Here is a 70,315-nt window from a genome sequence, read left to right as displayed (position 1 = left end):
ATTCACACAGAGTAACCCAGGCTGGGTCACACAGTCACAGCAGTCTCAGTATCACGTTTATCCTCATAACCTAGCCACAGCGGTCCTTCCTATCCCAGAAAAGATGTAAAGACAAAGTTACTGTTTCTATAGTAAATGACCAGCAGGTCTTGTCCTCATTCCAGCGTTGCAACCTTTTGCACTGCTCATGCAACGTTTTCAACATAGCCATGTGACAGCTGCAAAACTTTTGGGTATTAAACTAGCTGCGACTTAGGAAAAAACTGTTTTCTTGGAGCTGTTCAAACCCTTAAAATTGACAAGATACAGTGTCAGGATATTCCAAAGGAATAACAGCAGAGACTGTACAGCAGACACACCAATACGTGGCCGTCTTGAAAATTATGGGTTAGAAAAGACACCAAAGATTTCATTAATAGAAACGCAGATCTCTGAGGGGGAGCAGCACAGTCATGTAGTGAGGTTCTGTGTGCTTACCCCGACATGCACCTAATTAGCATTCCTGGAAAATGTGCACTAGCAGTATCACTCCACAATTATGATAACCATTTTCATGGTCGTGTTTTGTTCACCTTCCTGATAGCAGTACTTACAACCAGAGGTGCAGAATAGCAAGAACACAGTGCACTCAACCCCCAGTAGCAATTTTCTTTTTTTATTTTCAAAGTAAGAGTCATATGCACTAAAAGTATGTGAAAAGACTGTTATTAAACTACCTTTAAATATGTTTAATGGCACCACATGCTGACTCAGAAATTCCTTTCCTCCAAGCCTGTACAAAGTGGAGGGTCTAATTGTGAATGCTTTATTACTGTGTTGATAAATGTACCATAGCATTCATTCCTTTTCAGAAAAAAATCACACAGGCCTCTTTTAATACAATGTTTTAAAGATAAAACTCCAATATATCTATTTAGAAGAGCAATATTAGCTTCTGTAGTAAAAATAATAATAATAGCACTTACCATACTTTAGATCTTCCAAGTGCTGTATGGGTATTAAGCAATTTGTCCCTCTTGGCAAGGATTTTAGTTTGCATTGGACAGTAAGTAGCAACAGGTATCTTTTCTCCCCCCCCCCCCCCCCTCCATTAAGGTATTTTCCCCTTCCTCTTTTATTGCATATATGGTAGATGAGGGCTTCGCTTCTCCGTTCATGGGAATTCCAGACATCCCTTACTGGTGCTACTGAATAGTTTAAATTTGCTTTTACCAGCCAGAGGAACCCATCAGACATCTATTATTTTTAAGACCTCTCAGGAATGGAAAGGAGAGTCAACTTTCTTCTGAAGCTGCTCTCTTGCCATAACACTGAGCTGCCCTGGGTAGGCTTCACAAGGAAATATCCCCTTTTTCTAGTTCCAATGCCCTTATTTACTATTACAACTAATAGAACCAGAATAAGCCAGAATCTCATCTTTTGCAAGTGCTGGGGTAGAAACTCACGATGAGCGCAGTCCCAGGGATGGTGCTTACAAAAATACAAGGATAAACATTATTGTCCTTCATTTTTTCAAAGCAGCCCAGTAAAGCAGGGTTGACAACAGGCTGCTGTTTATAGGAGACCACCTCCTTTTCAGGTGGTAGGAAGTGCAGGCAAAAGAGTTGGTTCTGCTTTACAAACTAGGGCCAACTGTACAATAACCGAGATTTGTAGAGCTAGAGCCTGTCACAGCAGAAATGAGAGTCTGCCATTCCAGAAAACAGTTGAACTTAAAATGTATTGCACTCCCATCCCACCCAGAAAATCAGAAGCTGGTATAGTCCCAGTTCCCCCTTGCAGCACCTCTTCTTTCTGTAAGTGTTCCGTAGTGTAAAGTACCCATGTCCTTGAAACTTCAAATTAAACCCCAAGGAGATTGAGGAGTCTGCAGATGTAACAAGCATTAATTCAGTAGTCTCTGTTGGCAGAAGAGCATTCAGTGTTCAAGTGCATTACAGCCATTTATCTTTTGCTTATCCAGGAAACTATTTCTATAAGCTTGTGAGGGGAACATTGGAAATAAACACTAAAATAAAACCATTGGAGCAGCTTGGCTTGTGGAACCTCTCCCAAAGTTGAGAACTACCATCACGCAGAGGTGCAATCCCACTTCCAGATGGTACCAGCATAGAGGTAAGGCATATCCACAGCAGCTGCAAATGTGCTGTGACCTTGTGTTGCTTCACTGTCTTCCCTTCCTATCTCATAACAGTATGTGTCCTGAAAGTGCTCTGCCGCATGCTTGTTTCCCCCAGGACTGCAAGGCTACCTCTGCAGAATCAATTCTGAAGGGTTGTGTTAAAACCCAACTCCCTGCTTTTGTGACCAATACAAACCAGTAGAGAAAACAGCCCCTGCACAGTGATCATCTTGTCCTTTGCCAATACCAGTAAACAGTGCTCCAGGAAGACGCAGGCTGGTATTTTCCCACAGACAGCATTTTTCTATTACACAACAAAAAAAGACATTAGCTTCTTAGGTGCTCAACCCAATCATTTTTGATTCAGACATCAGGTGTTAAGCTTTTCTACTGAAAATCTAACACGCACATGGCTTGTATTTCCCATTATATCCAGAGCTATATTCTGAATTCTGTCTTGAAGGCTACAGTAGTTACGGATTAGGTTTTGATGACAAGAATTAGGGAGATTTTATTTGTAGAAGGTAGGAGTTGCTAGAAGAATTTATACAGCTGATGAAAAAATACAAGATTTCTGGGTCTGAAAGGATGAAGCAGAATTGTTTATCTCTGATGCCACACAGAAAAGATTTCCAGGCTGATTTATTGCACAGCTTATGAAAGATCAACACGTGTACACAGAACAAAATCATTGTTTTCTTTTCTTCTTCCCAGAACCATAAACCTATATTTCAAAAGCTACTGCTGAAGTGGAGGATGAGACGGAAAGGTTGAACTCTGTCTCAGTTTTCAAGGGCAGGTCTCTTGCTACTTAACCCAGGAGTTTTCTCAGTCTTCTGTTGCATTCTATACTGCCATCATCTGGCTCTTTTCATAAAACCTGACATTTTCTAAATCTCCATTATCTCCAGGCCTGAGTTTTCCTCTGGGCAGGAAGCTTCAATGCTTTTCATGAAGATATTTCAGAGTAAGGATTTGCCTTTGTCCAAGCAGCCAGCCTCTCTCTCCAGCTAACACACTCCCAGAATATTTACCCAGCCTCTTGGCCAGGCTCCTTTTGCCTAACTGAGCTCTCAAGATAGAGGGAGGATGTTGACTTATGTGTCTTTTCATACTCCAACCTATTATTCTGATTCCAGCTCTCCTCAGTCATCCACCAGAGATTTTCTGATAGCAAGCCAGATACTTTTAGCATGCCAGCCACCAGGGCCCTCTGTCCTCCTAACTCAGGACATGCAGACATCTGGTCACGGAAAACACCTTTCCTCCTACAGTAAATGGGTGTTATCAACACTTCCAGTGATTAACTTCAATATAAACAGGTTGTTTACTTACTCTGAGGCAAATATTATTTTCTGCCTGACAGGGCAATGATAAAAGGTGAGAGAATCTTTCCAATCAGTTTACACTGATCCAAGGCCACACTGCTTCCAAGAGATCACAACCTTCACCTCCTTCCCATTCGACTAGCAACCAGAGGATGGTGTAAAGATTCAGAAACACTGATCTGCTAAAAGTTGGATTTCTGATGGATGATAAACTCTCAGGGAACCATGAAAGCACTGACACTAATGCAGACATGGGGAGAGCAATACATAGAATAAACTTTGCTTCATCTTTAGATTGCAGCACACCACTTTGGGTCTTCAGGAAAGTCTTTTTTCTTTTAGCATTTCCAATGATTAGCTTTTTGTCTACTCTCTGTTCTTCACAGGAGCCCTCTTGTCTCTGCACATGTCAGACAAAAGTCTACTTAGCAAAACATGCTCAGCTGCTTTGTCTTCCTGCTAAAGGATTCACCTAACCTGTTATGTAGGAAACAAGGACAAGAAAGCAAGGCTGCCTGCCTCTCTGCTGTCCAGCCACACCCCAGTTCCCAGTGCAGAACTGAAAGACACTACATAGAACATTTCTGTTGTACATGAACCGCAAACAAACAAACACAGCAGATACCCTCTATCACACAGTACATCAATCAATGTGTGCAGTTCTTGACAGGACACTAATCAATCACCATAGGGAGACAACAGCATGGGGTTACTGGGAGACATTCCAATATGCTTTCCTTCCTTCATTTTCCTGAACCATTGCCCAGGAGAGGTAGGTTGCATAAGGCTCTGCTGGAGCTTGGGATGCACATTTTTCACATTGTGGGAATTACCGCATATGAAGGAGACTTTCAGGCCTATAAATTCGAATTAACACGTCTTGGGGCAAAACAATAAAAAAAGGGCATATTTACACAGGGACTGTAAGGAGAAACAAACCTAAAAAGAGAAAAGAAGAGAGACTTGGTCTTAGAAGCTTTAAGAACGGCTGCTTGGATTTAATTCCCACAGCTGAGTCCTGAAAAATTCTGCAGAATCAAAACTGAAATTAAATAAAGACTTCTTTAACGAACAAAGTAAAAACATGGCTAATATTGGATATGCAGAAATGACCGTGTATTCTGCCTGAGTACCAACTTCAAATGACAGTGTGCTGAAATTAACAGATTCTCTATTTGTTATTTATTTTTGTATTGACAGAACAGAGGTGGGACAAAGAGGTTGGAGGGTGTGGCAGCTGAATAAAATCTCCATTCTGAACTCAAATCTGAATTGGACCTGAATCAATACATGCAGGTCTTGAGCACCACTGTGTGCCTCCCCTAAAAAACTTCACTGACCTGAATGCTAGATGAATGCCTCCCTCGTGCATCCTGGCAGAACTGGGCTGAGATTTTCAGACCCATTTAGGAACTGGCAGAAATGGAACTGGGCTCCCAAGGCTTGAAAGAAGGCTCAATCCTAGAGAAGCAACACAGAAAACAAATGTATACCTCTGTAAAAACACTCAGGTCAGCACAGTTAAATATTGGAGGCTTGAGGAAATACCCTACGTGCAGTTGTATGCAGAGGAAATGTAGACAAGTCCTTTATAGGCCCTCTATAGCATCGCTGGCATTTATTTCTTACACAGTCAATTTTGCTAGCCTTGATCTGCATAACTTCAGAGTAAGAAGGAAATCGAGAAGAAACAAATCATGTAGAAATATGTGCCACATGTTCCTCACTCATGGATTAAACAAAACAAAGAATGCTTCATTTCATTTTTCAAGCAGGCTCTCTATGTTTCTGGAGAGTGCTGATGCTCTGTGATATCTGAGCAAGATAGCATTAGGACTGTACACACTATATTCCTCCTTGCTTTCTTAATAAAAGAATAATGAACTCAGTGGTGCAGAAGCTACACAACACGCTGCTATGAAGGAGACCTCAAAGCCCACTCAGCTGCTTCACTGATGTGTATTAAAATTAATGAGTTTCTGCTACAGAAAGAAAGAGGTGTCCTACATGGGAATGAGATCTATGATCTTTGTATTGTAGCACAACCACTGAGCAGCACAGAAATCTGCACAGCTCAGTCTCAAATAATAAATTTCTTTTAACAGGAGGAAAGCGAGGACAGACTGAATACACTTACTATATATATTGAAAGAGGGGATAGCAGAACTTTTCATTTGCATCTTAAGCACCTTCCCATTAGTAAAGACTGGATTGCTGTTAAGGCTCTCTTTTTTTCCCCCCATTTATATAGCTAACAGAGCAAAAAACTGGCAATATTGAATGCCAGCCAGCACCTGAGGCTGCTAACTCAGCCAGTGTAGCCACAATACTTAATGGGTCTCAATTACAGAGCCCTTATTTTTGTGCATGGGAACGTATATCTAGAGGTCAGCACATTTCATTAATATTTTTGATTAACACATCCTTCACAGTGGTTTTGAGCTTTTAATGCTTCCCAGTTAATGAAGCAAAATTTTGAAGCAGCTATTAGCTTGATATATAATAAAATTTTAAAAATGCTGTTTCATTAAGACAGTTCAGTTTTATCCCAAATTCTTCAAGGCTTCATCCAACTGCAAAGAGCAGTTAATAACACACTGCTACACTAACATCTCTTTGAAGCTTATTTCCTGCCTAAGAGTTCCAGTGAGGAAAAAAAGTGACTAGCATGTTTCATATCTGAAAAGCACATCAAGTATTTTGTGAGTTCAACTCAAGCCATTTGCTTGGGCTGAACTTCTAACTGGAGGACACTTTTACCATAGATTACCTAAATTCCACAGAACAATTGCCCAAAATCTTAAGGAAGATCACTTCCTTTTCTTAGGTGCTAGAGACACATCAACCTCAGATATATCAATGAATGCTAGCTTGAATCATAGTACAGAATTACAAGTGCCAAATCATGGTAAAAATCAGAAAACCACGATCACCTCAAAATTGCTCTGAACTGTCTAATAGCACCAAATATTCCCATCTTACTGAGGATATTTGATCTCAAACTATTCAGATTTGACATTCATGCACTTCCTGTTCCAGAGTTCATTGCAACCTATAGAGAACTCTGAAATTTTACAGACCAGGAAAAAGAAGGGGGGGGGGGAACCACCCCCAAAACCCCAAAACCACACACAAAAAAACCCCAAACCCCTCAAAAAAAACCCTCCAAAAAAAAAAAACCAACCCAACCCAACCACCCAGAACTTGAAGAAGCATCAACAATTCAATCTGCTAATGTGTGCAGCTTTCTAAATTTAATTTTTTTAGGTTTCTGTGGCTGTGATCTATACCTAAAAATCTTTGCTGTGTCACTGATGTCCACAGTATACCTGCCTCAGTTGGCAAACTGTTTCTGTTCTAGTTTAATCAAGTTCAGCCTACTAATAGTATGATGTAAAGGGCAGTTATTTTGCTTATCTCATTAAAAGCCAGAAATCCGCTATGCTGCCATGCCATTAAATCCCAGTCAGTCTAGGAGCATTCCATTAGGACTGCATTAGTTCATCATTACTGAAATTTATTTTTCTTTTAGTCTCACTGGAGTCAACCTTTTTCAAAAGATACCACATGAAGAAACATGACATCTGACGGTCAGCCTCTATCACTTCTTTTTGGGAGGAGGATTCTGGGAAGGCAAGAAAGAAAATGGAAATGAAAATGTGTCCCAGAAGACTCCAGAAACAGTTATTTATATGGCATAAGGAGAGAACGCTCCATTTTGTCACTTCCCTCTTGCTAGCTGGCAAACCTCCCTTTGTGTCTCTCTCCACTCCCCTACTTTTGTAGAAGGGGCAAGCCTGAAGTTAAGCTCCAGAGAGTACCTGGGGAATACTCTCTGGATTCTGGGGATATCTGAACCCAAACACAGTTGGTTCCAGCTTCTCCAGTTTAGGCAAAGCAGAACCCCAGCACTGAGCAATCTGCCATGTATTCAGTAAAACCTCAGACTGGGCTCTGGCAAAGAACTGGTTTTCTTCCTCCTTCCCTCCTAATATAGAGAAAGTGCAATTGGGTGTGTTGTCTCACAGAAACCTAATTGTTGAGAGACATTTCCACAAGGACTTCCAAGGCCAAAGGGACAGATACAACCTCTGCTAAAAGGAGTAATACTAACAAGACAGAGGCCATGTACACATCAGCAAGGACTGGGCTTCACTATAAACAGCTGTGGAACAAAACAGTAGGTGCTGATGACCTATGCATATTTCATGGGCATTTACCTCAAACAAGAACTAATCAAGTCCCACTAGAGACTGAAATGCAGTTGGTGAGCATTGAATGTGCTCTCAGAACAGATTGTCCTCTTCAGTTTCATCTGAAAGCGATCCAATAAAGCACCCCAAGACTGCTCCATGATGTGAATCAAAGCATATTTAGCAGGGACAAGCAGACTGGCTGCAGAAGCACATTCCTGATCTGAACTAAACCACTAATCTAGACACACTATAAATTCTTCTGTATGAGACCCTAACAGCAGAATATGCAGAGGAATAAAATAGATCCTGTGCTATGTCCAGAGATGCAACCCTGGAAAGTGGAATCAGGATGCATCTTCCAAAGTGAGGTGATTCTATATGAAAGACAAAGAGATGGGCAGGCAATTTTTTTAATTAGAGATAACGGAATGAGGCATTTAAAGTAATATTACTCCCTCTAAGAATAAAATTTGCTTCTACATTTTAATCAAATGAGAGCAGCTATGCAGCATGAGCCACAGAGCTAAGCACCAAGAGGAGTGTCTCCTCCAGTGTCTTGGATCTTTCTCCAGTGACATTCAAGTGACAGAAAAAAGATCAGGATTTTTTTACAGACTTAAGACCTTTGATACTCTCAGCTTTTCTGTATCTAGGCTTTGTCACACAAAATTAACCAAAGGTATTTTGACATGCCTAAATAGAAATAAAATTCTTTTTATTCAGACAGAAATTAAATATGGTAACAAAACTTCAAAGCAATCTATTTTCAGCAGTCTGTGAGAGGCTGGAAGACATTAACAATTGTATATACTTGTTTGGAAACATTTACAACACACTTAAGAAGCAGGCACCCAGATTTCTACTGCCAGGAATCAAATTCAGAGTGGCACTTCAGTGTTTCAGACGAAAGTTTGGCAGTACTTCATGTAGGAAAATGATGCATAGGAAATGACACAGTGAGGGTGGGTCACTTTCATATAACACAAAATTGAACAATATATTATTAAACATATAATTTAAATTAATTTCAAGAATATTAATCTGAAAGGTGATCCTGTGCCAAACGAAATGCAATTTTTATCCATTGCAGTAGATCGGCTCTTAATGATCATTGGTGATATGTGCAAATCTGTAGAGACTTCAAGTCAAGCCGTAAATTTGCATTTCAACACGTCCAAAAAATACCCCAATTTTAAGGAAGTCTAAATATGTACAGGTCTTGACTGATTTAGGTGGCACTTCATGAGAACTATGTAGAAAAGCTGAGACTTCACATACTTTGCTACTGCCTCTCATATCTGACCAGTTGAACAAAAAATACTGTCCTGGTTTCAGCTGGGATAGAGTTAACTGTCTTCCTAGTAGCTGGTACAGTGCTATGTTTTGAGTTCAGTATGTGAAGAATGTTGATAACACTGATGTTTTCAGTTGTTGCTCAGTAGTGTTTAGACTAAAGTCAAGGATTTTTCAGTTTCTCATGCCCAGCCAGCGAGAAAGCTGGAGGGGCACAAGAAGTTGGCACAGGACACAGCCAGGGCACCTGACCCAAACTGGCCAACGGTGTATTCCATACCATGTGACGTCCCATCCAGTTTAGGAACGGGGAAGTGGGGGGGGGCAGGGATTCACCGCTCAGGGACTGGCTGGGTGTCGGTCGGCGGGTGGTGAGCAATTGCACTGTGCATCATTTGTACATTCCAATCCTTTCATTATTGCTGTTGTCATTTTATTAGTGTTATCATTATCATTATTAGTTTCTTCTTTTCTGTTCTATTAAACCGTTCTTATCTCAACCCACGGGTTTTGCTTCTTTTCCCGATTTTCTCCCCCATCCCACGGAGTGGGGGGGAGTGAGTGAGCGGCTACGTGGTGTTTAGTTGCTGGCTGGGGTTAAACCACGACAAATAATGAAGCATAAATCCACCAGCTGCCCTGAGCTGTTCAGTTGCCACCCCACCATGCTACTGCTTCTCTGTTCTGGTTAAACTGAGCAACAGTTAAAAAAGATGGTATGTTAACAGAGGAGGAAAAGGTATTCTTTTGCTTTAAATCTGCTTTGGGTTAAAATTCAATAGGAGCAAGACTCAAAAGAAAGTAATCAAGAAAGTATCATCACATCCATAATACTGTGTAGCAGTTCTGGGAATAAAATTATCTCTTCAGACAAGCAAAGTTCCTGTAGTACAACAAATAATATTAAGATAATTTCAAGCTACAGACACTACTATATGAAGATGAAAGTCTCAATATAAAGTAAAGCCAACATGGTCCGTGGTCCTTAATGTACATCTATGCATATTTTTGACAGTCCAAAATAAAACCTGTAGAGCACTAACTGCATGTTCCTGTCTTTTGCATCTCATAGACCCAGACAATGCTTTCATGAATAAACAAGAATATTTTTATGTTATGAAGGAAGGGAGATTTTCTTAGCAGTCACAGTCTGGCAGGTACTTCCCTGTTTTGTCCAGTCTTTTCTGAATATTTTTGTCTGTTCATTACATTCCCATCCCACTTTTAGTGTTACTATTCAGGTATTGTTTTGCCTGAATTTGACCGAAACATTCACAGTAGACCAGAATTAAACCAGTGTGAGTAATGCTTGAACATGGCACACAGTAAGTCTTTATTAAATATATATAGGGGATGCACACAAATTATATAACTCTAGTACCATAATTACTCTTGTGACCCCCTTTTTAAAAGGCTGGCAGGCCTATAGCGAATAGTAATTCCACATGTATGTTTTTAGAGACCATAAAAACCAATACAAAAGACAAATATTTAAAAATAAGCTATGTTGTTTCTGTCCAAGTAAGCGGCGCAAACTTTTTGATGAATTAGGACTCTCACGTTGCTCTAAAAATAATTGCATCCTGAGACATTAAACAGTGCATCAGGAAGCTCGAGATTCCGCGCTCTGCCTCTGCTGGTAGCTGCCTTTCTGAGGTGTCGAGAAAACGCGCAGCACTCGGGATTCGGGATTGTCCCTGGGTTTCTTTCTTGTCTGATACCGAAGCGGCGCCGGCCACCTTTGCTCGCTGACTTCCCGCAGGCCAGCCCGCCGTTACCGGAGGACAGCAGCGCAGCCTCACGGCCCCGCCGAGAGGCTGCGGGGCTCGGCGCGCGTCCCTGCAATACCCGAGAGGGCCCGTCAGAGGGTGGCTTCGCCGCACCGCACCGTGTGAACGAGGGACTTAAAATACAACTCTCGGAAGCTTTCAGCGAAACCTAGGCCACGCTACGGCCGGATACAGCGCGGACATTCTGGAAAGATTTAAGTGTAAAGGATTCTTTTTAAAGGAAATATTTTTAAAATTACAACGTTTGGGTTCCTGTGCAATCTAAGGAGGCAAATCTTGAATAAAGGAGTTGATACTCAAGTCAGTGTAGTTCAAGACTACTTTTTAAATCTCCTCTAAAAGTATTTAATGTATTTTTCTTACCTTTTGCTGAAGACAAATAACTAGGGCAATATAGACACAAGAAGCAACGGATTTTTAGGAGTTTCACCTGGCCAAGCATAGAAAAGACACCTACAAAACTATATTTTCCAGTTCTTTGATGTTTACGTACCCAAAAGGTGGGAAGAAGAAGAAGATGGGAAGAAGTCAAGAAGGAAGGCCAGGAGGTGGTACCATGACACAGCTCACCAGCCTCCAGCTCTGCCAGTAGGAGGTCAAAGCTCTGGGACTAGTGGGTCTCTTAAGTCAGCAGATCTCCCCATTGGCAAAGAGCAGACCTTATTCAGAGCTGGTAATCTTGTGCAGCAGGAGTCAGTCACCTCTGGGAAATGGGGTACGCTGCTTGCAGAAAAAAGGTTGTATCACCCAGCACAAGTATCATAGACTTGGACCCAGACTGCCACACAGCTGGTGTTCCTGTGCTAACCAATGCCTGCGCCAACTTGCCTTTACTTAACATCACAAAACACAGAACAATACCCCAGCTGGCCTTTGAGTATTTCCACGTCTTGGAGAGATCCCACATCACCAAAATGGAAAGAATTAAAAAGACCATGTCTTTCTGTGATAGTTCAGAGATTTACATTCCAGATTCCCCAACCCCTGAAACTTCCACTGCAAGTGGCAATGGCTCCTCACATTTCTGACCTGTTCCCAATCCCCCCACTTCCTTAACTCTTTGTTCCTGATGTATCTGTTTAAAGAAGTGGCTTTTCCAGATTTTTCAATTTGTCTAATATACAACTTGAATATTTGAGACTGTATATTCTTCTGGCGAAATCCTTTGCAGATTTGATGCAGATATTCTTTGCTATGGAGTTGTATGCCGAATCCTGCACAGTCTTGAGATAGGGCTCAGAGAGCAAGTATGGCATCCTGTCAAATACAGAGCCACGTTTCCTTTCATTCTTCACACACCATTAGACCGATAAATCATGGTGTCATGAAACTTAACACGGGAAAATTGAACAGGTGCCATGAAATTATTGCTTTCAAAGCAAGTTTGCATGAAACAAAACATGTATTGATTCCATATCCAATATAGTATGCCCATTGTATCTCTAAGAAAATTTAGCATTCCTGATCACAGAAGTTCAATTTTAGAATGTATTTGCTGTGATTTTTCCTGAAGACTGTCAAACACTTATTTCATTTAAAATAGTTTATGATGTGAAAGTTTATAATTTTTGTTAAAAGCAACCTTTAGCACTTGCCTAGCTTTTTTATCTGTCCAGAAATTACAGTAAATCACTACAATCTTTACCTCACCTGCTAATTTAGTCAGGCTATATCCAGAACAAAGGGCCACAATAAATGCCAAAGTAAGGGCCATACCCACTTATAAATCACACAGTCCCAAGTCTCTTATTTAGCAAGTTAAATATTTACTAGATTATAACTGGCAAACAACACAAGTAGGTCCCTTAGATGATAACTGATTTATCAAAGGAAAAGTCTTTACCAAGTGTTTCTTAGCCCCACCATGGACATTTCTAAAATATCTTTTTCCATCTGTTTTTCTTAATCCCACAAAAGAAAGTCAAACTTCACCTGGATGGATATGTGCATGAATAAAGCACAATAACACAGCATCGAAAGGATTCATCATTTCAGACTGCACTTCTTTCAGTCCTCTACCTTGTCGTCATTTGCAAAGTGGTAGTGACAAATGTGACATCAAAATGCAGTCTGACACTTTGGTTTCTGAACATCAAAGACAGAAAAGGTAAGATCCCAATTTCTTAAAATCTATTTAGGCTGCATACTGGTCTTAAGAAATGTGACTATCAAAATCTGTCTTTCCATAGTATTTTGATCCTGTTCTTCATTCTGCTTTTCTTTCTTACTAAAAAAAAATTTCTAGTTTATACATCCACAATTATGATGTGGATCCGGATTATGAGTTCTTGTGCTTCCAGATGTGGGAGGACAGAACAGAGAACTATTTCTATTAATCCAGCATACCTTCAATGCATTTGTATTCACAATAGATGAGCATCTATTTCAAAGTTAGAACTACACAAATCTTAAAATATCCATGTGACTGTGACTATAGCTGTTCTTGGGAGACAGGGGGGAAACAGGGAGAGAGAGGACAGAAAGACAGGTGAAGAAGAAAGGAGAAAGGGATATTGAAATGTAGTTAAATTTAATCCAACTGTTCTAAACCTGCTTCTGTGACATTAAACGGTTTTAGAGAGTGATTTTGAATACAGAAGAAAAACTGTGGTCACTGTGCTGATTTGGGCATCAGCAAAGCAGCCATGCTTAGCACTAGTCACAGCTTACATAAATACACAGATTGTGTGGTTTGGCTTTAATTTAAACCACAACTTTTCATTGTCAGAACTAGAACTATTTATTTTAATATGAGAGTTTAATTAGCCAGTTCTAGTTTAAACATTCTGTGTGATCAGGAAAGGTATCAAGAAGCATTCTGAGGAGAGCCATCACTGAGAAACAAGTATAAACAAAGATGACTTTTGCCTTGTTTTGTGCATTTTCTTTGGACATCAGCGCTATATCCAGCAATGTATTGCCTTAAACATCCCCCACACTGAGTTTTCTGCTGTCTTGTGCAATGATTCCATTTTCAGAAGTCGCATTCTCATGAAGTTCACATTTGACCCAACTTCCCAGTCCCTAACCTCCATAAATTATAACTCCTGCTAAGCTTCTCTCACTCTCAGAATTGGTTATTTCACCTTTCAAACACTCTGGCACCTTAATATTCTCTTTAAGTTGCTGAAAACAGATGATGTCAATCTTCTCTCTCTTGCCTCTCTAAATTATATTGTCAGATTGCCCTTTTATTTCAATTTCTCTTCTTCCAATTTTCTCTGTTGCGTTTTGCCCCTCCCCTCCCTAGCCCCCACCTTGTCTATAGAATTTGCCTGCACAGATGGAGCTTCTTTTAAATGCAAGGGGCTTTCCTTTTGCATGATGGAGAAGTCTCCCCCAGCTGTTTACCTTACTCTCGCATCCTGCTTTAATAGTGATGCTCAGAATATTCATTTCAGATTGAAATCTCAGAGAAGAAAATAAACCACAGTTATTGTTGCCTGCTTTGTGGTACATTATAACCCTGGACATCCATAGTTTTGGTAGAGACATCTGTCTGTTTTAGAGAAATAAGCAGACGAATTAGGAACTGGTTTAGAAATTACCAAGTTTCTCCCATGCTTTTTTCTTTCTAACTCATTTAAGTGTAGCTGTTAGTGTTCATTATTTCACTTAAATAATATACATAACATAATATACAGGGGTTTCATTTCTTTAATATGCTTAGTTACAAATTCAATTAAAGTGTTCCCATCCAGATTACCATTGGTTATTATTTCTACCTAGGAATGTAGAATCTTTTTTCCACTATCAATCAGCACACCATGCACATCACAATAAAAATGGAAATTATTACACAAAGGGATCCAAGCACACTGGGTGAATGGGCACAAAGATTAGAAACGAAAATCAAAGCTGATAAACGTGGTGTGAATTACCAGGACACTTTGCTGAACTCTGAATTAGCTGTAGGTATGTTTACATGGCAGTATTTGGTCAAGAAATGGACATCAGCATTATCTTAGTTAAGTGAAGATGTAACTGTGTACACAGCTGCAGCCAAAAATGCAAAGAATATATATAAAAGCTGAAACAGTGAATAATAGAATGTTAGAATATGTTTATAGAAATCATTAGCAAAAATTTGTCTAGATTATATGCACTCTGATCTCTGCATCTATGGAAAGGTTTTTGGAGAATTAGAACAGAATTGGGGAAGGGTAAAAAAAAAAAGACCTTATTCCCTGAAAAACAGAGAATATTAAAATCACTTATTTTAGAAACAATGCAGAAAGGATCAGTCAAAGTAAGGAAGGTAAAAAACTCCTAATCTCTGTGCATCTCTGGTCAAAAAAAAGGAGGCATTTCATAAAAGGTAGAAAATCAAAATAATACTTTTACACTCACAGTGTAATCAAACTGTGGAACCTGCTGCCACAGGTTCAACAGGAGGCTGTTGAAACCTATGATTCAATATTAAGAAAGGGATTAAGTAGTTATTCCCAGAATTTTCAAGTACACTTAGGATATCAGCTTTGTAGAAAAAATATTTAATGTTTCCAAATTCAAGCCAATCTTTAATTGCTAGAAATCATGTAAGGCCCATGACAATGAAGGGCAGATTATTCCTCATCTGCCTACTATGCGCCTAGTGGGCCTTTGTCAGAAGTATCAGTACTAGGCTGCGCAGCGTTAGCAAAGGGATAATGGACATAGACCCAGGTTGGTTCCCTTCCAGGATGGCGTTTCTCTTTTCCTAGATTTGACACTAGCCAACAGTCCAATAGGGCTAACGCTCCTGAATGCTCATATTAGGGGGGATAAAGAATATACATTAACATGAAAATGCAACATAAATGCTTCTGTTCATGTTAAAATGTTGATTTAATATATTTTCAGAGTCTGTGGACTTTCATTTGCCCACACATTAGACTTGTTCTAACCTGCATTATTTATTTTTTTAATACAAAGAATCAAGAACATTGTTTTGTCAACTAGCACTAGGAAAACTAGCACAGCAGAAAGAGGCTCTGTAGTCAGCAGAGGGAGTCAGCCACTTCCAGAAAGCAACTCATCTATTTTAGCAATGGCCAAAGTGTCCTCTGGAGATGCCGATCTCCACTGACTGCAGAGGGAATCTAAAATCTACCCTACATTTATAGTGAAACTTGTACATGGAATTAGTCGAATGACACTTTCCCGCAAACTTCTAAACAATATTGGTGTGTAATTAGTTTAATCTCAGGATGTCTATCTCAACAAAGAACTGCTCTGCTAACTTCCTGTGAGAGGTATTAAGCAGATGCAGGTTAATACACACTGAAGATTTTCACTGACTTCGGTTTTAAAAATATCACTCATTTTAAAAATGAAAATAAATCCAACCTCAGACACAGAGAAGGCTTAAATGAAATTCTGGCAGCTTCAGTCCAACAAACGGCCATTGGTTTCTATAGCCTTTTTCCTGAAAAAAGGACATATAAAGTTGTCCCAGTGTTTGCATGGTCCTGTTGGCTGAAGCGTCATAGTAAATTCCTCTTGGAAATCGTGGACCTAGATGAACATAAAGGTTTTCCAGTTTTTCAGCAGCGCTCTAGTGCCATTCCTCTTTCAATTTGCATCAGAAAAAAGTTTTTTTTAAATAATTCCTGGTGGGACTGTGTCAGAAGTGCACAGAACATGGCTATATAGAGCAAAAGGCAGACAGATAGCAAACAGCGGTGCTGTAATTGCCTGGCACTGTCCATATCACCTTCAGGCTGCGACTTGTATAAATCAGTCGCAACCAGCTATGCAACTGATAGAAAAGTTTATCTGCACACAGAGCAACAGGAGCCTGTGTGATTTCACTAATTTAAGTACTTGGAAGCAGCAAAGAAAAGGCATAATAGGTCATGTCATGAAAGTCTGAAGGTAGAAGGGTTCAGGGGTGGGTAGGAAGGCTAGGTGCTGAGGGGAAGTCTGGACTGACTCAGATTGACAGCAATAATAGCCTGTTTGACTATGGTCTATCGGTGCACCCAATTTCCAGCAGTGCTGCATAGCAGGACTCAGTGGTAGTAATCATAACTCAACATCTATCCAGCTGTTTCCAGGTGGTATTTTCTGTAACAAAACAGAGTAACTTTACGGAGGCATTTGAATCAGAGTAACCTGGTACTCACAGAACATGCTCATGACTTAAGACTCAAGAGAGCTGCTTCTGTTTGTTTAAAGACACCTCAAGTTTTGGAATTCTGGAGGGAATTCACAATCTGCTGTGGAAATAGTGTCAGATTCTCCACTACTGTATATTTCCATACATGCCAGCGGACTACGTCATTCCTAGCAAACACTATGAACGTGTAGTTATAGGGTTTTTTCTACCTATAGCACCAAACCTTCACTACTTATCATTTTGGAAAGGTTTCCTTTGCTTATGCTAGAGCCAACATACTTCTCTTATTCTATTTAATACCTGCACACCTTGAAGTACCTTTGTCCATACTGATTACTAAAGAGATTACAAGAATCAAGTTTCCCAAAGCTAGATGGCAAGTGGTAAGTATGAAAGGGAAACCTCTAATGAGCAGCACTTACCTATTAGCCATTAGCTAGGGAGATTCCCACTCCATCTGTTGACTGAGAGGTATTTCTATAGGAAGATTACGCAGATCTGATAAGGAATATTCCCAGCATAGGAAGGTCTTATGCGTAATAGATGGTAATAATATTAGTCTAACATTTAAAGACTGTTGAGCAGTGTGAACAGGTTCAAAAATATTTGATTATGAATTCATTGAGGTATAAATGAACTAAAACTCAGTGGTGCTATGCTGATAGTTTAATTCTCAAATGCATATATAATTTTCTACTTTGGACAAGCCATGCATTGAATGAAAAAGTCAACATAGACCTCTGGACAAGTTAAATCATGGGAGAAGAGGTGATTTTTTTCCTGGTTTACTTTATAACACTGTACTTACCTTTGGCCCATAATAAAATCCCTGAAATGAGCATACCATAGCAATTTGCAGGCAATTAACTAATATAAGAAAGACTTTGGAGAGATCATTGATGCAGCAAGCACTTGACAGGCCTGCCAGTGAATGTTCTTATGAAAACAAACACATAGAAGCTACTGCAGAGCTCCTTAACTTCTCAAAAATGTCTGCTGAGGGACCACATATCAAGTGATGAATGACTTGTCACACACTATTCCTACAAAGCAACCATTTCTAGCAATTACATAGTCTATATAATAAAGTTATATAAACCAGTACTTTTTGCTGGTTTCTTTACTTGTGCTTTTCTGGCAGTTGCCACATGAAAGTTACAGAAAAGCATGGCTCACTCTGTGATATATATATACATAAACAGAATGACAATCAATTCATTCAGTTGATAATCCATTTCCATTTCCTAATTTGGTTTTAAGACAGGGTGATCACAATATCTTAACTGTGAAATCTGGTCTGTCTAAAGCTTGTTACAGAAAGTTGGAATATTTTTTATGTGTCCATTTACTTGTAGCTTCATTTCTGCAGTTCTATTTTCTAATTGAGGCATTTCTGAGTGTGCAAAACTGCCTTAACTATAAAGTTATTCCATATACTAGATAAATCTGAGAAACGACTCAAAAGATCAGCATTTTATATCCTGAACAAAATACCATGCAACTTTCCAGCTGCAGACTGCAGAAAAAGAATGAAGACAGCAGTTGTGCTCTTTTGGAATGCCTAAAAATGCTGACTAGAGAACAAAAAAGGCCAGATTTGTAGGATCATGAATCCCTGCCACAAAAATTACACAAGACCTCTCTTAGGTAGGTTACAGACATCTCTGTCACTGTGGTTGCACCCATAATACCTGACCACTCCCATTTATAGAACAGGATCAACCAACTAAAAGTACGTCAGGACACAGGCTCAGAGATCCTTGCACTTTAGCAGCTGCACATGGAAATGGACATGTGGCCCCTGAGCCCAGTTCTAAAGTTTCTCCTGATGACTGCAGTGGAATTTGGGTGTGAATCCATTCATCTTCCATTCCTCTATCTAGAATGTGATAAAGCCAAGCCAACAATTCAGGCTACAGTTGTGCTTCTTCCTTAAATGCCTTCTTTTCCTGTCTGCCACATTTCCTTTTTCAAAAGGCCAACTCCTGTGGGAATAAAGAACTCAAGAAGCAAAATAAAAGAACAACTTTTTGCATTTCATCATGAGATATTTAGAGCACTCATCTTCCTTCACATTCCCAAACATTTTTCCAGCTCACAGCTATTTCAAAGACGTATTTGAGATCTGGGCACAAACAGTGCTTTGCTTCTATATTTACAACAAGGTCCTATTTCTTCCTATGTAAAGATTACAAATGTTCTTCATTTTCAGATAGATGGCAGTACAACTTACTTCATTCAGAAGAAAGTTTCCGTTGGTCTGGAAACAGCTAATGTTGGCAATGCTAGCTGAGGAAACAGTAAGCTGGAAAATATAGCAGCTGTTATATGAAAGAGAATAAAGTGGAAAACTAACAAATGTTTGTCTCTAAGCCTGGGTTTGTCCATCAGTTAGAGTTTCATTGTGATGGCCTCCCAAAAGCAAGTACTTGAAGGTAAGTATTTGTCTGCTACATAGACTGGAATGCCAAGTATTTGCAACTTGCACTAGGTTGCAAGTGATGTGAGTCAGTCCTGTTGAAATCATCATAAAGTGATGCTAAAGTCAGAGTATTGGGCAAAATCTACCATAGGAATTATCAGGTGCAGAAAAACCAATTTGATTCTCCAAGGAAAAAGCCATCACAAGGAATATGAAGCAGCCAGTGGAAAAAATCTGAACATGGGTTATGCTTATCCTAGTGGGATCATGCAAACATTTGTGCAAGCAACTTCTACTACTTTTTGTATCAGCTTCAGAGGTAGATAAAATCAGTGCCTACATTAAGAGTGAAAGGAAAGGAGAACAGACGTTTTTTGCTGCTAGTGACCCTGGCTGTAACCTAAGTCAAAGACTGCAAAGACACCAAGCCTATTGTGACTTTTTACACACAGCAGAGAGGATGAGGTAAAGAGACAGCACTGTAATAGCAAAAGGAACCCTATGACATCTTTTGGACATCAGGAGACCTTTAAATGCAGTAACAGAAACAAAACATTGCCACTGAAATGACCTTTACCCTAGCTGACCCGTCTCCTCATTAATCCACAACATACTGATGGGCCTAAGCACAATTCTTACTTGTTTTCATGAGATTTTTTTCAAGTTTCACTGAAAACTGAGAAAAGGCAAAAACACTTCTTTGCAAATGCAGCTTTTGAACAGGCAGCAGAGTGACTTATGATGAATAATGAAAAGCCACGCTAAACACTGCATTCCATTAGAAAAAAAGCTGTCAAAGGGGGATTCTCCTGCTAGATTCGGCACAGCCTTTATACTAAGAAGCTTGGGACTTAGTACGATTATAACTCCTCTGACTTCAAAGATACTCAAAGAATGAATTTGGCCCTGCTTGTTTTGGTAACGGCTGACTAGTCAAAAGTGAAAGCTAAAAGACTCAGGAAACGCCAGGGTAATTTTATTTCCTTTTCCCCTAATGCAGCAAGTGCAGAGCTCCCAGCTGACTGCAGAATAGCTAGGATGATGTGTGTCTTGACTGTCATTTGTCCACATGCTGCTGCTAGAAATTAGATTTATCTTCTCAAAAAAACTTCTTGGCAGATACTCCTAGTTGTGCTGCAGAGAAATTAAATGTACTGAAGCACATTAATGCAGTTTGTCTTGTATTTGGGCATGAGGCAAATATATTCCTCTATAGACTTAATCCTTAGCTGCCATTTCCCATCAAGATTCTCCGTCTCGAGGCAACAAGCTTGACCTTGAATCTGCCCAGACAGAGCTTGTAATTATATGTTTTGAACTACAAATACTTCATTTCTAGGTGTTCTTTGCCTCCTCAGTTCCTGCAAGTAGAGGTCACCATGCCCTGGGATTGCTCAGTAGAATCCAAAAAGAGTCAGCAAATTCCATAAGAAAAATTCCTTATAATGAAATGAGAAATTTTTCTAATCAATCCTTATATTTCAAGATGTTCTTCTACAGGGTGAAACAAAAACTAAACTGTATCTATCTACCAACTTATTACTTTACTTAAGAATTATATTATAGGGATGCTTAAACTAATAATGCATGGCTGCTGTTTTGGGATATGCACTGTGATCCATGCAAAACTGAGCATAAAGATGGACGCAGTCCATCCCCTAAGTGGGATTTTTGGTTGAAGTTCAAGAATTTTTGTTTTAAAATAAACAATTCCTTTCCAAGAGGTTCACGGAGTACACAGAAATTACCTTCTTTGAGGTGAGAATTGAACTGCAGTAAGAAGTGATATTTCCCATCTACACGGAGCTTTTCAAGTGGTCCCAGGTAGAGGATAGATCCAGGTTGTTTATTATTCCTAGCATAACTCTACAATATCTACCAAAATAACAGACAATGATACTCAATCTTCCTTACAAAGTCAATGCTAGGGGGATAAAGATTGTACATGTGTCTTTAGAAAGATATGCACAAGAAATGTTATTGTAGAAAACTACCCCCAGGAGTCTATGAATGAGGCAAAACCTACCTTATGCATGCCACTGAAAATTACTTCTAGCTTTCCAGTCACTTTTGAGCATTGCAAGAGTAATGTTCTTTTGGCTGGCTCCCTCAGTCCAGATGAGATGCTAAGCTGTTTGGCTGGCCCCTCCTTCAGTCCAAGCTTGCAATACTGCAGTGGATGCTATAAAGAAATTACGTTGCACAGCCAGAACCTTCTTTAATAAATTTGATCTCTACAAATAATTAAAGCTACTCCCCCCTGCCCCACCATCCCCAGGAGCAAACTTTCTGCTGTAACTCAGGGGACTAAAAGCTCTTTGGAACCTCATGTTGGTTAACACTGCCCTGAGCTGCTCACAAATAGCAGGCCTGATTCTGTGCACTGCTGACAGAAACCTGAAGTAACTCTGTCAAGGTTACACATCAGATTTGGGGAACTTAGGCTAGCTCTGAACTGGTGAACAGACACAGAGGATCAGGCTCTATAAATTGAAGATCAGGTTCCATATAATTAAGTCCTAGCCACATTGAGTTGTTAATATTAATTTCCATACGCTGCAGGCTGGAAGGATCACAGTAACTATGAAGTGTGTACTAGTACTCACATGGCTCTCAGAGCCATGGTATACAAGCACCTATGGACATTTCCTTGGCAACGTTAGTTTCATCCAGTACAAAAACATGCGAAGGGAATTGCTGGTACCCTCAGAAAGAACCATTATCATGTCAGAACTTCAGAAGAGGGGAGAACTCTCCCTTACATTAAAATCCCAGTTCAAGCAGTGTCTTTCTGCTCTCACCGAGTTTAAATGCAGTCTGATGACTGTGTCACTGTGTTGTTTCCACACTTAAGCTACTGTGTCATCCCATATTTACCTGTCAGAACACAACATAGCCCTCTTCATAGGCAGTGCAGACCCTGCCAGGATCTGATGACACATGTATAGAATCTACCCACCCACTACAGACAGCTGAGATCTACAAGCCCTAGCAGGTTCATCCCTGGAGCAAGGCCAGTTTCTGTGCTTTATTTTTTGAAAGTGCTTACTTTACTCCAGCTGAACAAGTAATACTAGATGTGCTGTTCGTTAACCATTCTATGCTCTTACTTCTCCTACAAACAGTGGTTGGTAGAGGTTTACTCTATTATACCGTTCTTACTGATGCCACACCAATCCTGTTCTGTGTCCATCCTGTAACTCAATTTGTCAGAATGAGGTATCAGCTGAGCAAGTCCTGCCTCATTCCCAGCGTGGGAGCTGAACTGCTGATCAAAGAGCTTTCAAGCTTTGTTATTATGTACCTGCTGATGGCTAGACGAAAGACCAAACTATAGATCATGAATACTGCTTCTTCAGCAACTTACTTTCTCATGTATCAGTTAACTTTTTCTTAGTGTTCATCATGATGTCTGATCCTCATGATCTCTTCCGTTTTATGTGTTCTTGAGGTTACGTTTGTAATAACAACTCTTCCAGAAGTTCAAGCATGAACTATTTGAATGTTTCCAGAGGTGCGAAGGCACATCTGTAAGTTAGTCATTGACATGAAATAGTACCAAAAGTAAAATGAAATCAAACTGATCAAAAGCAAGTAGTAGGCTTCCTGTATGTTCTTCTAAAATTTTTTTTAATGGTCTTAAATATCCTTTCTGGGGTTAATTTTGCCCTCATCTTACTCATTGTCAGTATTACAGCCCAGAGAAATCTCCCACTACCAGATGTGTTTTTCTGCCAATCCCCTATGACTGCTCATTAGAAACATCAGTTTACTCTCATATTTTATGTGTTCAGGACCATGACCCACTATGCCCCACCCTTCCCATTAAATTTTGTGACCTTTCAGGCAGTGAAATGTTCTGTATTTTTCCCAAACTGGAAGGTATTGTTAGAAAAAACAACACTAAAAATACCATAAAACAGGCTATTGTCTAGAATAAATACAGGCAGCTGAGTTAAAAAATGAGTTATCTAGCTACAGCTAAACTTAAGGGAGTGGAAGGCTAAGTCCAGCTAGTTTTACATGATCTTTGGTCACAGTAAGCATTGAATCATGTTATGTTATTTAAAGTACATTAAATATGTGTTTTCTAACAGTGCACTTTGCCCAGTATAGATAAGGTCTCTAACATTATCAGAAAAGGTAGCATATACAAAGCATCACAGATTCAAAGCCAAGCCTTTTATGAAGGCCTCTTATTTTCTTAGTTTATAAGCTCACCACTGACACCATCGCCTGCCCAAGTGTTTGTGAAACACCTAGTATGACTGGGGCACAATGGGCTTCATTGGTTGTAAAAGACTCTGCACAGACTGTTCATCAGTGGTCAGTTCTCTGAATGAAGGAGGGGTTATTTATAGAGATACGTGCATAAGAGGAATATCTGGATTTGTGGATTTTACATTCATAGATACGTACTTTGCTAATATGTGCAGGCAGCTAGAGAGAGGTGTTATTATCTCTTCTGCCCAAGATTGTGGCTTGTGCTGTATGTATACTATAAAATAATCTATCACCAACAACTACCACTTATCAAGGCAGAAGGAATTCAATGTCAATTACAAGCTCAGTTATTGACAAGTCACATTTTTCCTTTCAAAAGCCAATAAAAAGCCCATCTGAAAACAAGAGAACTTGTGGTTGCTCCTTGCAGGAAGAGATGTTTGCTGCACACAGAAACAGACGTCCCATACTGCTGACAGCAACAAAGTTGCTACAGCTCTTCTCTCTTCAGAGCTCACTGTCCCACCTCTTCAGAAAATTGCCTGTGTCACAAGAGCCAACTGAGCCCTCTTGAAAACCTGCCCCAGTGTGCGGAGCCTGTCACACAAGCAATGCATTTGTAAAGAGCAGTTGTGTCCGTTGCAGCAAACATCCTTGTCACAAAGATTAAACTGAGGCAGTGGTACTGCTGCAATATAACAGAGATGGTACTTCTACCAAGTGGGAGAAGTACTGTTCCTCCAAGGTAGTTCATCTTCACACCAACAGGCTGAACCCTAAGGAAACTCTGAATGCAAGGGGATACAGGATTTACCAGAAGCTCTGCTTACTGGTTGCATTTTCTGCTGGGTATCAAAACAGCCAGGGACTCCTGCGCAAGCTATGACTGAGGAAAAATTCAGTGGCAGCCCCCTGGCCCAGCCTCCAGTCTCCCAGTGTGAAAAATGTGACTCCTCATCACCAAACCAAGTGCTGTCATCTGCTAATGCATGACATCAGTCTGGTTGCTGATTTAGAGAGGACACTAAAATGAGATCTGAACTATAGCCCTCTGCGAAGATAGTCAGCCTGCTGTATTCAGTCTCAGCATGTAAAGAATTGAGAAATCAGCCAAGCCACACAGAGACATTTTTTGAGAGGTACTAAATCATATGACAGGACCTTCTCTTGGCAAATTGACGGGGCAGGTTGCTTTTAGCAAGTGCAGCTACTCCTGAAAAAGGACGGTAATAGCATAAAATGATTAGCATAGGAGACTGTTCAAAGGCAAATCACATTTGTTAATGATGACTATAGTATATTAGCTGCTGCTGGGTCTGCGCCATCCAAAACAATTTGTTAAAAGATAAAGTTATGGAGACCAGTAAGGCACAGCAGTCAATTGCAACAGAAATAAAATAGAACAGAGACACCCTTTAAAACATAGGCAGCTCATACTTCACAGTTGAGCACTTGTTCATGACTTCCAGGGTTTTCAACAGGAATCAAGCAGCTGTTTCAGTTCTCTTCTGGGCTGGGATGGCCTGCATTTTGGTAGCACAGTTTTGGCAATATTCCATTATTGCTATGGTTGGTTGCAATTGTTATTTTGCATGGACATCTATAAATCAAAAAGGCTGTTTGAAGTTATTTTTTTCCAGCATTTATTTTACCAAATGATGAACCATCATTTTAGGTAGATTCTGAATTCAAATCTCATCTAAATGGCTGTGCAAGGAGTAGTCCATGTTCAACAATGGCACTTCTTCCCCGTGAGCTAGGAAAGTAGCATTCTTCCCATCTGTCAGCTGGAAAGCAGGAAATACACAGTGGAGCAGGGTTGATTTTCCTGATTTACACAAACTAATTCACACTTTGTCTAGGCTTGTGATAAGACAGTGAAGAGACACAGTCCTTATACTTACATTTCATTACTCAGACCACCAAAAAAACCAGCAAATCCAGTCCCCATTTGAAAATCACTGGTTCTGGATTATGAAAGACAGCTTTTCAGAAAGTTCCAAGAGGAAGGACACAAGCAAGTGGATTCAGCAACTGTCACAACAAACATGTTCTATATGTTCTGTAACTGGTACAGTAGGACTGTAGATGCTATTATAATACTGACAGCTAACTGCAAGAAACACCAGCCACCTGTGACAAATAGCAAATTCTGTGTTAGATTTTTTAAAAATTTCTTCAGGTAATGTGAAAAGTCAGAAGAAAATTGAAAATAATATCAATAAGAAATCTTTTTAAATTGTCCTGTAAGTGTTTTCAATTATTCAGCAAGACATTTGTTTCTAAATAACTTGAATAATTTTGCTTGTCTTCATTCATCTAATACTAATTACAAAAAAGCGATAGATGAAGAGTTGAATATAAGTATATTGTTTAGGTATAAATCTTAAACTAAATTTAGTTTAAGGGAAGAGTCTCACTCCCACCTGCACTCTTACTTGTGTCTGTCAACCACTAGGAAACTTTATCTTCAGAGAAAAACACAGAAATGTTTCATTAAAACTAGAAAGCGCTGTCTGAGATTGTAAGGAAAACTTAGGTGTTCTCACAACTCGAAAACAGTTCTAGAGAAACTGTGGAAGAGCAAAGAGTGTTTCTGATGGGTGGGGTAGCAGAATGGCTGGGAACAAGGGAACACCAGCCCTATGTCAGGGATTTTTAATACCCTTATTTCAGTAAATGCCCAAAACAGTGCTAACAAGTTCAGCTGACCATTGATTAAGCCATTTTTGTATCATCTAATTTGTCACTTTCCCAAGCATGTTAAGAAATTTGTCAGGTTTTGTCAGAGGTTTCATCATTTTGCTTTTGCCATTGCCCCAGAATTATTGTCCATTGGTTGTAAGTCCAAAGGAATCAGCTTTTTTAAGTCTGCAGCAATGGAGACTGCACTCAGACCTTGTTGCATTAACTGCTTAATATCCCTATTAAAAATCTCTTCTGGTATGCAGAAATTTCAACCTTCAACATCCAATCACTGAACTTCATTATCATTTTGCTAAAGAGGCCTTTTATTGTCAAATTTCTATTTCTTATAGAGTGTTCCTGAAGAACCACTTTCTATTTAATAAGTTAAGCTCCTTTTGCAGAATATAGTTTCTATTAAATCCTTCTATCATTCTTCTCATAACATTCCAGTCAGTTTTTACCATCCCTTTTGAAACATTGCCAGCAAAATTGGACAATCTATTCCCCACAACAGTTGCATTCATTCCCAAATACAGAGGAACTTTAAATCTCTTTAGAACATTAGCCATTTTAGCTACAGGTTTGCTATCAGAGTTAATATTCATCTGATTATCCGGCATGACTCCCAAGATCATCTCAGCATCATGAAGTTTCAGGGCAGTGCCTTAATCTGAGGAATTTCATCCTTCCTAAACACACGACCCTGCTTTTGACAGTATTGAAATGGATGTTGGTTATGAGCATACAGTCTGCTAGTGTTCCAGATCACCCCATGCCAGTGAACTGTCATCTTTACTTCTTAGCTCTCACAACCTCTGTGTTCTTGAGTTGGCTTTATGTAAATTTGGTTCCTAATGAAAGTATAAATAATGTATCTACTCTATTACCTTTTCTAGAAGTAACATCAAATTAGAGTGACAGAATTTATTTCCCATGTATTGGTACTCACTATATCACTTTCCTTTAATGCATTATTAGATCTCGTACCAGCCTAACCAACACTTTGCCTGGAACTGATTATGTTAGACTGAGAAGCCAAAAATTAACCTGGGTCATACTATCTAACTCTTTTAATAGCAATGCACATTTCTCTCAGGAATTTTAAACTGCGGTATATGTTACAGATTAAAACAGTAACTTTTATTGAAGACCACACTTCTACTTATTGTGCTAAAGAATGGTTAAGAAAAAATTATTCATCTCCATTCCAGAGAAAATGACATCTGCAAAGGAGAGAAACTGCAGCCAGGGCTTTAAGGTTTTGTGGAAGCAGCTATTAGTGTCTTCAAATATCACAGCAGTTCAGTTGGAAAGTAACACCATTTGTTAGAAGTCAGTAGAAACTCTGTCAAACTTTAATATGATGTGGTAGATGTATAAACTGTTTCTTGGCTGTGTAGCATTACTTGTTTTTCACTTAATGCAGGACTATGAGCACTAATTCTGATCCCTCATGGTGTTGAGGGGTGAGAAAAACCACAAAAACCTAATTTTGGTATTCACTCAACTCTTCTTCAAAATGTTGTTAATTTATTCTCTACTTCTATAGCACAAGATTCTCTTGCAAAGAGTTTTTATATAGCAACGAAGATAAGTCATAAGTTGCTAGCATTTTTTTATTCTTATTTAAAGGAACAACAAAGAATTTGCAATTATTACATTATTTTCCCAGCCAATATATTAATCCTCAAGCAAGAATTGTCTGATCAAGATACCCAACAGGAAGACATTATCAGTTGAATGAGATGGTTTTAGATTCAGTTGCTTTCAATCAGTTTCTGTTTTTTAAAAGTGCCACGGATCAAAACACTGAAGAGAACAAAAGGCCACTTACAGTTTGATTTAACAAGCATAGCCTTCCTACTGCACAATGGCACATCATAATCTCAACCACCGTGAATACGGTACTGTTGGTTTAGCTCTAAGCAGTACTGGTTTTGAATTATAATAATTGTAAACTAGTACTGTCATTTACATTATGTCTCTTATACCTGTGAGCCTTAAGGAAAAAATAAGATTCACTTTCTTGGAACTACAAAACACATATGGAGCAGTTTGTCATTTCTGAATTGCAGAGGGCCGCTGCAAAGGTCTCTTTGCCACGTGTAGGCATTGTGGCCAGAGAAAAAATATGAAACAGTGCTAATGAAGAATCCTCACGATATGCAGAAGTCCAAAGGAAATAGAGATATTCAGCTATTCCTACATAATGCTTTGTTATTGATATGAGCCTTGCAAACCAGAGTTTGAAAGGAAAAAAACAAAAGCCTGATTAGGCAAATCTAACTGTTTTGTAATTAAGCAGATTGGAGGCAGATACCATCAGACACTCTCTGTAAACTTCTGAAGTGCTGAGATTAACCCAGGCAGGCTACTAATTTAGCATACAGGTAAACAAGAATGCATGACAGATCTCAAACTGTTTATTAATCATCCCCTATCTATGAGGAAAGAGATGGTACCTTGTTCATGAACTGTTGTAAGCCTTTTCATTATCCGGGAGGATCCAATTATTTAGAATGATTAAATGACAAAATAATTGAATAATCAAAGATGTACAAACCAAAGAATTAAAATAATTCTTATTCTACTTTCATGTCTGAAACTGAGGGTATCTAGATAAGAGAGGTAACTGTAAATTAGAGAAATTAGTCATTGTTCTTGCTAGCGAGGAGTGTTCCTGTAAAGCAGACAAAAGTTTGTTCGCTAATCACAGAAAAGTTCACATAAGTAAATTGAAGGCAAAACTAGATAAAATATACAGCTAAGAGGTTAATCTAGGATAATAGATTGTAGGATCTAATAATTGTAGTATTCATTCACAGGATGCAGATAGCAGTACATGGTGTGTGGGGGGGAAACAGAACAGTAAGTAGATCTGAAAATGTTTCGGCACAGGAGGATTTGTGGCAATCTCTAGTATATTTGCCTTTTATACCAAATGTTTTTGACAAGATGTACTACAGATAGCTTTTACCTACAGGAATTAGAAAATGACAAGTGAATCAGTACTTCCAAGGAAAGGTTAATTAGAGAATTTAAAGTAATTTTCTAGAAGAGAAACAAGAAGAATCAAGAGTCAAGATGTTTTGCTGATTCACATTCCTCTTTGAAAGCCCTGTTTAACCAGAATAAAATACCAATTGCTTCAGTCATGCTCATGATCTTTCAAAGTCCATCCTATATATCTATTCTTCTATTATTAGTGTTGTTTTCAAAACTGGCATTTGAATTTCACTCACTGAAAAACAGTCCTACACCACAAGCATTATACACAACACAACCTAAGGGACCGGTATGTAAGGAGTATTTTCAGAATGTCCTAGGAGTGCTTAAAGCTGTTGTGAGGGTTTCATAATTGCTTAGGTTGGGGACAATTAAAACAGGGGATTCAAACTGTGGTCAGTTTTGACTCCCTGTCAGTGCAGGCTGTGCACACCGAGAGCTGTCACCCTGGACCTCCCTCACCAAACACTGACAGAGGTAGACAGATTTGCTCGGGGTTTATAGGATTAATATAGGATAGGAGAAAGACTGAGGATTAGCATCATGTCTAGCAGAAGTGGGAGGAGGAGGTGGAAGAGGCTGAGGCTCACACAAGGTTTTTTGGAAAGCAGATGCTATCAGTTCGGAGAAAGTACCAGCCAAGAGCTCAGGTGTTGCTGTCACTTTTGCTGAAGCTGTCATAATGGTAAGGCAATTAAGACAAAAGTCTGCAGTCAAAGGAATGAGGACTTGGAAGAAAAGTTGCTTTTAACCCCGTAGCAGGAGCCACTGAACAGACCCATTCCACTACCAGCATCATCAATTCTAATTGCTGATTTGCATATGGTAGCTCACAGCTGGCGGTGTTAGATCAGCTCTGGACAACACAGTTAGTGCAAGCATGGGACCCTCACACAGCTCTGAAAATCCCCAACACATTTATTTTTCAGGACAGGTCCCCACGTCACTATCTGAACATAGCCAAACTAAGCTAAACATAGCTGAGAGTTGTGGTCATAATGTGTAGAAATTGCTCCTTTTCTGATCTATATTGCACTTCTTGAGAATTCATGCACATACCTTAAAAATTTGGTTTAATTAGCTTCAGAAAGCCAGCAATCAGCTCTCCCAACAAGGGAAACTTGTTTCTGAAGTTCTCTGAAACCAAATGATTACTATAAAAGCCATTTTCTGCCTCTGTCAAGAACAGGTTCCCTCAAGACATCTCTTAATTGCAGAAGTTGCTCAATTTGTGGTGGTGGTGGTATGCTCTTAAAAAAAGCAAATTAATTCTTTTTTTTTTTTAACTTACTATGCTACAGCCAGTATTCAAAATAGGAATCTGAAATAATGGCCTGTCAGAATTTTATTGAGATATTTACAGAATTATGAAATCAATGAGAGGGCAGGAGATGATATAAGACATATGCCTATATGATTAAAAGGCATGAAGTTCTCTAGATATGACCAACACATATGAAATGAAACTGTCTCAACCATGAAATAAATTCCATACACTCAAACTGGTAAAAAGACTCACTTCAGAATAATATGACCTTGATGTAGGACATTTCTTAGGACTAAAGAGAGCTAAGATCCCTCAGCTGTGTTTAAGTCCCCATTTCCTTCAGACAGATCATTTGGTCCCCAAAAGTGCCTTCCTCTGCCAGGTGGACAGGTGGAGGTCTAAATTGATGTTACTGAAGTTGTTTGATCTATCTAACTTTAGCTCTTCCATTTCTCAGCTACAACATTAAACAACTCAACAATAAATCAGTGCAACAGTTATTGAGATTTATGGTATAAATCCCAAGCAATACTAACATAAGGGGCTGTCTCCTAAGAGAATCAAGTATTAATATGAATGTACCTATATTATGACATACTTCATAAAATTGGAGAAAGGGTATTTTCATAAAGAACATTCTTAAATATCAACAGAAAAAAATTATACATGTATAAATAAATCCATTATTAACTTCTACTGGTGTTTGAAGTGTAGACTTTGTGAAAAGATGCTGATACTTACACCGACATGTGGTGTTCCTTCAGTGGAAGGACAGATTACTGTGCATGCTACTCATTCCTTGGTTCTTCTCCCATTGCTGACAGTCCACTGGAAACTGAGAATATAAAACTTCTCATACAACCACTGAGCAGCCATGAGATAATGACAACTTTTGATTACAATCCTGAGCTGTATTAGCCAAAATAAGAGAACAGACCAACTAAATTAAAGGATGACAGCAGTTAACTAGAACTGCTGGAGCATTTCTGATCTTTCCTTCAAACACCAAAATTAATTGTATCCAATCAAGTGATGATTATAAGCAAAAAATGTGGATTAAGTTTCTAATCCAAACCCCAAGAATCGGCTTCTTGAAGTCTCCTAACTGCATCGGCTGTAAGTCTGACAATATAGCTAGATCCCCTTTACAGCAAGCTATTATAATACTTTGTGAAATGAGAAATTACCTGACAAGCCCCTTTTCCAGATTAACACTATGCATCAAAACCCTTTTCAAAAAGTCATTTCACCTACAGGCTAAATGCAATGGTAATATTTTCAAATTTTAAAATGTTTCACTAAAATAGATGATTAAAATAGGATCCAACTCCAGCCTTTTCAGGCCATCAGTCTCCAGGTGCATTTAGACAGTGAGAAATCTATAAAGACCATAATGGATCTCCCAACCAACCAAAGATCCTGCTTGCTAGGCTGAAGACAAACTTGCAAAGACACTCTTCAGAAATTATGTCTTAATTAATTAAGCAGTACCATGAGCTGCAGATTAGTTTGGCTTTCCTGATGCCACTGGGTAAAGAACTTGTTCGCATCTGAGAAGATATGACAAGAAAAAAGCTTTTTATATTCCCCAAAATATTCTTTCATACAACTTGCAGTCAGATTATTTTTTGCATTATTCGTGGATGGTAATAAAATATTAACCTTTGATCTGCCAACAATATTTGAAAAGCCTACTCAGCCTTCAGGGGGAAGAAAAAAAGTTTCCCCACATTGTGTTAAATAGTCTGTAAAGGTAAATTTACATTTAACAGCTTAGTTTATCTAACAGGTTACCACCACTTCCCTTACTTCCTACTCCTCCCTCCTCATCCCCTGCTCTTTCCCCCTCCTTTGCATTTTCCAGTTGCGGTAGTTCAACCCTCTGCCCTCTTCCTTTACCATGTTTTGGCACTCATCAGACTTCTCTGGGCAATGATTTGTCTCATCAGCTCAACAATAGCCACCTTTTTGCTTAGTTAGTTCCCTACCAGTTCACAAGTGCATTCAGTGAGCAGACAGGCAAATAAGCTGTGGGAATACATGTCCAGGACTGAAAGGGAGGGAAGCAGGATGCCTCTTCTCAGAACCACACAGCTGTTACATCAGTTCAAAATTCTCATGTAATTTCACACTATGTGAATACCAAGTAAACAGTATAATATCACTCAGAGGATTGACTTCAGATTCGGCTGAAAAGAAGGAAGATAATATTACCTTTCTGGTAAGAAAATGTAGCTATGAAACAGGTCTGAAATCCTGACAATGAAAATGAATCTTACAAGAAAAATAAAAGAAACCATATTATACCAAGTTTTTTTGCTCGTAGTTAATAATCACCACTCTAAGGTGAGGGGTTAAGTAAATATACGGTGCTATGAGAAACAGAAGTGAAATATTTGAATCTGTTGAAAAATACAAGTTGGTGACACAGTCTCACAGGCATCCGGATGACTATTCAGCTTCAGCTGTTTGTGCTGCATCACTTGGCACTCCACGCAGCAGGCGTCAGCCATTCAGAGTCCCCGTGTTATTCAGATGACCTAGCCAGCACTGCAAACAAACAGGGGACAGCTGAAATTAACAGTTTGAATGACTGACAAGTTGAGAGTTTTTCTCAGCCACTGCTTCCAAATAATGAACTCCTCAGCAAAAAAATAGGTCGTCTTCACTAAGAAAATAGGCCTGTATTTGCAACAAGTGTTGTCTGCCATAAGTAATCTGATCAGCTCTGCTAACAACAAAGTTTTGCATAATCTTATCATGTGTTCTTTTCCATTAATACTTAGAGAGGCTTACGCAAAACAAATTTTATGTGGGATATTTTTTGCCCACCCACAGCGCAGGATACTGAATATCTGGAAGCACAGGAAGGATTGCCAGAGTCTGAAGTCATCATGTTTTCACAGCAGTTTCAAGTTTCAGATAAACGGCTAAGCATACGTGCTTATTATACATGTCAGTATAAGGTGTCTCATGGTCCCTGGACCACTGTGGTAAGGTAAGCCTGAGGCCTCCAAGATGGCTCAGTTCATCTAGCAACTCACTGCTGTCAGAAGAGTCACATTTCCTCCATCTTTCTCCTCTCGCTGCTCATCTCGCAGCCAGAATCCCATTTCTTCTTACTCCCTAATGCTACTGCATAGTGGACACTCATGGATTTAGGGGTTTAGGTTTGGTTTGGTTTTTTTTTTTTTTAATTGCTTTCCTGACAGATTAGCAAATTCAATTGGTTCACAGAATAGTTAGAGGAAGGAAAGTGGCTGGAAAATGTGGCTAGAAGTGTGGGTGGAGAAAGCAGTAATTCCTCTTTGCTCTGCTGAGAGCTATCAGATAAGGTTCATCCCATCTTGCAGAACACCTGAGCTCCAGTGCTCAAAGTAGACCTTGCTACAGGCACAGGCTGGTTAGGCAGCTTCCCAGGGGAGCAGGGTGAGCACTCTGCCCATGCCTCAGGAGATGGGAATCAACTTATGTAACCTACACAGCTCCTATTCTTCAGCCTGCAAACAAGAGGCTGGTCATTAGGGGAACATGCTGAATGGCTTCACCACCTCCAGTCTTGTCCCTGCCTCTTCTGCACCACCCCTCCAGCTCCAGCTGTGGATGAAAGGTATTCTCCTAAGCAATGCCTACTTCAGCTCTGTCTTCTAGACCAAATCATCTATACTTTCAAGGCGTCCACCAGCAGCACTAGTCTTTGGAGAAACCACATCTGGCACTAAGCGTTCACAAAAATATGTCTGCAAAGCCCTAATTTTGCTCTGCAATCCTACTGAGTCCTATTAGACCCAAACACCACTACAGTTCTCTCTGGGTTCTCCGAGAGTATCAGAAAACAAGAATCAGATGAATATGTCATGCAGTTTACCTTACTATGGACAGCACAGTACCTGTGTGGGTTTTGTTACTTTCCCCAGGTTTTGGCCCTGCTTATGGGGTATTTGGTTTCGCTTAATGAAACACAAACAAACTACACAACAACTAAAGCTGGTTCTCAGAGCTCTGCTAAAAATTCCCCACACAGTTGGCTGGGTAGGATTTAAAACTCTGCACTATTCTTAGAAGTGCGTATCTGCAGCAGCTGGAAAATGCTGGGTTGCAAGCAATGCATTCCACAACATGTTTAAGGCTCTGATCCTGAGTATTTCAGCCTCTTTGTGGTTTTATTTATCTCAGTTTACAATTAAAAAAAAAACCAAACCCACAATCCTATCACTTATCTGGGCACCTGAACACATTCTGTTAAGACTCTCATGTTTAATATCACCACATTAATTACACTTAAACTATTCACTGAAGTGTGATTTTTAAATGAGAGACAACAGAGTTTGTTAAAGCTGCTTTGGAAAGCCTCCCATGTTCAGAGTTTCATAAAACATTTCCAAAATACATGAGGCCAAGAATTGACAAGTATCTGGGAACATGAAAAAGGCTACAAAAACCATATTTACCTGATTAAAAAAAAATCAATAGACTTTGACAAAGTTTACTGTGTAATTTTAGAAAACAGGGGCAAGATGATCTATATTTACCACAATAGCATATATAGCTAGGCTCCGCCATGCATATAATACACACACCTACCATGGAAGAGACAGCGGAGCCTGTGCTGCATTCTAAAACTTCTCTGTAATATTGAAAGATATCTGACAAGCAGATTTAGTATAAAATATGATTAAAATAATCAATGTTTTAAAAACAATTGAAGGCAATGACCAACAGCTGTTTCTTTAGTTTGATTTTAAAGACTTAATACATTCATAGTTATGAATAGCAACAGGAAGGGAGTTGTACCAACAGAAACACAATAGTTCAAGGCTTTTCCTCCCAGAGATTCAGGGTGTGTGTCTACTCAAACAAGTAAAGAAGGTAGAATTTAGCTTCATAAAACTGTATAAAACTGAGATACTCAGATATTGTTTTGCTTCAGTGAGAGGACCCAAGAAATTCATTACGTTAAAAGACCTGTCTAGTAGGGAATTACTTCTCCAAAATTGGCCTTCAAGGCAAAATTTAATCCCTCCTGAGAGCTGGCAGAGGTTTTGGTATGAACTTCCTCTAAGATCCTAAAAAGGTACACATTTTTTCATAATTTCTAATGTTGTATAATTTGATGGAGGGACATGAGGCTTTATCTCCCCCCCCCCCCGATTTATCACATATCTTTAGGCATACTGGCTAATACAATCTGCACTCTGACTAAAGTTAAAAGAAAGCATCTTAAATTTTATTCACCTGATAAGCGTCAGGCAATCCCACACGCTAAACAGGTCATTAGATTAAAGATTTAGTGACCAACAGAAACTGAAATGCTAGAAAGCTATAGATGTATGAGCCACAGAAGGAAAACAAATAATGAGAAAGTCTCCCCATAGACATGCTACACACAACTAGTCTTGTAGTTATATGTTACAAGTACCCATAAAGATACCCAATATCTTTACTAATTACTAATAATTACTATATATATATAAAATATATGTTTGCATATATACACAAATTCATGCATATAAAATTATATTCTGGGGATAGTTTTTAACTTTGTCTCTCTAGGTTATCCTCACTTTAAAGCTTTCTTCCCTGTTGTTAACACATACGCTTTTCATGAAACATCTTCCAGTTTATATTGGAATTTATGACTTGATGGATACATGAAAATACGTTCTTTATAATATGAAAGAAATCAGGTTAAAGTAAAAAAAATTAATGCGATAGGTGCTGCTTCTTGCTAGTGTTCTTTCCCTGGACTTCAAGCCTTTTATTTACTGAGGGCTAAGTTTTCCATCAGTGAGAAGTGTAACTGTCTTAAGCTTTTTAGCCAAAAAAAAAAAAAAAAAAAAGTACCATGATGAAACCCAGAAGAGTTCTTTAGTTGGATATATCCTAGACAAAAACTGTTGCTGCTTATTGTGCAACATTAATGCACTGTTGACTGAAAGAGCTGGAAGTACTTTGCAGACTAATGGTAGAAACGGCCTTCAGAACCAACCCTTGAGTGAGACAAACAAACCTTGTTTCTTTTGGGAAATAACATACAGCTAAAGAGAAAGTCTCTCTAAAAAAAAAGTTTTGGGAGCAACTACCCAAAGGCTTTCGTTGTCTATTTGTATGCATTTCATCTGGAATAAACAAAAGATTTTAGATCTTCAAATTTCTATTTCTTGTTGGCTTATTTTTCATCTTTAGAATACAAAATCTTGGTTCTAGCTGGAGAAGAGGCCATTTCTCAATCAGCTGAGGCATCCCAGACACCGGACCTGTGGGTCAATTGACCGGACGCTGCAGTAGACATTTTCAATGAGGGACCTTCAATAAAATTTATCTCCTCTCCATTCCTCTGCTGTCAGAGATTCAAGGCTATATGCAGACAGATGTACAGTGGCAGTACATTTGCTCACTGTAAGAATATAAAATTCACTTTGATACCAAGTCCCAAATGCCCTTTTCCTGTTTCAAACACAGCTACAGAAGGCAGCTCATCATGAAGCAAAATAATCAGACTAGTTAAGATGCACAAAATGGTATTCATAAACACAGTAACCACTCTTTCCAGAAAGTATAGGCTATGTTTTCAACCGATAACAATCTGATCAACTCCATTCACTTCAAACTCACTTTTTCAAAAAGTGAAAGCTTCTTGCTCCTTACCTTTAATGAGATGTTTCTTCTTAGAAGCAATTTTTTGCTACTACAATAATCTATAACTCACCATACATGTATTACCTTAGGTTAATGATTTGTTTCAAAAGAAATCTCAGTGCGGTGAGTAACAGTAAAACTGAGGATGATTATGTTTGTAGAGTATGGCCAGGGACAGCTGCTACAGTTCTGGAATGACAGGATTTACTCAGACTTTGCTCCAGAAATGGACAATTGAACTTGCATTTCCAGCTCTGAAAGTACTTCTGTGGTCCTACTTCTAGATTTTGGTTCAGGATATTACATTCTTCTGAATTCCCACCCACTTTTCTGTAAGACTTCATAATGCAACTCTTTCACCTTGTGCTTTAGATTCTCATTATTACTCCTACATTAGGTACCCAGTGCAAAATGAAAATAAACAAAGGAAGAAGTGAAGCCAAAAAAATCCGACTTGTATGACTCATCACGTGACACAATAAACATTTTCTGCATAACTCAGAGAATCTGTTCTACCAAAAGAAAAATATACAGTTGCCAGTTACAGAAACACAGGCTAACACACTATTCTTCCAAGAGTTCTGTGGGGTTTTTGGTTGGGTTTTTGTTTGTTTGTTTTGTTCTGTTTTTTTCTTAAACTTGCAGAATAGGTAGATAGTTTCCTCTGGAAAAACCTTGTTCCAAGAATCCTGCGGACTGAAAACACAGCTGTTCAAATTCACTGATCTAACCTATAACACTGTGGATACTCCTATTGGTGAAGCAGGCTTAAAGGGCTGACAAAGTGACAGCTGGTCCATTTCTTCTCTTGCACATAAATCCCATTTAGAATAGGATTAAGATAACTGGAAAACAACTTACTGACTGAACAACAAATCCTACCTAGCAAGGGGATATATATGATTTAAACAATTTAAAATGTTTAAAGTGGGCCTTAAATACTCTCTTAATAATGGTTACTTAAAAAGGGAAGCAACATTTTAGAAACTATCTTCAATTTACTGGGGGTTTAAATTAGGAAAAGACACGTTAAATACTTTTTTGGTCTGTAAATATATAGCATCCACAAGTAAGGTTTTTAAAAGCATTTAAATAATTTTGGAGCATAAAGTTAGGAAAATATTTTAAATCATAAAAATTCAAAGCAATGCAATCCCATTGATTCTAATTTGTACTTGAAATACTGATCTCATTTCTCCATCCATTGAGAATGGAATCCCATTTATATCAGAGTACAGATTCTGGCCCCAAACAGACTTCCTTATTTCTGATGTAATCATTTGCTTCTTTAAATATTTATAAACATTTTGAAGTCCACACATGCACTTAAATTTTAACATGAACTTAGCAGAAGACAAAGATGATATAAGTTTGTGAGGTTTTTTTCAAAATATAATAACACAGGCTATACTAACTTATGAAAGATTAAACAGAAAGACTGTCTCTCTATTGGCTTCTGCAGCAAGAATATATTTAATTCAGTGGGGTGGTTGAACTTATTCTCAAATCCATAAACTGAAAGCATTTAAATTCCCATGTAATCTTTCTCTTGATATACCTCAGTACACTTGCCTTTGAACTTCACATTTGCTTTTATGTGGTAACATTATTAATTTCACATGCTGACCAAATGAGGCATATATTAATATTTTTAAAAAATAATATTCACTGGAGAATAAAACATGGGGTCTTTGCAAGTTTGAACAAAACCTCAGGGTGGATCACAGTGTAAACAAAACATTAATGCATCCTTAATCCCAGTATGGAGATGGGTAGTCTGCTTGTGTACATGGATGAGTGATGACATACTAGAAAGGTGGAAACTGAAATTAAATATTGATTCATATGGAATTATAAGTATGCAACTTCATCATCAAGTGTTCAACTCTAACGTCTTAGAAGTTGCTAGTAATGAGCCTGATTTGCCACCAAGATTCAGATCACTGTACTGACGTGTAAAATAAAACCCCTCACCAAATCCTGCTGAGTTTAGTCATCTCAATGAATTAGCAGGAAAAAAACCAAACATGCTGACCAATTCTCCCGTTGGTGTCCTTACAAAGAATTAAGTTACATGATACTGAGGGTAACAAAGGGATTCCAGATTCACATTACATCTTTATGCTGTTTGAATTCAGCTTTATCTCGTTTAGAATCTTTTCTACAACTGGATTTTACTAGAGGCAGTTCCACGTGTTTTGCAAGTTTCCTAGATTGATTTTGGAAGGCTGACTCCTACTCATGCAATTGGAAAGGTCAAAATGTACGCCATCCCTTAAGGAGCATAATGCTGTTTTCAGCAGAAGTCCACAGCAAAAAACCCTTCAAGTCAGCTGAATGGAAATCCAGTGTAAGAGCCACTGGCATTTTAGACTCATCTTGGTAACACTGAAATGATGATCCCAAAATCCTTACTTAGGCAAAGCTTCCCCTGAGTCCTAGATAGCTGACCAGTAATTGCACAGATTAACACTTGCATTCAATGACAGACCTGGTTGCTTAAAGTTTATTTTACTTTAAGTTAGCCATTCTAAAACATTTTTCCAGCTATGAATACAGCTTCTCTAAAAATTTCATCTGGGAAACTAAATTAAAACTGCTGTCTCAAAAAAACCCCATGCCATCTACAGTGCTAACATTACAACAGGTTAAAACACACAGGTGAAATAAGTTTCATAAGGAACAGGAATACTTAATAATTTTAAAATACCTGTTTATCACCAGAGGCATACACAAAGGGAAGAAAGAGAAATAGGAACATAATAAAGGTTTACTTCTACCATGGTCCTGGAAGATTCAGGTTTGGGCACTTAACAGTTAAAGCAGCAATGGCACACTAACTGAGCACATTAAAACAAAGAGTTGGCAGCTTCTGAAGGAAAAGGGCTTGTGCTCCACTGTTCCAACTTGTCAGTCAACTCATGCCAGCACTCTCCACGTCTGCCTCTTCTACACACCCTCATTACATGTGTCTGTCTGGACTGATCTGCTCATCTGTTCAGGGAGTCTCCTGACAAGTCAAAAATTCTGCCTTCTCTCTGCTCTGGAATTGGATCAAATCACTTCAGCTTTTTTTGTAGCCCCACCAGGAGGCTTTTTGCTTATGGTCTTATTCTGTTTTCCTTCACTACTTGTCTGTTTTTGATTTCTAGAATGGAGGAAGCCGAATTGCTGAAAGAAAGATTCCAGGCCATAACAGTAAGTGCTTATAGTTATAACTCACTGTTAAAAAAAAAAAAAAGGCTTAGAAGTAGTGTTGTGTTAATGAGCTACTGTGTTTTTTCTGAAGAATGATTTATCCCAGGACAGAAAAGGAAAGAGACTTACGTCTGCTTGAAATTGTTAACTTTTTAATTCTGGTTTATAAGCTATTGCTTTAAGACAGCAAAGTTGCATGTACTGACTTCATTACGGGTTGTATTGCACTTTCAAATTAAATTCAAAGCAGTGAAAGTATGTGTGCAAATCACAACTAGACAGTCTAAAATACATATTACTACCATCACAACTGAATGTTTGCCTGAAGGACAGCAGGTCAAAAGGCAGCTAGAGAATTCCAGAACAAATCAATTTTCCCATTTCACAACAAGACTGAGATATGAAAGATTTTTTGTTTTGCATTGTGGAATTAAATACAATTTCTGAATTATTGATGATCTATCATAAATATTGCTGTCTGAAAAGTAAAAAAGGACAAGCTTGGATTAAGCAAATTCCTACCTGTCAGATTTTTTTTGGGGGGGGGGACGGGGACGGGGGGGACACGGACAGGGGACACAGACTCAGTATGGTTTATGCTGAAGACATTAGAAAACATTTTCAGTTTCTCTTCTAAAGGGAAATCTGATTCAAAAGTTTTATTATGTTTTAGAGGAACTACTGAGCTATTTTTTAAAGGAATATAACCTAATGTAACAAAAATGGCTGAACCCAAATTCTCCTCTGATTTGGTCTCCACTGAAAATTATTCAGTTATAAAAGAATTATACTAAAACAAAATTTGACCCTTTGGGATGAAAGGAAAACTGCAGAAGAATCATTCACTGTCACAGACAATCTTTAAAAACAAATAATGGGAACAAAGATATTTTTCACACTCTTAGCATGATAGATTAGTTGTGAAACAAACACTACTGGCTGAATAAATGGTGGGCAGAGTTAAAAAATACCTTATTGGAGCCAAAATAAATGTGAGAAGGCATAACTGGAAATCTAGAGGAGTTGAACAGGTTGGTTTTTAATTTGGTTGGGTTTTAATTATGACACATGATAAAAGCCAACAGGCCCATTTATCGTATATACTTGAGACCTGACCCACAATAAGGTAATCTGAAATATTTTAGGGGGTTTAGAATGTTTGTTTGTTTAACTGCAATGGCGTTTGAACCAGACTCATAACCTGGACTTTGTCTCTAGTGTATGAGCTCAAAAGATAAGAAATGTTTTGGCACTCCAGCGAAGTCCAGGCCTTGCAATGTTTTTATACTTCCTGGTATCTAGCAGGAGAATGGGGCAGCACACTTGCCTGATGAGGACTCCTGCAAACGTACTAGGGTTAGCATCCTCTGGCTGCATCTTTGCCTCCAGACGAATACTGGAGAAGTATTTTTTTAGGAAACTGTGACAGTTTCTAGTGTCTTGCATTACAGGAAATAGAAAATCATATTTAGATTCTGGCCATGCCTTCATTTATTACTCTTGCTATGTAAAGGAACTATTTGCTTCTACTTTCATCAGTTGAGAGCATTTAATTGAAACACTCAGCTTATTTGTTACAACGCACTGCAGAAATGAAGGAGCCTAAATAAGGTGAAGTTATTATCAGGTTTAAGAATCTGCAGTACGAGTTGTCCAAGAAAACAACACATTATAATTACAATCGCAAGTTAATCAGTGGCTCTGGGAAGGTTTGTCCCAAGCAACATACTGGGGAATTTCAAGTGCTACCTACAAGATGTAGGTTGTAAAGGATTTAACAGAGGATAGCAAGGGGCACTCAGAGCAGTAAACAACTACACTTGTGCTAAAACCTGATTGGTTTCTGTTGTTAAATGCCTGGCTCTTTCACAGCATCTAGCTGCTCCCACAGCTCTGAAAAAGAAACATTTTTCTCTGTTATGTAGCTTCCACCTGCTGCTGGTGTATATAGAATATAACAAGTAAAAAAATCAAATGCATCCATTTTGCTAGAGAGGCTGTCGTATCTTAAAATACAAAAGCAAAACAGTCAAAGAGGAACCTTGGACTTAATCCTTTCTCATCAAATCCTCAATTCTATAGGAAAACAAAGATGATAGATTTGAATTGTGATTAAAGATTTGAATTATGACATTTCTGCAGTCTCATGCCATCAGAATAAAGTGTCCATACCTCCAGATAAGACGCCTGAATAACCAAGCATTACCTCTGGAAAATTGTATGAAAACATTAGCTGCTGCATTGGCTTTGACAGTACATGGCATCTGCCGTGGGACCAAGCAGACCAACATTGGCACCACTGTGGAACACTGACACAAACTAATGGACTTGGCACACAAGATTCCTAGGAACACACTGCTCCATAGATGCGTTTCCCTTCCTTTCAGACAGATCCAGTTTAGAACACAATTCTTTTCTGTGCTCAAAAGTCAGGTAAGTTTCCTACACGTTTCAGTAAGAATAAAAATTAGGACCAAGGCTCAAGTCTCACCTTGCATTGATGCACAACAGAGGTGAAGGGATGAATGTGCTCTTTCATAAAAAATGAATCTTGCCCACATTAACAAGAGCATAGTAAGAGAGGATTAGAGGACTTCTGCCAGCAACCTGATTATCTACAGGGGCAGAGTATGAAGTTTAGTAGTATGGATCGCTTAGCTATCAAAGAATAAACATTTATTCCACCAGATGTATAGTCAAAGCTTTGTACAGCAAGACATGATTTACAGACAAAGCATAGCAAAATACACTGTAGGAAGTGTCCTAACAGGTTTTAAAAATTATTCTGGCAACACAAGGTTCAAAAAGGTTCCTTAAATTTAACTCCTGGCATTGGACCTTCAGCTTTCTTTGACTAGATATATAAAAGACAATCTATTTCAACCTATTTAATTTGGATAATTGTATAATGGATGTTTATTACCAACCAGTGAAATTAAAACATGCTAGAACACCAAAAGATACAAGTAGAAAGTTTTAAGAGCAAAAAATATCAGATGCAAAAGAAATGTAGATCTCTAACAAAAGAAACAGGCAAGTTTCATTACTGAATAGATTCCTTATTACACAGTTAATTTAAAATGCATTTATTTGTCCCTTTACATTCCAATTTCTTTCTGCACAGCATTTTTGTGTACCACTTGTCATTTCAGACTGCTCAAAGTCTTAGTACACATCTCCACTGGTACAAAAAGAATATTTAAATTGACTTAGAATATTTTTTAATAGTATAAGCCAAGTAAAAGTTCATTCTCTGGCTAAGAATCTTCTCCAGAACTTTAGTAAAGAGAAAAAGCAGTTCTCCTAAGAATGGTAACAATATATAAACACAAGCTGTTGTCACACTTTGCTATCTAATGATTGGTTATTGAAAGGCCATTTATACAGTGAGATCAGGAATATTTCCTAATTAAGGAAAGATGTAGAGTTCAAAGACCAGATGCTATGTCTCCAAAATCAGGACTAGCTGAGTAAAATCCAGCATAGAAGCTCTTAAAGTCTCTAAAAAGGGACATTGCAGAAAAATTACATGTTGTAGTGATCCTAAATCAGTAGCTTTGTTAACTGTATTAAAAAGCATTGGCAAAACTCAAAATCACTGCAGAGATGAAGGTAGCATGTATCTTGAGGTAAGATCCCTACCCGCTCTTTTTGGTGTATTAAAGAGGCAGACTAACACCATCAAGGAAAAACTGTAAAGTACAGATAGCATTTATAGGTGGCTACCGCACATTACAGACTGCAAGAAAGAAGAGATCACTGACACTCATCCACCCTACTAAACCCCAGCATACCCTCAGTCATGTTTGGCCAGCCTGTAGTCCTGCCCTTGATCTCCACAAGGCCAGGTGCTTTCTCCTACTTCCTATGCTTCAACAAAGCATCCCTGTAGCCTGTGGCCCCAGTGCTCATTTCCAGTAACAGTGAAGTGACTCAGCCAAGCACGCTACAGCTCTTCCTGTTTCCAAATCCCAGATCCTAGGGAAAGCAGCAGGGAACAACTCCCAGCCTTATGCCCAGCACTTCCTTACTGACTTTCTACACTCCTTACACACAGCTGGTTCCTCAGGTGGGCTGAAAGGGCAAGTCTCCTCCTATGTTTGTGAAGAACTTAACTGCCTCCTAGACCATACTTGTCTGAAAACAGACTCTGTTAAAAAAAACCTATCAGTAATCTGTTCTAATTGAAAGGAAAGGGGGATTAGCCCCCAGCCAAACACTTCTGCACAAGACAACAGATGATTTAATTTACTTCCCTAAAACATACCAAGAAACAAGTGCAAAAGTTGCCATGTCCAATAACAGGATTTTATAGCATTAAGGCTGACCAGGAGAATAGCCTATTAATACAGCTTGTAAGAGTAAGAGTTAGTTTCCTTTGGCATGATTTCTTTCCCACTGGCTGCTGAGGACACAAAGTACTAAATCAGTGTTTGGCCTCATACAGAGGAGCCACAAGGATACTCCACGTGACAGCAGCTATCCAAAGACACATGTGTTGCCAGCATTCAGAAACTGTTCACCCATTTCCTTTTTTCTATAATCTGTAGCAAAATGGATGAAGGTGGCACTATGATAGATCAGTGCTACTTGAGGTTTTTTCTTCTAAAGTTCAGCAGCCACAAAAGCAGCCTTTGCACAGACAATTTTTTTTTTTTAAATTGAGAGGTAACAACAACATATATGAAGCATAATACATTTCTCTGTGTTGATCTTTACCACTATTCGACTAATGAAATAAATTTCTAAGTCTTTGTTTACTCCTATTTATTTCAGCTATTAGCCACAAGATACATAAACTCATTGCTGGATTCACCAACAGCCCATTTCATTTAGTGATGTATCACAGCTGCATGCACAGTGTAGACCATGCAGACTCTTTCCTCTCCTAAATGATGTGTGGGTTGCCTTAGGAATTTTGGGCAGGACCCATTTCTGACCTCATTTTGCATGTACGACTGTTCTCAAATGTTATTTCTTCCTATTTTCTTTCCCTACCCTTCCCAGCTGTAAATTATTTTTAATTTGAATTATCTCTGCTTTGTGGCCATTAACATGTTTAAATGTACTTCAGAGAAAGAGTAATAGGAACCATACCTGCATAGAACACATGAGCTGTTGCTGCTAAGAATTATGCACTGCCTGAGCACCATATAAGCTTTAAAATAAGGCTTTATTTGCATGGATTAATTTCACCCTACTGAACAACTTAATTTTTTTAGCAACAAGTAATTTCTCTAAACAAAGTTTTATTGTTCTCTTAACTTGTAGGACAAAAGAAAACTGCAAGAAGAAATTACACAGAAACGTCGAAAAGTGGAAGAGGAAAAAATGAAACATCAACATTTAAAGGTAAGTGTTGGATTTATGTAACTAATGATAGCCTCAAGTCGTTCAGCATGAATAAAGGTTTTGGATTTTGGAATGCAAATCTTTGTGCATTTAAGTCATGCTTTTACTGTCAAATTTCCACAGCTTTTTGGAGTTTTGCCAGGACTCCATTTGACTTTAATAAGCATCACCCTTTGAAAAAAAATTACACTCAGGAGCTAATGTTATTTGATCACTTTTCATGGCATAAAATGAGATCATAACCAGGAATAACTCACAGCTGAAAATTAAGCCTGACATTTCAGACTGGGTGTGTTCACTCCTTAATTCCACTACAGCAACCTCACTTGGTACAGGGTGTAGCACAATCATGAGGTCTAATTGCACTTTTTTATGGAAAAAAAAAGCAGCCTATTTTTATTTGGCTATAGCCTTTTGTCAGCTTGCTTAATAACTCTTTGGTAAAATAACGCTGTTTCTTCGTATATTTAAAAAAAAAAACCCAAAACCATCAATGCTGCAAATATTGTCCTGAAATATGGCCTGGTAAACTCAGGATTACAAAGTCCAAATTACTAAGAAACTAAAAGATCCGCCTCTGTAGACACTTGAAATTGCAACGATTTCTACCCAACACCACCATTCTTTAAATATTTGTTGCAATTTGGCAGTGCATGTCATTTAGGGAGATAAGACAAAAATCTATGCTTCTAGAAATATGCAAAACTTAGTATTTTACATACCCTTTTAATCATGTGAGTGGATAAACAGTTTCAAGAATGGTATGTTGAATCTAATACCAGTGTGGTGTGTCTCCTTGAGCAAATGTGGGAGAAACATATTTAAAACAGATTTCTCCAAGATAGACATGTGATCCTGGGTTTCATCCACTCCCTTCTTTTGTGTCAAGCCAAAATAATGAGAAGTTATGATAAACCAGTTCACTGGGCCAGGCAAGCCAACACAAAAGTCACCCATGCTTAGGTTTTATTGGAAGGTAGTGGCCATAAGAACAGGCTTAACAAATTGTGTAATGTCTTGCCTAAAAGAGAGGTGAGTATCTTTTCCAAGTCCTGTAACTAATGAGCAGCAAATGTGACTGTCTTCCTCCATCTTAGTACGTGGTTACATGGAGTTACCTGGAGTACTGCAATTTTATTTTCAGGTTTCCATGCATATAGATTCAGAATGACTCCTTTGCCCTTCTTTTAAGAAGGATAAACTGATCTGTTCTAGATAACCAGCTAATCTTCACTACTGCGGTGTGCAGACAGAGTCCTAGGGCAGTTTCCTTACAGATTTAGTACGTGTCTTCAGCTAACTTTAATAGGTACAATGGAGTTAGAAGTTAAGAAAACAAAAACCCAGCCTACACGTATTCTGAAGGTGTTTTATGGAATTTTACAGAAGCTAAAACACTCCTGGAAAAATACTATTGAAATGCTCTTCCTTTGGAAGAGGACAGAGGATGTGATTTGGTTGCCTGTTCTATGAGAAGTCATACAGATATCATACAGAAAAGTTTTAAAATTAAAATCAGTCATATTGTGTACGAGGCAAATCAAGGATCTGTAGAAGAAATTATTCACTTGGCAAAGAGGGATAAAGCATACGTTTAAATCTATATATATGGTGTATAAATACATACATATCGTTAGCCATTTGGAGCGCCCAAAATGGAGACTACTTTTTCCAACTGAGTACTAAGACTGTCACTTAATATCAGATGCAACATTACTATATGAACATCCTCTGCTTGATGCCCCAGAAGCCCTGTCCTTTAACGAACATTTATGCTTCAGACTAATTCAGGTATTTCAATGGAGTCAAACAACAAAAGAATCTAGTGCAGAAATCGCTTTAAAAGAGATTTAGACTTCTAAAGTGTTTAGGCACTTCAGTAAATTTTATTGAGAGCTCATTTCCCTAGCGAGTCAGGTTGATTCCACTCATTTATACTCCTACCAGTTGTACATGGTGAAATCTAGAGCTCCATGACCTATTCAACATAACTCACACCTGTCCCTTAGGAAACTGCTGCAGGTTAGTAAATCTCACTGTCATATAGATGTTCCTGTTAGCTGGATATCACTATCCTGTTCCTTATTTTGTCCTTCACTCCTATTTATAACCCTAAGCAACAGGTTTATTAAAAGGTTGTTCTGTTTGGGGGGTTTTTTTGGTTGTTTTTTGTTTGTTTGTTAAACTTCCTTTTTGTAAATATGAATCTCTGCTCCAGCTTCCCAATGACTTTGTTTGCTGTCCCCAAGCTAACTTCTTACTAGAAAGAGACAGATGAGGTGTCATAGCAGGTCTTAGTTATCCAGTAGAACTGTACTGGAGAAGGAATATTTATTCCCTACATATGCGCTTCTACCACATAAGGTAGAGGACATGCAAGAAAACACACACCTGTGTGGCAAGGGCTTCAGGGAACTGCAAGGGGTAATGGGGGCTGCTAGTGAGGATACAAAGGAAATTTCATTCCAAAGTAATTCTAGATGCACCAGCAAGTAATTCTTCCTCCTATCTAGAATCCTTCTCACTGAGGCAACAAGGGAAAGGACCAGACAGTTGCTTGAAAGCATATCAGCACTGATTTGCATGTACTTTCCAAGAGCTTTTCTAGTTTAGCTTATTAAGTTTTTGGCTTCTGACATGCCTGAACTCCGTTAGTGCTACCTTGTAGGTGCTGTTCACATATCTTCCTATTCCAGGAGTTAACAGTGTTGAACTACATCCTCTGTGAAAACTGGGAAAATTATTTATGCCTCCCCCAACATGCCATAAGGTGAACTGCCATACCACTGGGAGAGCAAGACCCACAAACTCAAAAACACCTGTGCCTTCCAGCACAGGATGAATCTTTCAGTGTTAGTCCAGCCTTGCTAAGAATTACAGTGGAGTTATACCTGGAGTGTGCATAGGATCCTATTCACAGAATTTGCAGAATATTGTCACAGTACTCCTGATGTGATCATGAACTACAAAAGATAGTGATTGCTTTCCAACACTCTGGCCATTCCCAGGGTCTTATCACAGCACAAGGTACAAGTATACCTTTACCTTAACATACCTAGTCTAATGCAAAATGAAAGTGCTTTCATATAAGTGCTATAACACATGAACAACCTAGTATTGAGCTAGAGATGCTTTAAGCAGAAGGAAATGCTAGACAGTGGAAAGAACCCAACAGCCCCAAAGCAGCTGCTCTTGCACTGGTTTGTGCCCGCGCCTCAGTGGAGCAGCCTTGAAACTGTCTGATGTTCAGAGGCTGTTTCCAAAATACACCATGTGTCATTCTTTCAAAAGTGGCTAATTAAATTAAAATGATTACATGGTATTTAGTTGGGAGCAGCAGCAAACTATTCTAGGAAAAGGCAAAAATAACACTATTGTGTTATGCCTGTATTTAGGGAGTTTGTTTTCTTGGGCCTAACCCTATAGATACATGAAGCTTTTGTTGATTTCAATGGGTATTATCAGTTTCTGAGGTCTACAGTACCAGCCTTGCTGTAATTCTCACAAGGAATTATAGATTTATTTTTGGAGACAGCAATGCTACACTAATTCAGTTCCAGCCAGGATTAAAATCTTTCTTCTAGGAGCCCTGCTTATCACTAAAATCTAAACGGCTTGATTGAAAGGGAATTAATAACTGTGTTCCCTCTAACTTGAGAAAACAGTATTTTGTGGTCAGTAAGAGTTGTGCCAATACCAGATTACATGCACCTACCAGATCAAACTATTCTACTAAAATCTGCATTTATTTCATTTGAGCCTAAGACACAACTGCCAGTAAGTGCTGCCAAGTGATCCTACAGCCAGAGTCAAGGCTCAGGACATCAGTCTTGAGCAGCCCTTGTTTCCCACAGATTTCCTATGTTCGGGGGGGGGGGGGGGGGGGGGGGGGGAGGGAAAAAAAAAGGAAAAAAATAGTACCATGGAGTACCACAGAATTCCCAACGAACCTGATTTAGCTACAGTTTCTATCACATCATGTATGTCACACATCAAGCAAATTGACTGCATTTTAATGCAATTTTCAAGTCCTACATGCATCCTCCTCCATCACTTGGGCCTCTGTAATAACCTCATTTAAAGTATACAGTAAACAGAGAAGCGTAGGAAGCAACAGTTTAAGTGACTCAACACACAGGATGCAGGCAGAGATTCCAACAGCTACTGCAAGCAGCACTGAGGTTAATGCAGCCTTCTCACCAGCACTGGGCACAGCTCTGCCTCAAAGCAGCAGTAGTCAAAACCCAATTTAATCTTCATTCACTTACTACACTTAGTGAAACTATATAGGGAAAAAAACCAAAAATCCTAACATGGAAATCAGGCAGCTCAAGGAATCTAAATTACAAATGGAAAATTCATGGTTAATTAAAAACCTTGTATGAGTGCTTTTTTTTCCCTTATTGAAAGAGTTTTTCTAAGGAGCCCTGCCTCCTACTTCTTCCCCAAGGCAGGAACTAGATTAATATTCCCAAGTTAGATTGAATGGAGTAAAAAGAGTGCATGAAAGTTTGCATGGTTTACAACCTCTAGCCTGCAAATATGAACTTATCTGCATTAATTTTTTTTTTTTTTTTTTACACCAGGAATATTTTAGAGAGCTCTGACAACTTTCAGATGCCACCTTTCATATTGTAAAGCAGCTGTAGGAAGCAATCAGTGCATACAGCCATATTTTTCAAAATTTGAAAACACAGCTGAGAGATCCACTTACCTGTACACATGCAATACACACATTTATAAGCCACTGCTGTACAGAAAGAACTCCACAGGTACTAAACAGGTCAAGACCTAAATACACAAGCCCTGGATTTCCCCTACAACAGCAGTTCTAAATACATAGCAGGCTTGCTGAAACACTAACCAGAAATCAGCAACCCATGCTCCACCTTTCTAGTCCCGCTCTTATCCCACACATCCTCACCAGATGAAATGTGAGTTCATTACCATAATTACCCAAGTTCCTTGTAAACTCCAGAGATAGCATTGCATCACTAACTCCCTAGAGATCTCTTCCCCCTATACAATCTTATCTACAGAAACTTTCCACCTTTTATACGCCATCCCAGAATTTATGCAATGCCATGACCCCAGAAATCAGGGCTATTGAAATAAAACTATAGCACTTCTGACTGGAGCCTTTCGCACAAGTCTGTAATATGTATGCTTTGATACAACTGTTTTGCTTTACTGAGGACAAACACACCACTGGATCCACTTATAAATATTAATCTGTTACAGGTAGCAACTGACATCCTCTATGTATTCATTGGGTGGACTAATAAAATGGGACATTGTTCTTAATGAGTTTGGTTTTAAGTCAATCTCAAAACACAAATGTTTTTTAGTATTTCTCTTTCAGTGGCACTCACCGCTGTCAGGTTGCCTTATGCTAGATACAGGATAAGAACGTGGATCACACCTACGGCATCAAGACAAATACAGTAAATGATTGAATAGCCTAACTTTTAAAGTACACTTATGTGTCTGTATTCTTCCCCATCAGAAAAAGGCCTTGCGAGAAAAATGGCTCTTGGATGGCCTTAGTTCTCTCACTCCAAAAGAGCAAGAAGAAATGCAAAAGCAGAATCAGGAGGACCAACAACGGACTGATGAGCTGGAACAAGACATTTTCAGGTAGGGTAGTACCCCTGCCCTTCTGTCTGGGTTTAAATGGTCCCTTCTTAAAAGTCCGACCTTATTTTGTAAAAGATTAATATGTCAGCAAGGGCTAAACATACACAGTTTTACACACAGAGTAAAGCAATCTTTGTTATATTTTCTAGTCAGCTAGAATTAGAGAATACACAATGCAAGCTTCCATACTGTGAATTTTATCAAACTACACAATAAATATCTTGCAGAATATTTGTTCCTCTAATTCCAGATATCCCTTTCATGCTATAGTCAATAGATATAAGCCACAGTACATGGGTTTTATCCTGAGATAGCAATTGTTGAATCAGAGTTTCAAAATAACAGTAAATAGTTTTAGAAGTTCTTCAGTTTCACTAGGTCCTGCACAGCCTTTAATACCTGACTTCTACCATAACACAGCACTTTAGAACAGTACAAGCTGCCTAGCCCCATTAGTATCACTTGCCTTATTTTCACTTAATTTCCATGCTGTTTTGTCCTAAATTTATTCCCAGAAGCCTGTTAGAGCAAAGGCCTTTTTCTACCTTTTATTAGAGATGTTCATACGAATCTCACTGCCTAGTGTATCCCTATCACATAGGGCTAACATCAAACTGCATAGACAGTCTCACATACAACTCCTTTATTTACTATGGACATGATTCTAGGTACTTATTAGTTGCAGTTAGCCTTTCCCTAATACCACAGGGCTCTGTACACAATCAGCTCCTTCCCTGGGTCCACGCATACTGACTGGTACTACCCATTAGCATCCACAGAAAGATGAAGTGTTCCTGATTCTTTAGATTCTGGAAAGTTTCATCATCCTTTTTTGAGGCTTATTCCTCTATTTCAGTTCAATAGCATCTTCCTCCATACTCTTCTCTTCTTCCACTGTCCTCCTACACACACTCTTTTGGCAAAGTTGTCACCAAGATTACCTCCTCCAGTTATCGCCTACCCACTTCCCTTCTTACTCCATCCCTCATACACAAACAATAATTCTTTTGGCTGACAGGCAGCAGCCTAGTGTTAGTTTGTCCTATAATTATGCTGACTTCTTGCTTGAAAGCACTTTTCTCAACAGAACAGCTTTTCACGCACCCTTGTAGAATTCTTTATTGTAGCGGTAGGAGGTAGACAGTGTGCTCTAAAAACATCCCAGCAGGTTGTGATTATGAAGACATGCAAGAGGGGTCCCTGCAACAGTGTCATCACCAGAAAAGAGAGCCCTGTGGGGAAGGACTGGCTCAGGAGCAACAGGGAAGTTGCACTGAGCAAGTAACTCCCCACCAGCCCACTGGAAGTTCAGCCCTTCTCCAAGCACTGGGAGTATAGACTAGATTTTCAAAGTCCTGTTGACTTTGAGTAAGAGCTGGAGGTTTACCCGAGATCTCCTTTATGCCCTAAGAACTTTGGTGATGGGAGATCTTTAAAACGACTGTTGGGTTTTTTTAAGTCTCAGAACCAAGTCAAGAACTGAATTTGGTGTGTGGCTATGTTGTGGGAATGATGCTTTTATTCTCCTGACATAACCTATACTGTTGCCAATTTGTTTGACAACACCCAAGTAAAGAACAAGCAATGCCATTATAGTGGAGGTCTGCAAATGTCTATGCCACCAAAAAGGAAAGCTACTGAACTCTTGACATACTGACTGCCTTAAAAACAGTGAAACATTTTAGCAGGATCTAAATCTAGTCTGTCACCTCATAACATACTTTTAGGGTTCCCTGCACCTGAGTCACTGTAATCAAGCTATCTCACAGCAACGCTGGCAGTGGGTCCCTTCTGTCCTATCCCTGGGAAGACTTGGAATGCAGGATTAGGACTTAAAAACCTTCCTACAATACTAGTTCAGAGATTTCAGCAAATAGGGTTGATTATTCACATACATAATGTCATTTCCATGTCTCAGAGAATCCTGCGTTTGTAACTACAGTTGTAGAGTCTTTTGATACTGTTTTTATAATTATTGTCCTGAATTTGTCATCAGCTCAGTGGCCTTAATTTTTATTTTCTCAGAGACCAAAACTGAACACACATAGTGAGCTTTACTTCTCTGAATATAGCCATATAAACTTTTTTTTTAGCATGACTAGAATTTATCACTATTAGAAATAGTAAAACAGTAATCCAACTGGCGCTTCAAACCTGAAAAACTCCTTTAAGTCATGCCAGTAAATTAGCATCACAAAGGAATATTCCCTCTGCTTTAATTCTAGATTGGATCCAAATTTGACAAGAGGTTATAAATTTTAAAATTTATCTGAATTAGAAGCTTCCAGGTCTGTTAAAAGATGCCCATAGGCATTTAAAGGAAGATTTCTAAATGCATTTGTGCTTTAAGGAAGGAGAAATGAACGTGCCAAACCTCCTATTTGTCCCTGATTGCTTTCTTAAATCACAGCATGGATCCTGGAGTAACGTCTCAGCCCATCTCTATTTTTTGATAATTACAAGGACTAGATGCAGATACACTGTGAATGGGGAGACTGCACATTTAGTACATCACATGACCAAGAGCACACACATTATACCAAACAAGGCAGAGATTCCTCAACTCATACACTTGATGTATGCCTGAGCCTGTAACAGCCTAAGTATAGAAATATGCCTGTTACCTTCCCACTGAAATCTTTGCCAGAGACTTGGTTAACATTCAGCATGCACTAAGAAAAAAAAAAATTTAGAATTCCTTTCCCATGTAGGTGGGATGCAGGGATGACAGGTTTGTTTTGTTGTGTTGTTTTGGTTTGTGGTTTGTTTTTTTGTTGGTTTGTTTTGTTTTGTTTTAATACTTTCTATTTATATGCCTGCATTTAGGAGAAATGTATTAGGTATGAATTCTTTTCCTACATAGTTCCAGATTCAGTTAATTACAAGCACAAGTATTGTTTGTCTATCTAGATAGCTGATATTCTGACCATAAACCAGCAATTTAAATGCTGATGAAAATGAAATGAAATAAGTTCACTTGCAACTGTAAGCACTACAGTGGAAAAAACTGCAATAAATGTTTGACTGCAGTTGCTGGCCTTTCTCCTCTTACTAAAAATATTATTCTTTTTCCAAGAATATAAGGCTATTTGTTTTACTACACCTGCTTAACAAAAGCTGGGAATGGTTCCTCTTATATTTTTAGATATGGTGCTCTTTCATGGCAATTCATTTTTTTCATAGCAAACTAAGTATTTCCACAGCCATTTGTTGTCAATACCAGTGTTACCAACTAATGTTTCCTGCCTGTGACCTTCTCCTGGGAAGCTCCACCAAATTGCTTCCTCCTTAAAATGATTCCTACTTCTTGACATACATCTGGAATACTTCAGATTTATTTGTAGTGAAATGAATCAGACAAATTACATCAGCATAAAATGAAAAGAATAACTGACAAAAAGTATAACACAAAATGACACACTGCCTTCACTCTTACATTAACAACTTTGCAGGTATTAATGCATCCTAGAAATGAAAATCGATACAGAAATGCTCCTAATTACATTCCTGATCCACACTGAATTAAGAGGACTTAATTCACCATTGCTGAAGTTCTAAAGACAGTTTAGAGGTTTGTAAGGCCTTGATATCAAAAGAAATATTTTCATTACTGATATACTTACTCTCATAACCAAACAATCTACATACCTTAGAGTCTTTGGCAGCTTTAATCTTCACAATACACAGAGGACTCAAACAAGGACATTTGATTTTATACAGGGAGAATGAAGGCAGAAGAACATACCTGGAGTCATGTGGGAACTTCCTTCCGAACTAGGAATTTAAGCACGTTTATTCACATCAAGCATCTTTTGCTATAAATTATACTTCCTACCACTCCTCAATAGCTGTCTAGCAAAGGCCTCTAGAAAAACATCCATGCTGCCTTCCAGATATCATTATATTTTGTTTAGACGTACCCAGCCCAGTTTCAAACCAGGCAGCAGCAATACAGAAACATAGTAATACAGAGTTCAGTATGAACAAAGTCTACTAAAAAGCACAAAATACGCACCATACAGTACTTGCACAGTGCTTTTCCTATGCCGTAGATATCACCCAAGCTAACAAAAGCTTGCTTGACTACATTTATGTGAAGTCATATTTTTGACCTGCCCTGTAAATCAAAGATTGCTGAACTGATCATGTAGACACATGTCATGCAGTAGCAGTAAGATATATTATTCAGAAACTCTGCAGAATTCTTTCTTCTGGGCATCTGATTACTAAACTTCACTTGATTCAGATAGATTCTGTCCACTTTGATGATTATTCTACGGGTTTTATCTTCAGTTAAAAAATCTAAATCACTTTAAAGACTTTTTGAATGCACTCAGACCAGTCTTTGTTTCTTTCTGCTGAGAGGACAATCACAGTTGTAGGCAGAATATTTACAGTAGTGGCATGGGCCTTTCCATCACCCTTCTAAATGGAACCTCTGTTTTGAAACATTCTTTACTCGGGTGTTGAATAGAGCTAGTGTATGTCTGTTAATCAGTTTGAATTTGAGCATTTTTTGATAAAAGGGAGAGTTCCATTCTTTGTATCAACAACAAAACAGTGAATAGCAAGTGGCCTGAACCACCTTCCAGACAAATAGCTGAATGCTGTGGTTACGGACGAAAACTAGCATTTACATTATCTGTCCTATTCACCCTCTTTAGATGTTAAAAGTTACAGTGAGCAAAATGAGCATGTCCTTGATCAGGGTACAAGCTGAATGAAGAATTACGAGTCACCTTTTCTCATTTAATCTTCAGCTAAGCACTCGTTCTTGATAGAATTAGTTGCTAAACAACATACTTAAAAATGCACAAACAACATCATGTTAACTAAGGTCTATTCAATGTTTTGTAATGTGATACATGAAGGCAGGCTAAGGCTAGATGGACTCCAGAGCTGCTGAAGCATTTGACTCACCTCAAAACATGTGAGCACTTGCTAAACTGCCTTTTCCTCTCAGTCTGGTATTTTCCAGGGTGGTACCCTCCTATCTGCTTTTCATTCTTAAGCCATTTATTTTTCTCCTGGGGTGGCAGTGGTGCCAAGCCCAGCAGATCAGCTGGTGGCCAGCAGCAGTCACGTACACTCTGTAGAATTTCTTAATTCAGCTACTACTTTGGCAGAGAAACTTCCAATTTAGTATCTTGGCTTCTAAGGCTCCTTCTTTCATCCACACCTCCATACTGCTTATTTTACCCTCTCAGATAATGAGCTCTACTCAAGGAGAGAAGGACAAATATCCAAAGGATTGATTTAATACAGTAGCTATGTTATACTTTTCTCTACAAAACACAGCAGCACCATCGAAAGATAGTTTCTTATAATTGCTAGTGTAGCTCCTAGACCCTTTCAAGACAAATACAAACTGTGATGTAACTTCATTAAAATGTCATTGATTTAGAAGTTTCTAAAGATTTAAACACACCAGAAAGATCCTGGCCTAACTTTTCAACTGCACGAGGTCAAAAGGACTTAGATTTCTTCAAACCATACAAATTGCATCTTTTAAAAGTTTCCTTTCAACAAATTCCAGCATGCACACTCACAACATCCTCTGAAAATGAAGCACAAAAATCTATGTCTATATGTAAGTATGAGTGCAAAAGATATACTTAAGGTCTAGATGCAACACCCATCACATCAGTATGAGAATTTTTCCCTAACCCCACTGACCACTGAATCAGTCCTCTTAATTACCATATGAAGTGGGTGTTGGTATGGGTGTGACAGCATACATAAATTTAAATAATACTTTTCTTGATCTCCCAGATAACTATATGGTGTTTATCATCTTTGATTTATTTGGGGTTGTGTTTTCTCTTTCTCTCTCCCCACCCCCACTTTTTTTTTTTTTTTAAATACCTTTCCAGGATTTTTCCTTCTCTTCCACCTGTGTGTCTATGAGCATTTAGAGTCCAGACTGAAATAAACCCATAGTAGAAGTTAATGATTCTTCCATTCATTATGCTTCTGTGATCTTTTAATGATTAACTTTTGCATTATGATAATATTACAATCAAGTCTCATGTAAAAGTACAACATTTTGATATATTAAACAAATATTGTTCTGTAAGAAGTGCAGAAATATGGCACATGGTCATTGCATTACTTTCTTTTATAGCCCTCCAAGAATATTCATCCCCCTCATTACAATTTTTTTAAATTTTAGCACTATAATCAGTACCTTTGAGCAGGGTCCTAAGGGCATCTTGCAGAGCTCAGGTCCAAAGTGTTATCTGCTTCTAAATATTTTTTTTAGCTTTTACTTTCATCCTGAATGCATTTTTCTTCACATCTCAGTTCTGAGGTCTGTGATACCTTTGTGTTTCAAAAAAGAGGATATTCTCACTAACAGTTAAAAGTCCACATAGTATCCTATTATTGTAGTTCTACAAATCTGAGTTTAAATAGGGCAAGAACCACAGTGTTAATTCGGACTCCTCAAGCAGTCACAGAGAAGGAGATAAATAATGCTTCTTTGCCAGCCTACACTCAACTTTTCTGGTCTGCTTACTTTAAAGGGATGACAAATTTCTATTATTAATGTTGACTTTGGTGTAATAATCATGGATCCTAGCACATACTAAAGAATAAGTCAAAACATAAAACAATTTTTTCTATCAGGGTTATAGGTCATCATTACTCTATATGTAACTTTGTCTCAGATCATCTAGTTGTAACTCTCTTCTGACTGATCTGAGCAACTAGTGATACCAGTTGCAGTTGCCTTAAGTCTACAGTCATCAATTTCTGACATGGATTCAAAAACAATGGAAGACATATTTCACTCAAATATGGAAGGCTTTGAAATTTACATTTGTTTTTTCTTTTAAGTTAAAAGAAGTTCTTCCAAAAACAATCCCGAAAAGAAAAGGTAGATGAACCAGGAGACTGAAGCTATATGGCACTCACTTACAGCATGAGAGATCCAGTTCAAGTCCCAGTTCAGAGTTAAATCTGGACTTGATTCTAGATCTTCATGGAAAAGTGACTTCCCAACTACTAGGCTAATATGGCAAATTTCTATCTAAAACCCAACAAATATGCACTTATGCAGAAAGCAACAGTCTTGACTAGAAAGAGGAAATAAATAGGATACGGGACACCTGCTTAAGTCACTGCCTTAGTCACCAGAGAAAAGAATTTGCCTAAGATACTTTAACTTAGAGGTGTGCTTTAACCTGGCATAGCTTTCTCCCTCTCTCACATACATTGAGATTAGATATTTTATCCTGGACCTTTCTGTCTAGAAGTATTTCATCAAACTTCTTAGTGCTAAGAAAATAAAACTTCTAATTAGGAAAAAGATGCCTTAAACATTGTACTCAGCTTTAACATACAAGAAACCACATAACAGATTTAACATGTAACAAAAGGGGGAGGGAAAGGGAGCTGTGACCCCTTTTAAATAATGTACAAACCTACAGCAGAAGTCAATAGCCCAAAAGAAATTTTGACTGCCAAGCCAAGTCTTAACTGGCAAGATACTTCTGGTTTGCACTGCTAAAATCTGACAGAGATAAGTCAATTGCTGAATATCCTGATGTCTTAGAGAATATCCAAAGTTAGTATATTTGGTATTCATAAGAGGTAGGCTTGTAGTGTTTGTAAAACAAAGCTCTCACTGACTAGACCTGGGTACAATCAAGGCTCCTCCACTAATAAACAGACCCTTAAAAATTGTTTCTTAGTGTTGGAAATCTCACCTAATTGCAATCCTAGAAAGTGATTGCTATTAGCACCTGATGCAACCTGTATCACACCTATGTGAACTACCTAGTTTTCTCTTGCAAATTCATTGGTAATACTTGTGAGGATATTACTTGAGCAAACACTGCAAACATTAACCTTCCCAGCTGCTTGTCCTAGGTGCATTGAACCAGTGTGTCTTGCGTTACTGCTGTTTTGCTAAAAAGGAATGCTTTCCAGAAACAAGATTTCAGTACTTTTCACAGAGAATTAAGTACACAAAATGCCGATGAGTGACTCAGAAGGACGCCTGTATGTCTGTAAAAGCCTTAGTACACAGCCCCAAAGAGGAGCCCTTAAAATTTACTACTATATTTAAGTCTGTAACTACACAATCTCTGGTCTAGTCTATCAGGAACGCTACAATGACACCCACCCCACAACAGTAATATATTGCATTTTTAATCAAGATTTTTTTTCCTAAAGAATCAAGCTTCAAGCTGTCAGTCAAGCACTGTTACACCTGTTTTACCAAAGCAAAGAATTTTGAAATCCCAGAACCCATGTTCACACATGCAAAACCTTGGACAACTGTCTTGGCATCTTGGAGCTGAACACACACACCCCTGCCTCAGAAACCCCCTTCATCATCCTGGGTGTTTGTAAATTCTTCATTCTCAATCTCAGATGGACTGGAAAACAAAAAAGCTTCAGACTTTAGTCTCTTGAGCATCCTGCCACTATGCAGGCTGCTTAGTTTTCAAAATCCACACAATTCTGAAGTTACTACTTCATAAAAGTAGCCTGCAAAGCACATCATTATAATGATTTCTAGCTATATTAATTTTCCTATTAAAAAAATAGTTAAGAGCTGTTTTACCTACAGAAAGTACTTGCAAATGCCATTATTATTTTATCAAAAAAGTTCTACCCCTCAGAAACACAAATACAATTTGATTTCCATTGATTGAGGTGGTTCTTCTGGAATTATAGCTTCTAGTTATAGATTGACTAGAACTTTCCTCCATGGGGGACCCTCCTGAATACAGTTTGGCTACATTTAATAAAATATAGCATATGAGGTGATGTACTCTTGCCCTTACAGTACCACCACGTACAAGAACATTCTTCTTTCTTACAACAAAAGACTTTGCTTCTTTTCATCATGTGTACAAGTACATATACAAAATTAAGAAACAAAGTCATAACCCTGGCATCTGTATACTAGATTCCTACACCTTAATTACAACAGAGTAATCACATTTCTTGAGACAATGTAGGAGAGAAAATTTGCTTAGAGATGAGGAAATGCTGTGGGGGCCTATATTCCCTATATATTCCCTTCTGAAAAATAAGTTAATTTCAGCCACTGTTTTCTAAGTAGGCTCAGAAGGAATCCACAGCAGGTAGATTTTTTTAAAAAAAATGAGAATACTATTTCGCAGTATTTCCTGATGCATGTGAAATTATATGCTGATCTCATATTAGACCAAAATTTGTCCATGTAAGTAGAACCATCCCCACTAATGTCTATATTCACAATGTATCGAATCGGCAACGTTTCTCTCTGCCTGGTATTAAATCAAAGGGAATTGTGATTGCAGACTGGAGAAGGAAATTGAGGCTCTGGAAAGAGAGGAAATGGAAGTCTCAGCTAAGGAAGAAGCAATTTTAAAGAAACTTAAGTCTGTTGAGAAAACAACAGAAGACATAATAAAGGTTAGTGCCAAATTACTCCAGAAGTAGAATTCATTACTTGTTCACCAAAATAACCAGCAAAAGGGGAACTAGCTGGATCCTGAGTGGTCATGAGCTTTTGTCTAAAGTGACAGTAGCTCAGATACAAGAGGGGTCAAGATGTTAGACCGTTCAAGTGGCCAAATGTGTCCATTTGCTTGTTTATGGGAGTGGAGGAGCAATTCCTATCATTATTCATCTATAGCACATCTCAAAAAAATAGTGCTGACACTGGCACTAACCAGCAACTTTGCATCTCAGCCAGAGACAGATATAACAGGTACAGAGTGGGTAGAGGCTGATGTATTCATACTCCGTCAGGTGATGTGCCCAGCTAAACCGCATCATGCTTTCCCTCAAGTCCGTGAAAGAGGTTCTAGTGAAACATGACTTAATATTATTAGTCATTAGTCTTTGTCAAAAGGTCATTCTGATATTTGAAAATCATCTTAACCCATCTCAGAAAAATATAGTGATGAAATTAAACTCCAATTCTCCCATTGTTCTTACACACTCTCTCTAAAGATATGTAGGGAGATAAGCACAACTAGAAAGCCACAGTAGAGCCTTTGAAAATCTTTGAAGCCAATCAGCTCGGGCCACAGTGTGAGGCTGTGTCACTGACTAACACTTTGTAATGTCCTGTCCTTCCCTGTGTGAGTTAGAATCATATTGGCAAAAAAGACCAGAAAAATTTCACTTTCTCCCCTGCCATGCTCCAACTGAGCATGTTCCACTTTAAGCCCCTTCTCAGTATGAAGCTGTGCACACAAAAAGTTAAAACTATCAGGTAAAGCAAAGCACTGCCTAGTTAACATCTTAAAACTGACTAATCACATTTATTGTTAATGGTTCTCTTTCCTAGTCTGTGAAGACTGAAAAAGCAGGAGTTGCAAAAGGTATGTTTAGTCAAAAAAATATTTTTAAAAAGGTTTGTGTAGAAGTAAGTGAAAACATACTAAATGCTTTGTGGATCTTCTTTATTCAGAGGCAGCAGACTACATATACACCAGCATACCTGACCTTCCCAAGTATTTCAGGCCTTCCGCACTGAGAAGTACTGCACATGCTGCCACTGATGATGAAGAAAAGAGAAAAGGTACTGCTTATTAGTAACTCCAAAGGGTGTCAATATGTGCAAAGACTTCCTATAAATTGAACCTAATACACTTTAAGGGAAGGATAAACATTACAGATATGGGACAATGTTGTTCTCATTTAAGCCGTGTTGTGTTATCAATGAAGTCATCAAAACTGAGAGGTGAGACACTGGTGTAAGGTATGTGCCATTGAGAATAAGGATCAAGTGTTGTCAACATTGACACTTCTTTCCAGCACTTTGTACCTCTACCTGGCATAACCTTAAGTAGTTCCTCCCTTCATACTATACATTTCACATTTTCTATCTGCGTTTATACCTGCTGGGCAGCCAGCAGTAGTCTGGTTATTTCCCAACTACTACAAAGCCTCCTAACCCTTCTGAGGGCTTAAGACTCTTTACTCTTGTAGCACGTTGAGCTCTTTCAACTGCTATTGCCCAACACAACACCAGGAGCCAAGGTTAAATCTGGCTTTCTCAGTCAATCACGTAATGAAAACTGGCTCCTCAACAGCTTATCTTTCCTCACAGAATTAGATCCAATCAAAAATATTTTTTTCTACTTCAAGTTTTGACAGGATGGAAGGGAGCATTCGAAATAAGAATCCAATATATTGGTTATGTATGTGATAATTTCATATATTTGATAATTCATTCTGACAGACATTCTCTATCACTGTCAGAACTCTTCTATAATATTTCTTGCAGCTGCTGCATCATCAGTTTAAGCACTTGTTTCTTTCAACAGCATTGTTTGCCATGGAAATTAAAGTTGAAAAAGACATGAAGACAGGAGAAAACACAGTGTTATCAACAATACCTCTTCCCTCAAAGGAGTTTAAAGAGACAGGGATTAAAGTGTATGATGATGGCAGGAAGTCAGTCTATGCAGTGTCCTCAAATGGCAGTACAACACAAAATGGCATGGATGAACTTGCTCCTGTTGAGGTGGAGGACCTGCTACGGCAGGCAACTGAAAAAAATTCCCAGTCTCCCACAGAGTACCATGAGCCTGTGTTTGCAAACAAATTTTGCAGGCCAGTTACTCCTCAGAAAGACAAATTAGTCCCTGGACCAAAACTGGAAGACACTCACAGAAGAGAGATTAATGGATTTAGTAATCATCAGACAGAATTCTCCTCTAAAACAGAGCCCTTTATGCAGCAACATAAAGAGAATGGGCTTGATCTTCCAAAGGTAATGCAGCCAAAGTCTGCCTCTCCAGTACTTTCCCATTCAGAGAAGACAGCGCACACTAATCCTGAGAACAGGATGGCACATAATGAAGAAAGAAAAGCTGTGTATGAGGAATTAAAACCTTACCAGAATACAAGAGAAAGACATAATGAGACAAGGTTAAGTCCCTGCCATCTTAATGAAATATCCCCTGCACCTCAAGATGAGGAAGATGTTCAATACAGCATTGTCCAAGCTGTACCATGTTACGTGGATGATTCTGAACCAGTAACAATGATTTTCATGGGTTATCAGCGCATTGATGATGACGATGCAGAAGCAGACCAAAAGTTGTCACGATATGATGGGGTTATCCGCGCAGAATTAGTTATCATTGATGACGATGATGATGACAGCAAATCTGAGAAACCAGCATATCATCCCATAGGCCACTATAGTCAGGTTTATCAGCCACCGAGCAGGAAAGTCACAGAAGTCCCACAGACGAACCCTGTGAGCAGTCTGGGTGCGAGCCTGAACAAGGTACCCCACAAAAATTCCATCTCCTTGCGAGAACAAGAGGAACGCTTAAGCTCACCAACACACCGTGCTCTTCTTCACAGCCAGGTATCTGGTGATGGTACAGAAGATCCCTCACTAACAGGTAACAGAAAAGAAAAATCATGTCACTGCTGTTCACTCATGTAGCAAACTGATACTATTATCTGCTAGCAACTGTTTCACTTTACTATTTGGATTGTTTCATGGACTAATATGCAATTACTAATAATTTCTTTGCTCTTTGCTTGCTAACAAATGCCAATCTGCATTTTCGTACTGTTGAATTATTTCATCTTTAGCAATGCACTAGTTACTGTATCAAAATTTGGAAAATAAACTATCTCAGAAAAGCCATTTCTGTAATCTTCCAAGATTAAAAGTGGTTATCTTTCAAGTGACAATTAAAAGTTCCATTAACAGTACTTCAATCAGCAGAATTAGTTTTCATTTCTACCAGGTAACTAACAGCATTGCTTCTTAACACTGTCTCCTCACTGAAATGTTTTTGTGCCTATCTGCATTCTAACTACCTCCTAGACAATCCAAATTGCTCCTTAAATCAGAAAGACTGTTTAATAACCAGTTTTACTTTGCATTTTTCTGGAATCAGCATTGCCAACCTTGCCTTGACAATGTTTATGCAAGTTTTAACATTTTTTTGTTAACCTGAGTTAGATATTTTTATAGCCTCTGAAAGGCAATGAAACAGTTTTCATCAGTACATGTAGTTAGTCAATAGTGTTATTTTTTAACACTTTTTGTATTCTATTAATGCTCAAGGTGTCTATTTCTTAATATAAAGTTTTAGAATAAAAGGTTGAAAGAACAATAGCAAGATCTTTCAGAAACACGGAAAGCTCTTCTTTATGATTATGTTGCACTTTAACGCATACAATTAAACTGTATTTAAGTATTTACAGAGCAGATTTCAGACAGTAGTCACATTCCACTGCAAGGAAAGAATACTGTGCTTGAATTATAGGAAGATCAGGGGTCCTGATCCCACATTATCTCCCTGCTCCTCTTCCAGACTATATTCTGAATAATTTTGCAACTTGGCCGCAAATTGTAAGTTTGGGCCCTGCCTAAAGCTGCATTGGCAGCCCAGCATTTCTTTACAATACAGGTAAAGCCAGGAGAGAGGGTAGTCATTGGATCACATAAGGAGTTTCAAGTATTTTTGCATCAGTACGTACTGGTTGTGAAGAGCTGTTCAGTAAGTAAGGCTCTCCGTTTATAGGAGTATCAAACTTGTGCAGTCATGCACACAACAGCCTGAAATATTCCAGCAGTGCTGCCCAGCCTTCTGATCAATGAGACCACTGCACTTTTCTATCACTTGAGAGGACCTTTGCTTCTCTCAAGCACCAGTCCTGCCATCTGCACACTTCCCTGGCTCCTCCAGGACCAAAGGCTGCTGCCAGCAACTCTTATGCCAGCAACTGAAAGCAGAAGTAGCTGGCACAGGCAAAATAAACCAGTAACTGCTCCAGCCCATTACATTTGGGTGATAGTCCCTTATTTCCCCCATCACATATGTATAGGCATGTAACAGAGAAGTGACACTCACCCACCCACCAGCTGGTTGCTACTGAAACAATTAATTCATCCTACAGCCCACTGCGTGGGTGCTCCTGAACAGATTCTGGGAAAGAGGTTTCCAAGAAGTAACTAATAGCTGGCACTACTATTTGGGGGGGCCATATACAGGCCATGAGACATTAGCTGAGCACCTCTATCTGTAACAATCTTTGCCTATTTTTGTCTCCCGAAAGAAGCGTCTGAAACTTCATTTTTCCCTGCCACTCACAGACACTCTGAGCAATCTGGGTTCTCTCTCTTTTGAGGTTAGTGGAAAACAAACACTGACTTTCAGGGAAGGGGGATAAGTGCAAATCTGGCAAAGACATTTGAGAATCTGTTTTGTTAATCTGTATTTGGTCTTACCCATTAATTTACAAGTATTCTACCAAGTAGAAAATAGCCAATTAGGAAAAAACTGGTCCCAGTTAAATTAAAAGCAGTTTGGCAACTGCCTCCAAGTGAGTGTCTTAAATGCCCAGTAGAATTTGGAACTAAGCCATATTCCTCTTTACCCCTCCACCTATTTATTGCCACTCCCTGGGACATTTTGATCAGTGGAAAAAGCCAGGAAGTGACTCGATTTTTCCCAAGCAGTCCTGTAATCCTACTGCGACTTCTAAAAAGGAAATAAAAGCAGGAAAGCCTCTTAAATCTATAACAATCTATTACACAAAGCTTTTTCTTAGGGAAATAAATTGTTTTCAAAGCAGCCCAGCCTAGCAGGTTCACCCTAAACACCACCAGTGAAAAGAGGGGAGTCAAAATTATTTTGGTACCTCATCATTCATTACTAAACCAACAAACTGTACAACAGAAAAAATAATCCTCTCTGAAATGAAAGCTTTGGGAGGCAATTGCAGCATTTGAACATTAAAGAGGCACTTAGGACTCTCTGAAAGAGAATGGAAAGCAAGGAAGCACACCGGACAGACCAGGGAGACAGTCCCTTATATAACAACCCTGCTTTGGGAAAGAAATGAACCTTCAGAGCAAGTTACTAAAAAAGTTAGTGATGGCCAAGGACAAGTAGGAGGCAGAGGAATTGTTCCATGTGCCAGTCTATATAGAGAAATATCAGATCAAATTAGGAGCTTTCAGCATGCCTCCAAACTGACAGAAATGTAGAACATCTCTTTCCATATGGGAGCAATTTTCCTTTCCCCATGAGCTTGGTGGGGGACCAATATCTCAAAGTATGTGCCCTCAGAAAAACCATACAGAGAGAAGGATGACAATGCTATAATTAGGACACCAGTGTTTTGCATTATTAGAGCTTATTTTCTTCTTTAAATTTCACTTAAATGAATTAGTGTGCAGATGTTTTGAAGATTCAATACTTATTAGGGAAATTAAAAGTCCTTGGGGGGGAACAAAGGCTAGACATAGTGGAATGAACAAGGAAAGGAAAAACTGAAGCTGAATAGGCAGTAAAACCTACTGACAGTGTGGAAGAGGCTCTCATGGGACGTGAAGGTCCAAGGCTTTTGGCAGGTAGCTAGTCTAAATGAGCTAATTTTTTTTCCTTACCACTGGAAGCTGTGCAACCTTCAAAAAACACAATGGAGACTTAGCTCCATTTGCACTGAAGAACGTAACGTACAAAAAAATCCTTTTTAACAGAGAAAAATTCATGCATGCCATCTGTTTCTGTAATGCATAAAGCAAGGCAAAAACGGACTATTGGCTATAGGTGAAGCATCAGACATTGTTCTCTCAAACCACAACCAGGACTTGAATCCTTCATAATTCCTTGGTCTGCAAACAGTATGTAGGGTCTTTTAAGAGCAAAGTGGCCCTATAACATCAGTGGCCCTATGCTATAAAGTTACACTCAGATGCTTCTCTGATTTGCAACAACTTCAGCATTCAAAACATAACTTGAGTTGGACATTTGCTGACATGCATAAATCAAGTAAACAGCTGCTTTGACCCCCTGTCTCTCAGTACAGACATATGCGGGATGAAGGAACGAGACATGCTATTTTGGGTGACTCTTCAAACTAACAGGTCACAGAGCTGGAGATTATTCCCACTGCATTCTCAGATCAACTGCATCGTGGGGGGAGGCTCTTACATATCAAACAGCAACATTATATTGCTGTTCTAAAAATAGCCTTAACATTTAATCATCTGCCCTGCACTGTCACTTTCAAACTAACCCACATTATACCCAGTTACAGAGAATAGCCATACTGATGTTTATACAGATACTAAGTTACTCCATCAGACTTAAATCAGGAGTATGACTAACTCCCACTCTGACTCACTACACCAAGAAGAGAGGAAAGTTTTCTGTGAACATCAACACAAGAAAAAGGCTTCCGAACAGTTACAGCTCACACTGAGTTTAGTTTAAACAAGGAGTTTGTTTAATCATTCATTCATCCTTTTAATGTCAGCATCTAGTCAAGGACAATACTATCTGTCTGCAACACATTAGTGAAGGTAACAGAAACAAAACAGTTAGAAAAGAGCTGTGCTAGTTTTCAAATAGTGATAATGGAGTAATTTCTTAATATACTCGCTTTATTGCAAAATTACCAGAACTAATGCCTTCTACTGATTTCTTTCTGTAACACTAAACCAATGCTTATTCTGCTGGATTAACCACTGGAGGTACGTGTATTCTTCATTTTTCTAAATAAGGAGATTTAGGATCAGAAATAGAAAGTTACATCTTAAAAATATAATGGCTTTGTTTTCTTTTTTCAGCTCTGAGGATGAGAATGGCAAAGCTGGGGAAAAAGGTGATTTAACAGTTGTAATGACGTGGAAGTAAAATTTACTATTCAAAGCAGAATAAAGCTAAGAAGAGTTTCTTCAACACACCTTTTTTGAATCATAATGCTTGTTTTGCTCCTCTGTTTTTTGCATCTGGGTTATTTTGCCCTCTGCGTAATCCAATGGACATTAACAGACTTTTAGATTTGACCAACTGCCACATACACACAAATCATATCCTAGATTTTGCTGAAAGTAGTGGAAAGTTACCTAAGACCATAAATGCAGCGTATATCCAAGTCTGAAGACATGTGCATACCTGTTCCCACAATCAGGAATACGTTGTTGCTATATACGCAGAACGGATAAACACCCATCTCCACAGAACTTCACAGGACATTGTTTCACTTCAAAGTGTGCCAATCTACCCGGTTTTGATTGAAAAAGCCATCCCAGCATTTTTCTGGTAAAAGCATTGGTTAATAAGAAAATAGACATGAGTGACAGGAACAGGAAGAAATGTAAATATAGAAGTTGAATTTTGAAGCATACCACCTTGGCCCAAAATTTAAAGCATTCCATTTTAAGTGACAGCAAAACAAACAAAAAATAGTAAAGTCAGCATTTAAATATTTAGCCACCTTCTGGACCTCCACAGCTCACCCACCCTTCTATTTTAGGTATGACAGTATAGCAATCCTCAGACCCTGCTCCCTTCTCCATGCCACATACATGCTGCCCACCCACAACCTCACAGATTGATCCTGTGCATAACACTATGAACAGCCTGACCTCCCAAGCATGGTTTTACCTCCTAGCTTGCTCAGAAAGCCCTGCTTTTCCAGGAAACTGGTTGCCAGACGGGCAATGCCTGTCCATCAAAAAAAACCAACCAAAAAAACCCACCAAAACCCGAAACCATAACACAAACCAAAACTGCTTAGTATACAGGTTTCAGCTGGCCAGGGAGCTAAAATCAGTGCAAGCCTGCCATCAGAAATACTGAGTTGCCAATGGCTTGTCCTGCAGCTGCAACAGAAGGTCTGTTACATGTGCAGCCACTGCTGGGCTCCAGCAAGGTCCAAGGCTCCCACCAAGGAACAGGTTAATTCTTTCCACATAAGGGAGGAGCTAAGGGCCCTTAAAGCAGCCATAAGGTACAATTATACCTAGAAAAATCACATGCAAGTCAGATTTTTCCAGTACGTAGTTCTTGCGGGGAAAAAGTGCCTCATAGCACTACATCCTTACATTCAAATCAGGATGATAGCTTTATTTTGCTAGGTCTTAGCCCGGTTTGAATCACTAGACAGATAAAGCTCAGGTTGTGTTACTTTAATATAGCTGACTCAAATTATGCACCAGCAAAAAACAACCATAACTTTTTTGCCGGTCTTCCTCGTTTCAAAGCAGGAAACTGAAGCTACTACCTCATACTGAGGCACAATGGTAGTAATCAGCTGACTTGTAGCCTCTAAACACTAGGTGGCTCCCAGTCTGAAGTTGGTAATAATCTCAAATTTTAGGACTTGTCAGAGATGGTTACCTGGAGAGTGGAATAGTAGATAAGAACAAATAAATTTTACTATATTACACTTTCTCTATGTCTATCCTGATTTGTTTGTTTTATAGTGTGGGGGTGTGCGTCTTAGGTTTCTTCTGTTATTTGTTGGTTCTGAAAGCAGATGGAGTTACCCTCAACTTTTTTTTATTATTATTATTTATTTTTACATCTTCTCAAAAGGTTCTTAACGGGATACACCAAAAAGTGAGAGAGTAGGAGAGTGATATGTAGTAGTCATGAACAGTTTTTCTAACAGCAACACTCATCCTGCATTCCCCAATACTCTGTGCTATTAAACTTAAATGATCTGGAAAAGGGGGCAAAAATGCTGCTGCCAACATAATATTATTCAAAGCAGTTTGAAAGAACAGAGACTGAAGAGAGACATCACCATAGTGAATGTGTAGTAAATCTACAGATGAAATTCACTACGAATAGATGAAAAGTAACATAAAAAAAATAGAAATAACCCTAACCATACACAGGACAATAAGTGGCTGTTAAGTCATTGTTACAAACCTCTTGGCTAGGAAGTAAAACACCTTGGCATTATTTTTGATAGTCCTCTGAAAATATCAACTCCCTGCTCAGAAGCCACGAAAATGAAGAGAGCTTTAGGACTCATTAGGGAAGGCATGGAAAACAGATCAAAATACAACTCTGTCATACCACTTCATATTTACAACTTGGGTAGAGTTTGGTCTCCCCATCTCTGAAGAGACAAATAGAGAAGAGTAATGAAGATTATCAGAAGTGCGAAATGGCTAAATGCAGCAGCAGTCATACAGGGAAAAAGTAAGGCACAGACAGAAGAGGCCTAGAGAACTGTGATAAAGGCAGGAATGTAAAAAAAGATACAGATCATTAAACAATGACATCAAGAACCAGGCTTAAAACAGAAACGAGCACTTTCTCACAG

General features: G+C 38.7%; 1 protein-coding gene across 1 annotated transcript; it reads left to right on the top strand.

Annotated features, from left to right (window-relative positions):
• Positions 1-39,972: 39,972 nt before the first annotated feature.
• PALMD (palmdelphin) lies at positions 39,973-67,939 on the top strand. Its single transcript, XM_052801451.1, has 8 exons — positions 39,973-40,273; positions 45,545-45,625; positions 51,132-51,262; positions 60,559-60,673; positions 61,557-61,590; positions 61,680-61,790; positions 62,539-63,630; positions 67,824-67,939. The coding sequence occupies exons 1-8, from the start codon at positions 40,229-40,231 to the stop codon at positions 67,865-67,867; spliced, it is 1,653 nt and encodes a 550-aa protein (XP_052657411.1). The 5' UTR covers positions 39,973-40,228; the 3' UTR covers positions 67,868-67,939.
• Positions 67,940-70,315: the final 2,376 nt, after the last annotated feature.

Source organism: Harpia harpyja, chromosome 11 (genome assembly GCF_026419915.1).
Source record: "Harpia harpyja isolate bHarHar1 chromosome 11, bHarHar1 primary haplotype, whole genome shotgun sequence".
Taxonomy (NCBI): domain Eukaryota; kingdom Metazoa; phylum Chordata; class Aves; order Accipitriformes; family Accipitridae; genus Harpia; species Harpia harpyja.
This window is presented reverse-complemented; position numbering and strand designations above follow the sequence as displayed.

Excerpts from the sequence above, each read along its gene's own strand:
- PALMD (XM_052801451.1), top strand. The coding sequence starts at position 40,229 with ATGGAGGAAGCCGAATTGCTGAAAGAAAGATTCCAGGCCATAACA. Across the intron at positions 40,274-45,544 it reads AAAGATTCCAGGCCATAACA|GACAAAAGAAAACTGCAAGA; the intron begins GTAAGTGCTTAT and ends CTTAACTTGTAG. Across the intron at positions 61,791-62,538 it reads TGATGAAGAAAAGAGAAAAG|CATTGTTTGCCATGGAAATT; the intron begins GTACTGCTTATT and ends TTCTTTCAACAG.